Here is a 66722-nt window from a genome sequence, read left to right on the forward strand (position 1 = left end):
ATTGCTCCAATGTGTGGAGGATATGATGCGTTACACTAAAAGGTGGCACTCCTTTTGCAAGGGGACAATGGTCCTCAGTGGTGTCCAAACTGGCGTTCAATGACCTGTGATATACCTGGTGTTGGAGCATGCCGTAACATACTGAATATATTGGATAGCATCTGGAGAACACATGACGAGCAAATGAGCTATAATATATGATTGGCACTGACCATGTGAATGTACGTGTGTCTGGATGATCAAGGATTTTATAATGCCAAAGCATACGCAATTTTCTAGAAAGTGTACCCGTGAAGATCCGGGTTAGAATTGGTAACCCATGCTTGTCGGAAGAGACGACTAACGGGATCGGGTGGTCTGGCCCGCTGACTTGGTTGACATATGTCATCGTATCCCAATTGCGTAGATCGATAGCTGGAATTTGCTGGGTGCAGCGTTAAACAACAATCCAACAATCTTTTCTGGAAAGCGTTTTGTAAAAAAATGTAAAACGTTGAATATTTGGATTCAGTATGGTGGAGTGAAAGGTCTGATTTGAAGTGAGGTGAAATGGGTTTTAACGTCGTACTTGAGAACATTTCTCTAATATCACGACGTGGATGCGTGTGTATGGGTATGTGCGGCTGTTGTACTAGCCCAGACTTAAGCTGGTTTTATAGTGTTAGCTAACTGAGATACCATACTTAAGTACGATTACCCCACTCAGACTTATACTGACTCCGAGCCGACCAGTAGGCCAGTAGGTCGAATTAGGATTTAGTGGAGAATTACATAATGATTGAAGTAAAGAGTTTGTAAAAGCGTCACCTACCACAAGTATAGCCAGATGATGGGGAGGTATGATAGAGTATAATGGTAACTTTGTCTTTGCTCGAAGGGTGTTTGAATGAGGAAAGTGTAACGCTGAAATCAGCAATATTCCAGTTCCAGTAATCAAGTCACACCTCAACTATCAACACGTTGATACACAATCAGTAACTGAGCTCGATAACCAGAGCCCTACTCAAGTTTTCACAGCATATTCTGACAGTTTGTTGTTTGACGTTATATGTTGTTCCGCTACATCACTACGGTCTGTAAACAATCGAGTCAGCACCAGACAAGGCAGTAGTCAATGTCATGAACATCAATCAACGCAATTAGGATACGATGACACGCATCTGCCAAGTCAGTGAGATCCCGTTAGTTCCATCGGAGAGAGTATTAATCAAGCATACACATTTTAATCACAAATACACATCTTTGGAAGGTGCATTTACAAAAATGGTAGCACAAAATTCGGATAATAATTTGCGTTTGTTACCAAAGATTATTCAAGTAATAATCACTTTTTCAGTAGAAAACATTCCACAAACTGTTAATATAAGTTAATGAACTCATATGTCCCCTGATGCGTACAAAGTTGAAGACAACATACCTTCATTGTGTTTTTAACTCGCTATCCGAACAGGTTTCACTGGTTGCCAGCTCGGAACACAGTGCACTCAACCAGCCCAATGGGAAATGCTTTAACGCCGGCCACGGGAGAGCCGACAATTATTGTTTTGTTGGGTATGAAAACCTTGTCAATGGGAGGTAAACAATGTGTCACGAGTGTAGGGGTATGCCGTGACCTGGCTATACGATTGGTCGCTCGAGTAATGAAAAATGTTTCACTATACAGGCGTCATTGTCAAAAGCGTTTTGAATGTGAACATCCACGTCTAGATCTAGGCATTTTGTACAATGAATTTAATCGTCAACCGAATACATCTGATGTGTTCTGCCTAAGCAATTTGGGCCCAAGGACTTGAAGTAGTCTGTTTACAGCCCAAACAAATCTGAACCCATTTCCATAGTGTAAACGTGTTATGATAAAAATGAATGTTGTCGTATAAATGCTAAATTAATGTAAATATCATTTCCGCTGTTTTAATTATAGAGTTAGCAAGTGACTTGAATTTATCAAAACGTTTGTAAGTCATATACACAATATTTACAATGACAGCCGATTAAAATTATTGAAATTCTGATTATATCAGCGGCCTTATTAACAATTCTATACTATATAGACGTTCATAAGAATGTACACACCTGGTGTTTTGGGACTATTTCCATTAAAACCATAAATATTTCGCTAGCAATGCTGTAACTGGGTACAATATCTGGCGTTTTGGAAACACTTGCACAATGTTTGTGACAAGGCAGGTTCAAAACACTTTTTAAAATATCAATGCTGTTTTAAAGAATACATTTTACCAAAGAATCGGGTGACTGTGTACTTTCTTTTGAACGTCAGTTTAATTAGCAGCATGTGTGAAGTCTCACGAGTTAGCATCAATGTGGATTCCATGAATTCTTTTGCGCTGACGTTTAGCATTAGGAAGAAGGAATTCTGAGGATTCCATCCTCAGTGGTTAAAGATGGAGACGAAACCGTCACACCGGAAGTTCATTACTTACCTCCCCTTCCGGAAATGACACCAAAATTCCATTCAAATTGTATTTTTTCGTTTAAAAGGGCGGTCAGTTAGGAAGCTAAAACCGAAAGAGAACAGAACAACACATGAAGAGGAATATCTTGCTTTGTTAGGGTTAGCATGGGCGAACTGTTTCAGCACGGAAGTGAGTGAGTTTAGTTTTACGCCGCTTTTACCCCACCGCCCCTGAGCAAAGAAGTGTCAACTGAAGCTGCAGATATCAACTAGAACATGTAAATCAGGAACAAATGTCTAACAAACGTAACATGATAAATTACTTGATACATTTCATTGGTTTCTCGGTGTATTCATTTGTATATAGATTTGGTTGAAACATGTTTTTATTCAACTAAAATTGAATAGGGATCGGTGAACAAGCTATAAGCTTATAGGGACACCTCTCCCCTACAAGAACAAATAATAATTACCTAGTTTCGCTGTTCGTTACGTATAAGCTGTACATAGTTCATGGGAAATGAGGTATCTCGACATCACAAGATGAAAGTAAACAATCATTTATCCTGAGAAAAGGATTTATACTGTAAATAGATTTCTGGTTGATTTAATTTTTTTTCAATTTGGACATTGGACATCAACACGTAACGATAGAACGTACAAGTCTCATAGCATAGAGGGCACAGTTGCGGAACATATCATTCCTTGTACCTATGAACAAAATATATTAGCAAGAACATTGTAAATCAGGAACACAATGTCTTTCAAACGTAGATGCTGCCAAAACGGTAAATTACATAAGCATCACACGTGGCTTCGTCAAAATCCGGAAAATTGTTTCGATGCAATCATAACAGGTACCTTGTAAACAAAGCTAATTTCTTTCAACAATGCGCATATGTATGAACATGGATAGGAAATGTATCCAGGAAAAAATAACAATGAATATCTATGATTGCAACAGCGAATCGTAGTCTCAATCAAAACACATTTTGCGCGGATTAAAGTTGGTTGGTTGGTTTGTTGTTTAACGCGGCACTCTGCAATGTTTCATGGCGGCGGTCTTTAAATAATGGAGTCTGGACCAGACAATCCAGTGATCAATAGCATGAGTATCGATCTACGCAATTGAAATACGATGACATGTGTCAACCAAGTCAGCGAGCCTGACCACCCGATCCCGTTAGTTGCCACTTACGACAAGCATGGGTTGCTGAAGATCAATTCTAACCCGGATCTTCACGGGTCGTGGATCAAAGCAACTGGAGACAAGAATACAGATGCACGCCATTTCAAGACAATAGAAGCGACAAAACCATTTCCACATCTATAAGAAATCTCTGCTAAAAGCAGGGTCGATTGTACATGTTTGACTATATCATGTGTATAGCCTATATTTGTTTCAGCAGTATTAGAGCTGGGTGGTGTTTGTAAACAAATCGGGTCTGGACCTGACAATCCAGTGATTGTCAACATCCGATACGATGACAGATCATGTGTTTATGGATCACAATGAAATAGTGATGATACCAGGTGTTCACGAAAAGCTGCGCGTATCCTGCCCCACTGGTGGCACCTGTCATAAACATATGCTAAGTCTAGTCTGTTGTTTACCTGAAATAATTCGGGAAGGTATGATACAAGTCAAAATAGGCAATTGCATCGGACATCATTTTTGTCACTGATGCATCAAATTTCGAAATTTCCCCCACATGTCTACCATTAAACGTTTTGAAGGCTTTACTGAGGCCTTGAATGTTGTAACCTTGATCGAACAATTTCTGAGTAAGAGTGGTATAAGGCTCTATGAAATCTTGGTAAAAAGAGCGTGCTTGATTGGACCTCAAGACAAGAGAAAAGGATCCTGTTTTACCGCCCTAAGCTTATCACTTACAAAGGGTGTAATGATTAAATATGTTGTCTACATAATTGGTTAGATACTCCAGAGACGACTGCACGGGAAGCTATAACTTACGATGTCTTGTTTTCCCTTCTTCATTTTTCAGAGGTATTCTACATAAGGTACTGGGCATAATAAACCATGGATAACAATGGGATACAAATTCTTAGTTTAGACCTAAACTACCCTTATCTGTTACATACTTCAAAAACATAAACATGTTTAGACCTATATTCGTCAATATGATGGGCAATAAACGCTCAAGTCAAAAAGTAAAACCCTCAGAGGATTTAATTGAAATAAATGCATTTGATAACTAAACGCTCTTGCTTTTAGTCAGCGATCTGAGCTCGGTGTGATATAACTAGGACAGTGTTGCTGTGAGAATGAAAGTCGTTTCGCACTGGAGAACCTATTGATATAACAAAGAAATAGGAAAACTCGTGGCAAAAGCGACATAGCCATAAAATTCGCCTGTAGTTGTGATTTAATTATTTGAAGAAGTTCAGTTCAGTTCAGTTCAGTTTATTCAGTAATTCTGGCCTTAAGGCCTACATTACAATTATTGTTGTTCCAGAATATTTTGCAGGTCACGTGAACATATGGTTTCATACATGGTTACATTTATGGCTACGCACAGTAAAAACATGTTTGAGATACATTGCTACAGACTTAATGGTCATAATATTCTTAGAATTTAACAAATTTGACAGTGAATGTTTATCTATTACAGTGTGTGAAAGAAATGGCATATACTTTTTTCGCAAACTTAGATACTGGGTGCATACAAACATGACATGGAACTCATCCTCTATAGCGCCTGTATTACAATTAGAACAGATCAAATCACTTTTACATTCTGTAGAAATACCATGTTTACGTGCCCTATTTACACAGAAATCATGAAAACCAATTCTTAATTTACATAAGGCTCTTATCAAAGATTTATCATGAAAATTTAAAATATACAATTCTGGTTCTAGCAAAGACTTATGAGAGGCATAATATTCTAAATATCTAGAAGTACTAATGGACATAGACCACTCTTGAATGAAAATATCACATAGGCGCTGTTTTGAAAAGAGATATAAAACAGTCTTCATTGCCAACCCCTTGGGCAAGCCATACATAGGAAAATCCAGTAGAAAAGAGTAATAATCTAACGTTAGACACCCAATTAACTTTACCAATATCATCTTGTAATTTCAAAAAAAGATAACACTGTTTAGGATACCTTAAATAATGCATTTTACCAACTTTAACCAATATTTAACTGCTCTTATTCTGCTGAACACAAACATATTACATCTACCAGTTTCTCCATATATAGCCTTATTAGAAGCAAATTTACCTAGATTTAGAAATTGTTTTAAAATGTAGTTTGTACCTTTTCTATACAGTGAAAATACGCCATACCCCAAATTTCTGATCCATATAAAAGAATAGGCATTATTTTACAATCAAAGATGGTACAAGCATTTTGGAAAGAGATAAAAGAGTTAGTTTTGAATAAATCATAAACAGAGCAGGCTGCCTTAGATGCTTGTGTTGCCAAACTTTTACACGCTGTTGCCCAATTCAACCTTGAGGAAAATATCAGTCCAAGATATTTATAATATGAAACACAATTAAGTTTTACATTTCCATAGTACCATTTTTCTTCCTTTTTTAAAACACCGCCATTTCTAAAGATTTGAAGAAGGTATCGTACGGACATAGAAATATCTACATATACTTGAAATATAAAAGGATAGAAAGAGGAAAGACACATTAAATGGCTAATGCGCTTTATCAGACAAAAGAAGAATGCGGACAAAATATTCACGATTCAGAGTACATGTATTGTTGTATACGACAGTAAAGTCTTAATGTACAGTCTACCCTGATTATAACGCCAACATTTGTCCTCATAAATTTGGGGCATTCTGGTCAGTCATGTGCCAGGAACAGAAAGCAGGAAGAATTATCTTCTCAGTATGAGTCATTACAGTACTATAGTAGGTAGAAGCATCAATATACAGAGACCAGGGATTTGGTACATGTCTTAAGAAAAGGTTGGCGGTGGCGTTATAACCATTTTATCAAGTCATCGTAACCACGATTGACTGTGTTACCATCTGTACTCACAAGATATAGCCTTAAAAAGGTCAGCTTGTTTTGTTTTATATCAGTGTCATTTGTTGGTCAACTGTGTTGTAGTTGTATTAACATTCAGCTGAAGTTCTTTATTGTTTTAACAATAATTAGTTGTCAAGAATGTATAACCATCAAATTTAAGCAGTGTTGCGGAAGTTAAACTATGATAGTGCCTTTGCAAGTGTAATCTACAATCTTCTAGAACAGCATTTAGTTTTGGAACCTGTTGGAATTAAAATGACAATAGTGAACTGGTCAACAAATTCAAAGCAAATGCTCCAAAACTGAAAGCACAATTACTGATTGTGAGTTGAGCCATGTATGTATGCACTGCTGCAAAGTATAATGAAGTAGGGCAAAGCAACATTTAACCCAACTAGTTATTTGCTATCTGGCTGAAATAATTGCTGATATCAAATTATATGATTATGGACTTGTAGCAGATGTATTCTAATATCCAAACTCTAAATGATCTATATATAGCAAGTGTATACTCTAATAATAGCTGCATACCATAAAAATTGCAGTACTCAGGACAGGTTTCATTGGCAAAAATTCCCCTTAATTCAACAGTTCACAAATAATGGAGTGTGCATCTGTCTAAAAAGTTATTATATATAGTTTTTTATGGTTATATATGCATTTTATGGTAATGTATTAGCATACTGATCATAATGTGTATTTTTATATATTCAGTTTAATATATAGTTTTTTTATGGTTATATATGCATTTTATGGTAATGTATTAACATACTGATCATAATGTGTATTTTTATATATTCAGTTTAGTCAAATAATGTGTGAAATTCATTGTATCGGGCAGTGTATTTGTGTATATCTTTGCATACAGATAATTCCATTCACCATGATCATTACAATCATAAACATTTCTGAATAATATTGGTATTCTAGTTTGTTCATGTTGTTTTGCAAACCGATTCAGTCACTTAACGTGACAACATTCCGCGAAAAATAAGCATATACATGGATCTGTTTAAAAATATTTACAAATGATTTGTGCTAAAGTATCTAAAGACAATGAATATGTTTTTTCTCTACGCCCACATTTAAAACAACTTGATCAATTATGTCCTCATTAGAAAACCAACAGATAATAAATGGCTTTTCATATCAAGAACATCCAGAGGCTGAATATTAGACTGACAAATCCTGTCTTTAACATCATTCATATGGATCTAAGGCTTAGTTATTTCACAGGGCGAAAGAAAAATATATCCTCTAAGCCTACCATAAAATGGAAGACACATCAATATGGACGGACACAATCAGCTAGATAAATTTGCTAAAATAAATATGCTAGCTACATTTAATCAATATGGACGTTCAGATACATGTTTTATGTGCACGATTTCTTGACAATAGCGAGCTGACACGAAGTATCAACGCACATGTCGGTGTTGGAAATGGGGTGAGTGTCATTGTTTAAATTTCGCCCATGTAACGACCATGTGTCTCCAAACTGCTTAATTAACGTTTTCGTACACTAAAAGTAACGAAGGGTGTTGTTCTGGTGACGTATACTTTGCCATAGTATCGATGAAAATGCCATGACCACCCGTTCTCCGAATTTTCTATAGTAAATATATGATATATCGCCCAGTAGTGAAGGCCGCCATTGGCCGCCATTGGCCGCCATTCGGTAGTCATTGCCGGGGTCAATGTTTAAGCGTAGCGCAGCAGACCCCGGGAACCAGACTGTGTTCTGGGAACTCCAGGTTCATAAAATGTGTAAATAGCAATACCACCGTTAAGAACTATTTTAGCATTATCTCAAAATCAGGGTGGTCTAAGTTCGTGGTGGGGTTATAGTATCTTCGAATATAAATTACTCTTATTGTGCTACCTTTTCAAAGCGTGTTCATATCCGAGTTCCCTTTTTTTCCTGTTCCTTGATTGCTAACAGCTGAAGGGATTATGTAAATCCAGCTAGAGCCCTTGTAGGAAGCAAATGTATTGTAAGTCCCCATGGTCCCTAGTATGGTGATCTACCTTCAGTTGTTGCCAATTTTTATGTTGTATTGTCATGTATAGATAAAATGTTTTAGATTTAATTACTAATTTTAAATTGCTATCTGTGATAATCTAGTTGTTTTACTGTCCTTCGTTGACAGGTTTTTATAATTTACCTTAATTATTATTAATCTATTACTCGATTTAGTCACGAGGTCGCTGGACATTCAGGATTACTTACAGCACGCTTGCTAAGTATCTGAATTGTTAAAGACTATAACGTTGATACTAAATAAAAACCACTAGACGATCCACGAAGTTTTGACTTTGATTGTTCCTGCTTGTCGTCCACCTGCGAGAAGTTCCAAATTAAAAGAACCAGGTTACAACGTGTCTCAAAGTTCAAACTCTGGACCGTTCAACTGGTTTATGATATTTTAAAGGCGAGCAACTGGCCTTTTATTCAATTTATCTAAAAACACCCTCATACTGGTGCATGTCAATCAAGTACAATATTTGCTTGTTTGTTAGATGTTTAACGCTGCAAGCCAGCTATTCCAAATAATCGCGTCTGGACCAGACAATCCAGTGATAAACAGCATGAACATCGACCTACGCAGTTGGGATACGATGACATGTCTCAACCAAGTCAGCTAGCCTGATCACTCTGTTACGTAAGTCGCCTCTTATGACAAGCATGGGTTGCTGAGAACTCAAGTACAATAAGAATAAGTTAACGTCTCGACGCCAGTATATTCGACATATGTAACGACACCGCTGTACGAGAAAATAAGACCCCAAACTAAATGCAGCGTCTAGACGAAGCAGTAGGCACCAGACTGTGAAGCATAAACAACTCTTATCTCCACATACGGGTGTCAGTTTTATCGTCAACCTACAGAATGCATCAAATATGCGTTTGGGGGCAACATAATTACCTGTTGAAAACGTGTAACCTAACACATTCATGTTGGCATGAATATCCTTTCGACCGTATTATAACAAAAAACCTGAAATTCGTTTTATACGAGTGAGTTGAGTATTACGCCGATTTTAGCAATATTCCAGCAATATCACGGCGGGGGACACCAGAAATGGACTTTACAAGTTGTACCCATGTGGGGAATTGAACCCGTGTCTTCGGCGACGAAAGAACGCTTTAACCAGTAGGTTACCCAACCGCCCCAGGAAAAATGCGAGTTAAAGACACTAGGATGACATTAGTGAAAGCAACGCAAAAGAGGCCAAAGAGTAAAGCAACATATGCTTGACAGTGAACTTCCCAAAAGATACAATTACAGATGAAACATCATCGTTCAGTGAATATTCGGGTGTGAGCTATGGGTATTGTCAAAGTATAACGTGAACACTGGTTTACAATTGTTGGTTGGTTAACACCGCACTCTGCAACATTCCAGCTATATGGCAGCGGTCTGTAAATAATCCAGTCTGGACCAGATAATTCAGTGATCAACAGCATGAGTATCGATCTACGCAGTTGAGATACGATGACATGTGTCAACCAAGTCAGCGAACCTGACCACCCGATCCCGTCAGTCGCCTCTTACGACAAGCATGGGTTGCTGAAGACCAGTTCTAACCACAGGCCCTCGTGTCTTTGCGAGGATTAAAGATTTATAAAATATTGTTTTGAGATGACCCCCGACTCGAAATGCTTCACAGTACATATACACCATTACAAGGCCGGACACTTCGATGCACCCCACCCGACTGCTTTGCCAATGGCTACGCTACCATCGCCTGCAATCGATTAAAACTTAATGTAAACATAATCATGGATGATTGGCCTATCGAGAACCACTCATGACACCTATCAATTCTTTATTGATATTTCTGCAAGTCGATTGAAGCCCGATTTTGACTCTCAACTAAACGATCTTGACAAAATGGATGACGATATAACCGCACACAACGGGGGTGTGGTCGAAGCAAGCCCTTCGTTTGTTTTCTGCCTTAAATTAATCGTAATTATCCTTAGAAAGTATTACATTTGGCATCTTAGAAAAGAAATACAGTTTAAATATTATAACGTTAAAGCACTCGGACGCAAGCGGCCTCGTTCTTTAACTATAATAGTTCAGGGAGAAAGTGTGCTTTATTACACTATACATGGTGGTAGAGCGAACTGTATTTCTTAATTCTTGCCCATATCTTTACGGTTGCCTGTTGTGTATTATAATCACAGAATATAGAGAGAGGAGGTTGTCTCCAATTGGGATAGCATATAAAACTCATTGTTACCAGTAAGCATTACTAACCTTTACCTACCCGTGAAGGTCCGGGTTAGAATATTGCTTTTCGTAAGAGGCGACTAGCGGGATCGGGTGGTCAGGCTCGCTGACTTGGTTGACACATGTCATCGGTTCCCAATTGCGCAGATCGATGTTCATGCTGTTGATCACTGGATTGTCTGGTCCAGACTCGATTATTTACAGACCGCCGCAATATAGCGGGAATATTGCTGAGTGCGGCGTAAAATTAAACTCACTCACTCATTAACCTTTACCTACAGGTAAATATAATTTATGTCATTGGGTATCCCAATTGGGTTTTGTTAAGTCCGAAATCACAATGCTTGTTCAAGGGAACGTGAGCAAAACCACGTGCATGTGAGCCAGACATGACAGCCATGGGCTTTAAGATCTAAGTTTAGCCCGGAACCATCACATGACCGGGTGACCTGAAAACACCTAAAAGTACTGTCGGAAATACAAAAAAAAATTGTTTTTAGGCTCTTACTCTGTATCCCTAAAATTTACACAACTGCAAATAGCATATGTCGAAATAACCCACTTCGGCCTTACTTGGCATTCAGTGGGATGCGTAATAGGATATCCAGAAAAGCATGTTTACTCGTAAAATCGGGCAAAACTTAGAAAAAAATACGAATAGCTGCTGAAAACAATAGATCAGACTATAGATGGCAATTAGGTCGCTCAGCCAGGTATGACGACGGACCGTCGACTCACCTGGCATGAAATGCATGTGCTGCCTACAGGCGCCCAAGGGGTCATCTCAAAGATATTTTGTGCTTTTTCATGTGTGTTGACTATGCCTCATCTATTGATTAACAGCTTAAGTGTCTTTCTTTCATAAAGTTTATGTTGAGATATGTAAAAGAGTTTGATACCTGATAACCATAGAAACGCATCGTGTTAAATGTCTCAAAATATATAGGTGGTGTATGACCACCCGATCGCGAAGATCGACAGGACTGGATATTATTTGTAAATTGTTATGACATGCCGTGTACTTCCCCAGTATAATTGCCCTAAAGGATTATCGTATCTCAGCTGATATCTCTATCCCCAAGCCCGACCCCAACGATCGTCTGCGACACCCGTCCAGGTTTTGCTTTTGAGACGAACCCTCCTATCTGTTTCTTTTTATAGTGACAGTGAGACTCCATGGTAGCTACATCCTTAATAGTTTCAGCATGAAAGTTATTATTTTTTACGCCAGCTATCGTTTATAATGAAGCTACGTCTAATTTCAAATTGGTCACTTAAAAAGTGTCCTTTATAATACGATATCGTCGCACACTAATTTGCATACAGCCATGGTCTGTTCCAAATAATTCGTTTTGGACTTAGAAAAAAATCGCATTGCTCATTTCTGCACTAATCTCTCCTCAGTAAAGTCCTTTTTCTACGTTTCTTGTGTCCCTACCATTGAGACTGTAGTTAGGCCGAACTTAGTTTAAGAGATACTTCACACTTGCACATATCAACTACATAAATTGTAGAGATAAATGAGAAAATACAGTTTTTTTCTATTTCCGACAGTACTATAGTGCTTGATGCTGTTTCAAACTCATGGAGTTTCGAGTATGCATTAAGGGTATGATTCAGGCAAATGCATCCAGATGTGTTCAGGTGATTCCATGTCGATTGCTTGTGAGTCTGTAAACGTGGAAATTGGTTTAGAAGCGCAATGTTGGTGCCAGCACGATTCCCTTTCATTCACAAAATGCATGAAACTACCCTTGAAAGGAAGGCTTTGTAAAAGCTTAGGACGGATGATGTTTAAATTGTACAAAGATATGGCTAAACTGCATGTCAGTCATGGCGACTGTGGCACTTGTTCTTTCTGCAGAGATTTCATACAATGTTATTCAACTCAACGGGTTTGTTCCCGTATATTTCTCAGTTGAACAATTGATTAGCCTTTGCATGAGTTTGTGATGGGTTCTAGACGTAGGACAGGATACGCGCACCGTTTTTTCTGCAGTCGAGATTCATCTTAATGTGGAAGGGTTTTGTCGTATTTAACTATTATCATCATTTAAATTCAGACTTCCTCATCTTCGTCGTGCCGATTTTCTCTTGCACATAAGTAAATTCTTGAGGGACGTTTTTAGTACCACTGAATTGGATCCAAAACGAAGCTATTCAATACACACTGAATTAGATTTACCTTCAACCTGCAGAAGCAACTTATATGCTTTGTAATGATAACAAAAATACACTTTGAAAAAGTGTAATCTAAATCATTTATGTTAGCATTCGTCACAGGAATCAATTGTACTTTGTAGACACATCACAAAGTAATCGCCCTTGAGGCCAGTTGCAGGAAGAAGTTCCTGTGTTTCACGTTTTATCATTTTAAGATCCAAAGAAGTAGATACAGCAAGATCTATGCATTTCTGACAGAATTGTCTAGAATATCTGAATAAGTAATAAACCCTGTACTTCTCGATGTCTGCATAGATTTCCAATTAATATGTATATATCTTTGACACTTGTCAGATTAAAGCTCTCGGGGATAAACAACCATATCCAAAAGCATCATTTTATGAACATGACATTATTTATATCTGGCTGAACAAGCTTGGGCCACGCCATGGGGATTCCATGTCATGGTGCATCCCCAGTAAGCATTGCCATCTTGTCGTAAGGGGTGTTTCATGGATCAGGTATTCAAGATAGTTGATTTGGTGTCATCTCAGTGATGTATTGTACAGTCCCCACGATATCATTCAAATGTTTCCATTGCTGTTTGCAGGCAGCCTTGAAGTACATGTAATCGGACTACTGATGACTGGCATATGACATCCATTAAGCAAATGCAGTGGTAACCAAGGTGAACATTATGTGGCAGGACCGTGATCAGGCTGGTAAAACAACAAGACAAAATATGGATCATTCTTGTTGAAAAGTTCTCCTTCCTTCAACAATAGCGGTGGTTAAAGTGTTTGCTCGTCATGCTGAGGGCACAGTTCGATTACACACGGAGTGGAGCTCATTTCTGGTGTCCCCCGTCGTGATCCTGCTGGAATATTGCCGCTCACTCACTACTCCTTCTTCGATATGGAGTTCAAAGAGGTGAGCTACAAGCTGAATGAAACAGGTTCATCACTTCCGCCTAGAGAAATTTAAACTAGAAATGTCAAGACATTAGAAGACTTCATTCAATACGTCCGATCTGAAGCGGGGTTATGATGTTTTCTTACAGACAAATTAGGTTCAATTTTTTAAACATTATTTTGTGGCTGAATTGTCAAAGAGCGAGTGCAAACGCCGTCTCCAGGAGTACGAATCATGTCTACACAAGACGTCCATATGGTGTCGCCATGTGCCGTGCCTGGTGTGATAAAAGCGGTGGATGTGAAATGTTCTGGTTTTCCCCTGACTCACTGGGATGTTCCATCACTGAACCAGCCACCTGTTACTCAAGTTTCAAACAACCGTCTCACAAACAGGTAATTGCTAACAGCCTCTTCCTAATGTTTCTTCTGATTGGTTATATCTACCATGTCTTATGTCAATCAAACTTTTCAAATCACAATTACTTTGATGGAAACAGCCGATTTGACTACAGCATTGCTCATATTTCTGGGAAAGAATGTATTTTTTCAGTCATTGTCGTTAGTTCAAACAACTATCTCACAAACAGATAATAATTACCTGTAAACCAATGAGAAGAGCCATTAGGAACAAATTTTCTAATAATAATTATCAACAGACATTTGTTCGTAATGGTTCTTCTCATTGGTTTACTATGGCTTGGTTGACTTACTTGACACATGTCATCGTATCGAATTGTGTACATCGATGCTCATGCTGTTGATCACTGGATTGTCTGGTCCATACTGGATAATTTACAGACCGCCGCCATATAGCTGGAATATTGCTGAGTGCGGCGTAAAACTAAACTCACGCACTCATTGGATGACTAGAAAGGTTGTCAGTAAGGCCGCTAGGCAGTCGAGCACGTTCTTTCTACAAAGGCATCAATGAATAATGCTTAAACGTTGTTAATCATGGTTACTGCATTCGAGGCACAGTAGACATGTCAAGGACACTTCCAAACTAGACGCAGCTGTGACCAGTATTATGCCAGAAACAAAACCCATGTTCCCATTTGTTTTGTCATTGACGTGCCCTTGCGTGTATGCGTGACAGATACCATCACTAAGCTTTACCTTAAGACGAACATCATCACTAATTTGGGCGTGGTGGGCGAGCTGTCTAAGGCACCAGGCTAGTGATCCAGCGAGCTTGAGGTGTCGAGAATCGAGCCCACCTGTGACCGGGTGTAAAAACCCTGAAGTCAGCTTTGTGTGCAGACCCTTTCAGTGTTGTCACAACCCCTAGTGTACAGTGCACAACCTAGTTCACTTTAAAGCACCCACGAATCTGTTGGTAAAGGACCAGATGGTGGTCACGTGAATACGATGCAAACACCTTGTTGCGGGTACAGCAACGTGCAGTAAACAAAGTACTGTTACTATGTGTCCCAGTCCACCCAGCTGTGAATGGGTACCTCGTAAAGATGGGGAAGCCACATTAACCCGGTGCGCCTAGTGGCTGTAAGAGTTGTATCATCCCCAGGGAGTGGAGATTGATAATACAATGTGCCGTTTGAGACTGACATCCAATACTCGATAGAAAAATCAACTTGTGAAGCGCCTTAGAGTGATCTAGAAGTAGTTCAAATAGGGCGTTACAGAAATGTGGCATATTTAAAAAACGGAGGGCTTCTTTTTTGCTGCCCAGGACCAGTCACTCCCCACTCACAATCGCCAAAATGAGTAGTATAAACAATGGGGATACGGGACCAGCCTATATAAGGCAAGGAATCAATAAGTATCTATTCCTAACTCATATTAATTTATAAATCCATAACACAACTACTTTTCATCTCCCCTGTAAAAAGTAGCCACAGTCTTACTCGAAAGACTATGTGGTACGGGACCATAAACCCATAACACAACTACTTTTTATCTCCCCTGTAAAAAGTAACCATAGTCTTACTCTTTAGAGTAAGACTATGGTATATGGGGTCATCCTATATAAGGCAAGCAATCAATAAGTATCTATTCCATAACATAACTACTTTTCACCTCACCTGTAAAAAGTAGATATGTTCTTATTCAAAAGAGGAAGACTATGTGGTACGGGCATGGAATCAATAAGTATCATATTAATTTGTAAACATATAACTTTTTATCTCCCGAGGAAGACTGTGTTTACGTTTTTTCTCACATTTCATGAAGCGAAATGGTATCAAGTCCCTCAATGTATGAAAGGTGTATGTTACGGGTTAGATTACACAATCCTATATCTATTACATCATCTTATGTTTAACATGAAGGATGTTTATCTATTTAGAGAATTGTTTTCACATATAATATCAACACTGTGTTTGTAACTTTATGATATGTTTACAGTACATGAATTGAAAAAGCAAGCACGAGACCGAGACCGTGGACTTCAAGGTTATTCTCGTATGAGAAAAAATGATTTACTAGATTTATTAGGTTTTAAGTATCAAAAAACACCTACTGTGAAAGAACTAACAAAGCAAGCTCGTGAACGTGAAATGCGAGGTTATTCTCGTATGAGGAAATCTATGCTCACTGAATTACTGAAAGAACAAAAACCTATAGAATTACAATTCACACCTACTGAGCATGCTGTAGGTAAATATTTGAGAGGTTGGAAGATGGAAGTTCAAAGAAACAAAGACGTTGAAGATATAAAACCATTGGTATTTGACATAGTAAACGAAGAACTGAAAGATTTAAGAGGTATTAAATTTCAACTTACGTTAAACATGACACTAGAGAAACAACAGTCGAATGAAACAACTGAATACACCAATGTTTACTTCAGAGGTAATCAAGAAGTTACAACACAACCAGACACTATCAACTCTTCTATAGACAGATCATTAGAAAAAATGCGAGAAAGTTACACTAATATGGGTTCTGGTTGGGTTGTTGACAAGATTAGCATGGTCTACCTGGATATAGCAAACTATATACCGTTCAAAGGTGGATCGTACTTACCCATATCTGAGTATTTCAAGAAAAAAACAAGCTATGGTTAACTTTAAAAACCGAGACAATAATTGTATGAGGATAGCGATAAGATCCGCTAAATTTCCAGTTGAAAAACATTCCGATAGACTTTCCAGTTATCCAGAAGATGATGGGCTCAATTGGGAAGGTATAGACGAACCCACCCCCAACTCTCAGATCAAAAAAATAGAACAACAGAATCCAGACTTAGCCATAAACGTTTTCGGACACGAAGGTAAAAACGTAATAGTACACAGGATAAGTCCTTTATTGTATAAGGATTGTTGTAAAATGATCAATACATTTATGATCCAACAAGGTGAAAAATATCACTACACATGGATAAAGAATTTCAGCAGACTGTTGTACAATCAATCGAAACACAGGGAAAAGAAACACTGAAACACTGACGTCAGAGACTGGATAAAAAAACATCTGAAATCACTAGGGGAAGCCCTGGCTAAACTCGCCGGTAAAGCCGCCGAAGCCCTGCCAGGTATCCTGGGTAGCATCGTCTCGTGGTTGCTTAGCACTCTCTCGAAAACAGTCACGTGGCTCAGTCAAAACCTGTGGGCGTTTATCGTCGCCGTTGCCGGGTTGGTGTACGTGGCAGCTAAGGAATTTTTAACCAGATGAAACCCAAGCCAACCGCGATCCCAACAACCACCAGCGCTGTTTTACGGTCGATGTGCTGCTGATTAGACACCTGCACGTGTGGTGGTTGGGGTTGTGGTGGTGTGGACTGAACCCTAGACTCTGGGGGTGATGCCACTATACCCGTTTCACCAGTATGCGTGGGTGGTGGTACATCAGAGACGTTGACGTCGGCGTTAACACCCAATTTTTGGTCGGCTGTGGCGATGATTATTTCATTGTTATAGCCTGTTATTTTATTGATTCTCAGACGCATATCACTCGGAGCCATGTACAATCCAACACCGAACACGTAGTCGACTTTTGACCTGGCGTATTGCAACGTATCCTGATATCTTTTTATAGCACTAGGTAAATCTACTGGTGATGCGATAGCGTCCTCAATATTAGCCACGAACTGTTTTTGAGAATCGTAAGCCGTTCCCTTACCTATAATATTAGAACGCGTCTGTGATTGAGACCCTAGAATAGCCCACACGTACGTTCGAATCGAATCGTTCAATCTGATAACACCAGCACGAGTAAAACCCTTCGACGTGTCCAGCATAAATATTTTCCAGTCATCCGGACCCTGCTCGAACCTCCACACTCGGTAATCCTTGCTGTCGTCGAAAGACATGAGATCATCTCTCCACTCGTTTCTCGTGACGTAAGCATTCGCATATGTTTTACCACCCCATTCTTTTAGCTTTTTGCTGGCTTCCATGAGGGGCATGTTGTGAACGATAGGGATGCCCAACCCATGGTTTGGGCCCGTCAAACGCCAATCCGTCTTTTGGTCTAGTTCGAATTCATTACAAATACGTTCATACGCACGTCGATCGTACGGATTGTTTACTGCATCCCATGCCTTGTCCTGTGGGACTGGGGCGCTGATTTCTTTGAGGATACGCCTTACCTGGTAATACACGTGAAAAGTGAAAATGGATTTACTTAGCTCATTACGCCTAGTGTCTGTCAATGTCAAACCACATCCAGTTGTCGCACACCACACGGCAAAATTGAATTGATTCTGCCAGAACTGCATAGGGTTGTGAAACCAATCGTGAACCGTTTTAACATTAGTGACCAAAACCTATAATTTTAAACACGTCTATAAACTGGGTTTTGAAGTACGAACCAGCCATGTCAACCACTATTTTCATGTGTGTGAAGTCATAAGCCTTTATGTTGTCGTTTTTTGGGTAACTTACTTCGGGTTTATACATATTATTATATAATATATAAATATACATAAATATGTACATTACTCTTCTGGGTGTAACGAGCGGTGAAGCCGTTCAACTTATGCACGTTATTGATAACACGTCTGGTCAACTCGAAATAGCACTATGTGATATAACCTACTACCCGCGATGGACAAACATCAACAGCAATAATAATAATGTGTTCTTTGGTGGATTCCTACGTAAAATAACAGATGGATACTACAGCGTGTGTTCCCTCAATGATGAAGTTTTCAAACCCTTAGGATCTGAACTCAAAATAAATGACTCAAACGGAACAGTGGTGTTTATGAACAACAGTGCAAACAAATTGAGACTCGGTCGACTGTTGGCGAAGATACTAGGGCTGCCACCAGAAGAAATAAACCCTAAGATTACCGTTACTGGTACGAAGTTACCAGAGCTAGTTCCATACCGCGAGCTATGCGTTCATCTCGATCAGCTTAGCACAACAGATAATGTACAAAGTGAACGTCCTTCCACGTTGTTGAGGGCTGTCCCGGTTATAACAGAAAAATACAATGACGGACGCACCGAGTCGTTTTCATCGCGACAGTATAAAAAATTGATAAATGGTAATATTTCTGAATTAAAAATATCAATTTTAGATACAAAAAATATTAATATAAATATAGGATACCTCAGCGTAATACTACATATACAATAATGGCTAGCAATCAAGGCCCAGGAATGCGAGTAAAAAGATGCAGTAATGTAGGATTATCAGACCTAGGTGATACTAGGGGGTTTGATGACTCAGGAATAGATGGTAAAATTTACGCTTTAAAGCTTGTAAACAGCATTTACAAACGAGTTGAAGTTCCCGTCGTTGGTGGATCTGGTAGTACTTTTAACCTAGATACATCAAGATCTGTCAGCAACACTCGATACAATATAGTTCGCAACGACGAGGATGAATGGAGAATATACCCATCGTTCGGTGGTAAATTGTTCGATTTAGAAGACTTTGACAGAACGAACGTTGATCAAAACAAACCGTACTATCTAATGCTCACTAACGATAACAAGTGGATGATGTTACCATCTCGAATCAACTGGTTTCTCAACATCACACTAAGTTCCCCATACGTATTCACGGAAAACAAAGACCACTTACTAAACAAAGTCGTTAACAACGGAACCCTAATCGTGGCTTACGTCCCATCAGAGAGACGCAGTGTAATCATCAGCCCACTCTCGACTATGTCAGCCCACATGCTATCAGTTAAACCAGGGGAGAAAAACGCGGTATTGAAGTTGGTGTCTGAATTCGACGGCGTGCTCAACATCTTGCAAAATCTACCGGAGAATTCCACGCTGTTCATCCAAGTCTACCTAGGTCAACCAACTCAGAGTGAGATTGAGATCGTGAAGGGAATCAAACTCCAGTGGGCTAAAAAACACCAGTATCGCGTTTGCTCTATTTACCTGCGGGTGGGAGACGATTCACACACCAGTCTGCAGGGTGTCACCATTAACGTGGAAGACACTATATCTCTAGCAAGTATTTTTCTATCCGAGAACATACATTTTATGGAATTGAAGTTAACGCCTGAGAAATTATCAGAAAAACAATTGGAAACTATTTTATAACAGTTATATAAACAATGGTAAGTCATCACCCCAATGTAACACTCGGTGATCTAGGAGACACAAAGCGGTTCAATTTACCTGGTGAGGAAGACATCCCGTACCTACTATACTATAAAGAAGACGTATACGAACGAATGCCACTAGCAGATTTTTCAGAGCTTGAATGGTTAATTAAAATAACACTAACCTCACCTTACATCTTTTTTAATTAAAATGATTTCGTTTCCAAAATTACAAACAACGGGATTCTTCTCACGTCCTTTAATCCCTTCAAAGAAAATACTGTTCAAGTATTACGAATACCAAGGCACACTGGTAACATGTTAGCTCCAGTCGGCTTGAATGCCAATTTATTCATTCACAGCATTTTCGATTACCAACGTGATTTTTTTTCAGATTCAAATTATGGTATGAAATCACACACCACGCTAGTTATAGACGTATATCTCGCAGAGATGTCCAGTCCAAGAATACTTTTAGACGGCCTGAGAATAATTTGGTTTAAAAGACACGAGAATAAACGTTGCCGAATCATAATAAGACAAGGTTATAAACCATTAATAAACCTAGATGGGGTTCGTATTTTAGACGAAAAACATACCTATTAATGTCTCACCCATTTACCTGTACAATAATCTAAACCTTACAAGCCTCAAATATATTAATCAAAAATTAAATGACATATAATTAAAAAATAATTTATTAAATATATTATAAACACATAAAATGGGGCTATACCCAGTCTTTGATGATGAAGGAAATATAAAGGGAAGTGTAGAAGGGTTTCGACTTAAACAGATATGTGAAATAAAACGTCAGCTAGAACAAGACCGTGATATTTGGGCATCGCTACACAAAAATGCAATAGAGCTTTAAACTACATGGATGGGGCTGATACCACTCTTATGACAACTAGCATGGGATTAGGAGCAGTAGGAGTTGGATTGTTGACCACCATCGTATCCGCACCAGTGGTGTAAGGCCTTGAAATAACAGCTGTAGTGACCGGAATAGCTGGGTCAGTGTTTAAATTTGTATCTCGCAAATTGAATCGTAAAGCTAAGAAACACCATGAAATTAGAATTCTTGCTGAAGCAAAGTTAAACACGATAGAAGACCATATTTCCACCGCTCTCAATGATAATAAAATCTCAGATGAAGAGTTTCGTTTGATCCTATGTGAACTCGAAAAATATAAAAAAATGAAAGAAGACATTCGATTAAAGTTTCATCAAAAAAGTTCTGCTTTTGGCGAGAACGAGAAAAGAAATACATAAACACAAGGGATACAACAAGCCCAACAAGCATTTATTACGAAAACCAAGACATCATAGAAGATACACGTTAAATTGTTTTGCTGAAGTCAATATTTTAAATTGATGTGATCTTATGGGTTTACAAATTGAGGAATAGATACTTATTGATTGCTTGCCTTATATATGGTGACCCCATACACCATAGTCTTACTCTTTCAAGTAAGACTATGGTTACTTTTTATCTCCCTTAAAAGTAGCCATAGTCTTACTCTTTCGAGTAAGACTATGGATACTTTTTACAGGGGAGATAAAAAGTAGTTGTGTTATGGGTTTATGGTCCCGTACCACATAGTCTTACTAGAAAGACTGTGGCTACTGTTTTACAGGGGAGATGAAAAGTAGTTGTGTTATGGATTTATAAATTAATATGAGTTAGGAATAGATACTCATTGATTCCTTGCCTTATATAGGCTGGTCCCGTACCCCCATTGTTTATACTACTAAATGTGATTCTTAGAGAAAATATCAATATGAAATGTCGCCTTGCAATGAATTTACAGAGACTGTCCAACACCCTGTCGATGGATGCCCTTCCATGGCACAAACAGCATATCTTAATGGCATGCCTGTGGCTTTGACTCCGAGGTCCATCCATGGTACGACCCTGAACATGTCCAGGGCGTCATGACAAATGATGTTTTCAAACTTCTTTGGAATAGGCCCATACATAGGCTCAGAAGAATTCCAGCCAACTAACCTGATGTTGTCCTCTTTGATAAAGCCAATGGATTTATATCATTGAATTTTCTGTCCCTTTTGACAGCAATGTGTGTGATTGGCAAGATTCAGGAAAAGCATGTTAAATATGCGACCTCGCCTTTGAAATGTCTCGCTTGCATCCCAAGTACACTGTCGTCAGGCTCCCCATTGTTCACGGTGCCCTTGGTTTGGTACGTCCTGATCTCTTGGCGCAGATCAAGAGAGTGCCCGGGTTCTCCACCAGGAGCACACCCCTTCTGACACTCTGGGTAATGCAGAAGGCTGCAGTGTTGGAGAGCCTTCATATTCTCTGGAAAGTTCTTGGTGGGTTCGACTAGGCAGCGTTTCCTGGGAGAAGTCCCATTCACTGTCTGGGCTGCGTATAGAGGGGGCGAGGACCTTGAGCTGATGATGCGCCTCACCAGCCTGACTGTGCCAGGATCACCCGAACCCTCTCTGCTGCATTTCGTCTTAATCTGTAAAACATAATAATAACCACTACTTGATTCTACACATGCTAATAGTATAGTCGGAAATGTACAACGGATATTACGCACGTGTTTCTTATGAATGCGAAAATGATTTTGTCGCTCATATCAAGGAGAATGATAACAATTTTTATGGATACACAACTTATTTTATTATATGAAGGGCGACGTTTCGACATAGATTCTAATGTCGTTGTCAAGCAAGTGATGTCAATTAGAACGACATTAGAATCTATGTGGAAACGTCGCCCTTCACAGAATAAAAGAAGTTGTATATCCATAAATTTGTCATCATTCTTCATCAACCCAACTTCTAAAAATGCCCATCAAAGAAGTCATATTCAGAAACAATTATTTTTAAGGATCCAGCTGCCTGTGGAGGAGAAACCTGCCGCTACCTGGCTGGATGTATAACCTCCAGAGCTTCAGTATACAGATGTGTCAGACCCATAGGTAAATACATCGTGAAACTAAACAATGAATTTTAAGATATTATTTTCGTATTTAAAACTGAATACAAATTCAATCCAACGTATCTTGCAGTTGGCCAAACACCCTTGCACTACCATTTCTAAGTATTAATGGTTACCTACATATAGATGCATAGAGATATATACTAAGCAGCAAAAGAAACGTCACTTGGAATTTTCCTTCGCAGAAACGTATAACTGTGAACTCATTTAATGTTTTGATTGCATATTTTTGATAACATCTCCAACTTTACCTGAGCAAAGACATTCCTTCCCAAACTAGTACTGTTGTACTAATATCGAGATATACGTTTGATCTGTAAAACAGGAGTTGAAGGATGCTCTGTTCAGATAACAAATGATATGACTCTCTGAACAAAATAAACAAGCATTTTATGTGGCGCTTGCAACAATAATGTTGCGTGTGGATTTCCAAGTTGAGTGAGTGAGTGAGTATGGTTTTACGCCGCTTTTAGCAATAACCAGCATTATCACGGCGGGGGACACCAGAAATGGGCTTCACACTGTGTACCCATGTGGGGAATCGAACCCAGGTCTTCGGCGTGACAAGCAAACGCTTTAACCACTAGGCTACCCCACGTCCCCAGGTAGAGAGTGACATATAGATAGGGCTGCGCAATATAACCGGTTTACCGGTATTTACCGGTTCAGACATGAAAACGATACATATTGCGATACGCTGATCGAAAACCGGTATTTTGACATGCATTCGGAAAACTTAGTAAAACTCGGAAATCTTCGGATGTTTCCGTTTTTTTAAATCTTCCTTTCCTTTTTTATTTGTGGCAACTATTGTTTATATTTTTATTAAAGCTTAATCATTCATAGTCATTTTTGTGTTTTTGCTTATTAAATCAAGCATTAATTCGATTATAAGTAGTTTTTTTTGTTAAAAAAGAACTTCTTGCAATTTATTGCAATACATATCGCAATATATGCTTTCGCATCGCAATATATCGCAATATGAAAATTCTCTGCAATACCCACCCCTACATATAGATATAGATATATGTATATACTGCTTGACTCTGATATATCTCTGATTGTATCATGTATTTATTTCAGACATCAGAATCCCCACGATATATATTGTACAGTTAGCTAGATACAGTTTCAAACTGTTGAGATGTGGGCCGAATGCCGACTCAGAACCTGTGAAACAACAAACATTTCCGGGACTAATCAAGGAAATGATCAACTTCCCGCTGTTCAAGTGTCTGCTAGTACTGCTGTTCAGTAATGAGTTGAAATGTATCTCTTTGGAAACTCTGACGCTCAAGAACTTTTGTGGTGAAAAAAGTAAATATGTTGTTGTAGTTTTTAATATTTTGTGTAGCAATATTATTATAATTGGATCAAATATCCTATCATATGCAAATTTGATTGATTTCCACATCTATCGTAGTGAAATATAATTTTCCATCACTATGGCGCCATGCAATGAAAACATTGGTTTTAAATCACTTACAGGTTATATTGGTTCCAGAGTGTGTAAGGTGTGTAGTGTATGTCTTGGTACTATCACGAGGGTTGTAGTGTATGTCCTCAAGACTTTGCACTTTCACGAGGGTTGACTCATTAGTTCTGAACCTAACACAGAAAAAGACGGGAAATAAAGTTTGGATGCTGTTTAACGCCGGCGCTTAAGACCAATTCTAACACGGATCTTCAAGGTATCCAACATGGTTTGGGAAATGTGAATCAATGAAAGGAGACCACGTTGAAAATTATCTTCTTTATTTGGTTAAGTCCAGGTTTTCAGTCTATGGCTTAGAACATATTGCAATTCAGTTAAATAATATACTTACTGCATCAAACAGCACGCTAGCACAGGTCGCTGCTCAAGAATTGAGCAACATCTAATTGAAAATTTTGTTTCTCAAAAAGAAACTTGTTTCTGATAATTCTTATCAAGATAACAAATTACATTCTTAAAGTTTTGCTCATGTAGCCAGGCGGCTGTATTGTCCACATGGACTTTGATTGACATCAATACGTGGTATTACTTACTCAGGTTCGGAAACACATAAGGAGGTGACCTTATATCCATCGTCCCCAAAAATTGATAACCTTTTCAAACAGAATTGTCTGATCTGTGAATTTACCCCTCTTTTCGTAAACCGTGAGTCCATGTTGAATAAGGTTGTGTCAGCTTGCTATGCGATGACTAGGGCTGTGTATTGGCAAATATACTAGGGCCATAAAGAAACTGTGCATACAAAAATTTAAATCTAAATTTATCAAACCTGTGTAGACACACAAGGATGTAAACTCATGCATGCACGTGCCACGTTCCGTGACGTCAGTGGGTTCGTCCTTGAGACGTGTGCAGTACGTTGTTGCACGTGCATTCCGGGAAAGAGAAACAGAGCAAATGAATGCCACACAATACTGTCACTTTGGAAAGCTCAACCCCTGCCCTTGAGATCGTTCAAAAAATTAAACGGCTATTGAAATGCATAGCATGCCAAGGCTCACGTCTGCACAACGTCATGAGGCCATTGGGATGGTCCGTGGGGGAATGTCTCAACGACAAGTGGCTGCACATTTCCACTGCCACCGGAACACCATTTCGGCACTGGTGAGACGCTACCAGAACACAAATGATGTCATCGATCGGCCACGTTCTGGACGTCCACGTGTAACAAAGCCAAGACCGGACATATGGATAAGGGTGACCCATCATCGCCACAGGTTTCAGACTGCAGTGATGACTGCCCGAACCATCCCAGGACTTCGCCGTATCCACCCCAACACAGTTCGACAACGTTTACGTCATCACGGGATCAGACCACGACGTCCCGCCACACGGCCTATCCTGACACATCGACAAGCTCGCCGAATGTGGTGCCGAAATCATGTCCGCAGACCCTTGTTTTGGTGGAGAAATGTTGTTTAACATTTCCCATAGTGATGGGCGTCAACGTTCCTATAGACGCGTGGGAGAACGTTATGCACAGGCCTGTGTCTTGGAGAGGTATCGCTTTGGTGGTGGTTCCGTGATGATTTGGGGTGGAATTACAGCACGCCAAAGAACTCCTTTGGTGATTTTTCAGGGCAACTTAACTGGTGTGGGCTACAGGGATCAGATTCTTCGACCTGTGGCAATTCCTTTTCTGCAACGTCATGGCCCTGGGTTAACATTCCAACAGGACAATGCCCGCCCTCATACGGCAAAGGTTGCTATGGTTTTCTTGCAACACCACAACGTTGACTTACTGCCTTGGCCTGCAAATTCACCGGATCTCTCCCCGATAGAGCATGTTTTGGACGAGATGGATCGACGTCTACGCCGTCTTCTTCATCTGCCAGATAACGTCCTTGACCTTGCAACAGAGCTTGAGAGAATCTGGCGTGACATCCCACAAGCCTTCCTTGCACGTTTGATAGGCTCTATGCGTCGTCGATGCACTGCTGTTCTCACTGCCGATGGTGGACATACCCGTTATTGAGCTTGTGACATGGTCGTTTGACCCCTGTCCCGCTTGTGGACTCGTGACGTCATTGTGATTGACTTTTCAATTGAAATTCTCCCGACTTGTTATGGTCTCATGATCTCTCCATGAATGTTTATATGTACCTTTGACATTGTTATCGTCCTTATCAACTGGGATAATATTTTGACAATGCACAGTTTCTTTATGTGGCTAGTATAGATTGTATTGCGATATATAGCGATTCTGGTACCCGTATTTCGATACGTATTGCGATATAATGGGATCTTCAGTGTTTGACAGTGAGTGACAGTGATTGTACATGCAGAGCCTATTTCCCTAAAACTAGTTGTTATGGTTGTGAAGACAGAAACCTCGAATTTATATTTGATTTTGGGGGATTGTATTTTCTTTTGATTGTATGTAAAAGTATACTGTTTTTGTAAATTAATTACAATGGAAAACTTCAACCATAGATATAATCACAATACTTCATGTATTTTTATTACCCAATATATCGTTTTTGAGAAAACAAAATTGCTATGCGTATCGTTTGAAAGCTGTATTGCGCTATACCGCTATACCGGTATACCAGTAACGCAGTCCTAGTGATGACAGCCCAAGATTTAGCGGTCCCTAACCCGTGGAGGGAGGTAAATCAGGAAATACTCCAGCGCGAGTATGAGGTAAACGACCCAAGATGGTCGAATACGGGATTCGAATCTGATTTAGCGGTTCCTAACGGGTCGAAGGGACGCAAATCGGCACCACTGATCGGGTGCCATTGGCCTCTGGTCATTCGTGTTCTCTCCCAACTGAAACTCGTAACAGTATCCATGTAATTGAATCCCGCTATTGACTGACTGACTGACTGAGTTAGGTTTTACGACGCTTTTAGCAACATTCCAGCAATATCACGGCGGGGGACACCAGAAATAGGCTTCACATATTGTATCCATGTGGGGATTCGAACCCGGGTCTTCGGCGTGACGAGCCAACGCTTTAACCACTAGGCTACCCCACCGCCCTCGAATCCCACTATTGAAGCACGCGGGACTCTGGGTTATAATAGACCCCCCCAAGCAACAGGTGCTTGTCGTACACTTCGACTTGAAGGAGCGGTTTGGCATGCTCGGTGACATGACTGTCGCGGAACGATGCTCGTACTATCAATCACTGGATTGTCTATTATTTAAGGAACTCATGGCACATGCAGCTTTTATATCACCTGTCTGCGCAGAATGTAGGAGCCGCATCTGCCAGAGCCCAGGATGTACCTGCTGGCAGCCAGCTCATCAGTATGGCAAGCTGTTAGGGACAAAATTGCTTTGTGGTATGTGCCAGGGGCGCTGTGCTACATGTACAAATCAACCTGTGACAGTTTGAGTATTCTTCTTTATGATTTTATTATTTTTTAAAAACATTTTGCAGACTTTTAAAAAAATCAACAAAGGACATTCAGGTTACAAACGTACAAACATAATTTACAAATTATATAAACAATTCTTGAGTTCGATGTTGAATAACAACAAGTACTCGTGTATTTTATATGTTACTTGCCTGCTAATACTATAAGTGTTTGGAGTATAAATAAAAGTCACGTGCACAAATTTAACTGTACCAATGGTTGAGGTGAGTCCACGTTAAACCTGATGTGAACTTAGATGTGATGATTTGTGGGTAAATGTCCTGAGTCATGAAAAATATTCACGTGGCATGTCATTTCTTTTAGCTGCACAACAAACAGACGTGAAATGGATTTCGATAGCAGTCTCTGATTCTTTTGTATTCATCCTAAACAACTTTCATTCTGGCGATGTACGTCAATCTCAAGTTAAAGTAATTGAAATCAGGTTTGGAAGGTGTGAGGAAAAGAATCCTCCTTTCAAGACGAACACTGCCATCTTCGATCTCAAGGACACCATAACTGAAGACCCAATCAGCAAGTAAGTACATAGGCAACAACCATCATTACTTTTCCTGTCAACACCGGGAGACAAGGCCTGGCTGCTAAGCTGTAAAGGGTTGAGTTAAAGCAGAAAACGTAATTGCTCGTCAAGTAAATAAACAAATTTAAACACTGTCCATTGTATACAAACAATGTATTGCTGTATTTTTCTGTGTGTATTATTTATTTACTTTATTTATATAGATGTGCATTATTCACGTGCGGTAGATAAGCGATATCAGGTCCCTAGAATTGTCTTTACGCATTGTATCCATATTGTTAATCTAACCCGGGCCCTCGGCGTGATGAGCAAATGTTTTAATTACAATGCTACACAAACATTCCGGTTGCATTTCATAAGCATAGTTTCTTTTTTATCAGAAAGGCTTTTATCTGCAGTAGTAGTTTTAGTTACTTGTTGAATGTTCTATCCCTTGAAATCACTAAGAGTAAATAATGTCTTGGGCTCAAAAACATAAGGAAGAGTACATGACGTTTCGAGCTCGAAAACGTGGAAGAGTAAATGATGCATCGAGCTCAAATATATGTTGAAGAGTAAATGATGTTTCGAGCTCAAATATAATAGGAAGAGTACATGACGTTTCGAGCTCAAAAACGTGGAAGAGTAAATGATGTTTCGAGCTCAAATATATGTGGAAGAGTACATGACGTTTCGAGCTCGAAAACGTAGAAGAGTAAATGATGTTTGGAGCTCAAATACATATGTGGAAGAGTAAATGATGTTTCGAGCTCAAATGCACGCGGAAGAGGAAATGATGTTTTGGACTCAAATACATGTGGAAGAGAAAATGATGTTTCGAGCTCAAATACATGTAGAAGAGTAAATGATGTTTCGAGCTCAATTATATGCTGAAGAGTAAATGATGTTTCGAGCTCAAATATATGTGGAAGAGTAAATGATGTTTCGAGCTCAAATATATGTAGAAGAGTAAATGATGTTATGTGCTCAAATGCATGCGGAAGAGTAAATGATGTTTCGAGCTCAAATACATGTGGAAGAGTAAATGGTGTTTCGAGCTCAAATACATGTAGGAGAGTAAATGATGTTTCGAGCTCAAATACATGTGAAAGGGTAAATGATTTTTCAGACCGAAAAACCATATGGAAGAGTAAATTATGTTTCGAGCTCAAATACATATGGAAGAGTAAATAATTTTTCGAGCTCAAATACATGTGGAAGAGTAAATGATGTTTCGAGCTCAAATACATATGGAAGAGTAAATGATGTTTCGAGCTCAAATACATGTGGAAGAGTAAATGATGTTTTCAGACCCGAAAGAGTAAATGATGTTTCGAGCTCAAATACATGGAAGATGATATGGAAGAGTAAATGATGTTTCGAGCTCAAATACATATGGAAAGAGTAAATGATGTTGATGTTTCGAGCTCAAATACATGTGGAAGAGTAAATGATGTTTCGAGCTCAAATACATATGGAAGAGTAAATGATGTTTCGAGCTCATGTGGAAGAGTAAATGATACATGATGTTTCGAGCTCAAATACATGGAAGAGTAAATGATGTTTCGAGCTCAAATACAAATGGAAGAGTAAATGATGTTTCGAGCTCAAATACATGTAGAAGAGTAAATGATGTTTCGAGCTCAAATACACATGGAAGAGTAAATGATGTTTCGAGCTCAAATACAAATGGAAGAGTAAATGATGTTTCGAGCTCAAATACATGTGGAAGAGTAAATGATGTTTCGAGCTCAAATACATATGGAAGAGTAAATGATGTTTCGAGCTCAAATACATGTAGAAGAGTAAATCATGTTTCGAGCTCAAAAACATATGGAAGAGTAAATGATGTTTCGAACTCAAATACATGTGGAAGAGGAAATGATGTTTCGAGCTCAAATACATGTAGAAGAGTAAATCATGTTTCGAGCTCAAAAACATATGGAAGAGTAAATGATGTTTCGAACTCAAATACATGTGGAAGAGGAAATGATGTTTCGAGCTCAAAAACATATGGAAGCGTAAATGATGTTCGGACCGAAAACCATATGGAAGAGGAAATGATGTTTTGAGCTCAAATATATGTGGAAGAGTAAATAATGCTTCGGGCTCAAATACATGTAGAAGAGTAAATCATGTTTCGAGCTCAAAAACATATGGAAGAGTAAATGATGTTTCGAACTCAAATACATGTGGAAGAGGAAATGATGTTTCGAGCTCAAATACATGTAGAAGAGTAAATGATGTTTCGAGCTCAAATACAGGTGGAAGAGTAAATGATGTTTCGAGCTCAAATACATATGGAAGAGTAAATGATGTTTCGGGTCCAAAAACATGTAGAAGAGTAAATGATGTTTCGGACCGAAAACCATATGGAAAAGTAAACGATGTTTTGAGCTCAAATATATGTGGAAGAGTAAATAATGCTTCGGGCTCAAATACATATGGAAGAGTAAATGATGTTTCGAGCTCAAATATACGTGGAAGAGTAAATGATGTTTCGAGCTCAAATACATATGGAAGAGTAAATGATTTTCCGGCCTCGAAAACGTAGGAGAGTGAAGGATATTTCTGGCTAAAAATAGGAGAAGAGTAATTTATGCTTCGGGTTCAAAAGCATGTGGAAGAGTAAATGATTTTTGAAACCCAAAACCGACCACTTAATCCAGGACAAACAAACTCACGAACTGAAAGACACACAGACAGACACACAAACAAACACACAAAGAGACAGGCAGACTGGCACGAACTAATGAGCATCCAAGACAAGTACAAGCATTTTCCCTAGCATAATCGATACCTATACATTATGCTATAAGCATTATTAAGTCTTAACCTTCAATAGCATTAACTATAAAAACTAATCTTATAGTATTTTGTTAACATGTTGTTGTTTTTCCTTTTCCAGCTTTTTGTATTTCAGTGGTACATGTAAGGAGGGTCGGGGAAAACGCTGCATTTACAAGTCAAGCAAACTTATTCCTTGGTCACAGTCATTTGTTGTTACGTTTCACGTAGGAAGACTTGTGTTTGACAAAATTGGTAACTATGACATTATATATATTCATATCAGATTGTGAATTACACTTTTTTCATATTTCAAATTCTCAACCAACATCTGCAGCATTGTTAATGGTCCTTTCGTCTGGGGAATCTTAGACATGTTTCACTTTACCATCAGTTTGTTTGTTATTTAATGTTCACTCAGCAATATTCCAGCTATATATAGCGGCGGTCTGTAAATAATCGAGTCGGAACCAAACAATCAACAGCAATAGCATCGATCTACACAATTGGGATACGATGACATGTGTCGACCAGGTCAGTGCGTTTGACCACCCAATCCCGTTAATATCGGCTGAAAACCAATTCTAACCCGGATCTTCACGGGGGGGGGGGGGGGGTTTCACATTAAGCTAACACACTGTTTTACACCAACAACACTGTTTTCAACGCCGTTTCACCAACCATACTAACTGTAAATCGCAGTGCCATAAATGTTTACTGTGATATCAGGTTGTATACATATAAGTCATGAAGATTCATGGGTGATTAAACCATTGACTACACCTTCATGAACCTCAGTAAAAGAAATACTGAAGCTGCCATGCCTACGGTCTCATATACACGTATATGTCTATTATGGGAGCAGGACAATTGCCACCTCGGACAATTGCCACCCTGTAAATTTTGCTACAATAGTAAGGACAATTGTTACCAAATGTTTACGTAATTTTATTTCAGTACATGAATGCAGGTTGGCAATAAACACAACTTTAGATGATGAAAAGTCAATGTTTTCTTAGTATATTCATATTCTGACTTTGATCAACTTTTAACCTTGAAGTAATTTTGACTTTGATGAAATTTTGACTTTGATGAAAACTTGTTAACTTAAGACATATTTACTACTAAACTGAGAGAATGTATTGAAAGCACTGAAGAAAACTTAACGTCTTACCTACATATAAACATGTGTTAGATTCAGATATAAAACTAGACATTAAATGCGTAATTCCCATATTATGTTGTATTTGTTTACTGAAGACAATACACTGAGGTTCGTGTCCGGCAAGAAAGTTGGACTTTTCCTGCCCAATGGTACCTCGGTCATCAACAGAGAGCTACCTGGTGTATTGAAAGGCATGCTGCGCACAAGGGAACATTGGATACTGATGGACCACAATGGGTGAGTTCCATCTCATGGCATTTCAGTGTACACGTTTCTGCATATTAGCTGTTTTGTTGCATGAGATAGTATTGGACACAGTGTGAAAATTATAAGAATGATACTAAGGTAAATACAGATTTCCTAAATTTCTAGATATGCGTGGACGTGTCTGAAGCGTTCTAACGAACGTCATGAGATTCTTCAACGTTATGCAAAATGACGTATTGGGGTCTAGGGGTGTATTGATATGGGACGGAATCAGTATTACTGCAAGAACGCCACTGTATAATGTCCAGGCAAGAGTCGTTTGACCGAAGTCCCGAGACAATATAATGGCGTTAATACTTGTGTATTATGTGCACAAGACGCTCGTGTTAACCGTGCACGAAGCGTTACTGACAACCTCGCGCAGCAAAGCATTGCTTGGGCGCAGATCCTGAGCTTTCTTCCTCAGTGAACGTCAGTGACATGATCAAAATACTTGTATGCCGACGGCAAAGGGTATCCACTACGTTCGCCATGATCAAAATACTTGTATGCCGACGGCAAAGGGTATCCTCTACGTTCACCATGATCAAAATACTTGTATGCCGACGGCAAAGGGTATCCACTACGTTCGCCATGATCAAAATACTTGTATGCCGACGGCAAAGGGTATCCACTACGTTCGCCAAGGCCAGGCTCTGAAAGATGACGGGTAGAGACTCCCTCAACTTTTCATTGGGGAAGAGGAACACTTTTTATGTATAGACAGCTTCTTTATTGCAATGGATGCAACGTTTCGGTGTAGATCCCAACACCGTTATAATCTACACCTTCATAAACAATTCCTCTTCATCATACCAGCTTCTGAAATGCCACTTAAAGAAGGATGTCATTGAGGGACTGATTCGGATGATGCCACGCCATAAGAACGAATATCCGACAAATCGTTGTCTCAACGTTCTTGTTTGGACGATACTCCACTGACGTCATTTCCGGTCGTTAGCACCGATACGACACACAGTGAACAGTTTCTGTTGATTGTCATCGCCAATGAATTGTTTTTGTCTTATCTATGATTGGAGACTGCTTCCACCTAAACTATCATTTTAAAAATCATACGATAGTCATTTTCAGACTGACTGACTGAGTTTACTTTTACGCCGCTTTTAGCAATATTCCAGCAATATCAGGGCGGGGGACACTAGAAATGGGCTTCATGCATTGTGCCCATGTGGGGAATCGAACCCGGGTCTTCGGCGTGACGAGCGAAAGCTTTAACCACCAGGCAACCCCACCGTCCCAGTCATTTTCAGAACTTCAACCATGTAATGCGTATGTGTTTATGAATGTGTTTATCAATCACTCTCAACTAGTGATGATACAAGGTATTCGCACCCGTGACGATCCCGGTTAGAATTGGTTTTCAGCAACATATGGATGTCGTAAGAGGCGACTAACGGGATCGGGTGCTAAGGCTCGCTGACTTGGTTGATACATGTCATCGTATCCCAAATTGCGTAGATCCATGCTCACTGGATCGTGTGGTCCGGACAGACCGCTGCCATATAGCTGTAATATTGTTGGGTGCGGTGTTAACCAATAAACCAACAAGCCAAATACAATGTAACTTTGGTCTGTTCTACATTCAAAGCGTTGTATCTGGTTATAAAACACCGACTTCAACCCTTGCATTTCAATTTGGAAAGAAGCCGTTAAACAATGAACTACTAGAATAAATACTTTTGTCTATTTCAGAATGGTGGTGCTAAACAAAGATTATTCAACCATCGCTCGCTATAGTGACACCAGGTTCCATACCATGGCCATTGCAGTCCAGGATTAACATAGTACCGATGTACGAATTTATTACATACCCATTTAATCTTATGAAACGGACGTGGAATACGGACGTGAACTCCGCACGGATGCCGGATCTACTTTTTCGAATGTTCAGCAGTACTCGGATCTTTACGTAAACATCTAAATTTAGACATTATTTAGGGCATTTTGTTATCGTGGTCAGAACCTGGAGCTCGATTGATGAGGCGGAGACAAAGGAATGTGATTCACATTTACCTATGTAATACATCCCTTGGATGTCTAATGAGTAATGCCCAGGTCACGATAACCTCAGATTTCAACAGTGACGTTTAGAGACCCGTGAAGATCCGGGTTAGAATGAACCTTCAGTAACCCATGCTTGTCGTAAGAGGTGACTAACGGGATCGGGTGGTCAGGCTCGCTGACTTGGTTGACACATGTCATCGGTTCCCAATTGCGCAGATCGATGCTAATTGTGTTGATCACTAGATTGTCTGGACCAGACTCGATTATTTTCAGACCGCCGCCATATAGCTGGAATATTGCTGAGTGCGGCGTAAAACTAAACCTACTCACTCACTCACGTTTAGAGTTACATGAAAACAGAGTGTCATGAAAAGGGTATGTAATAAATACAGAACGTCATACCACTATGACGTATATGTATATATGTATTGTAGAACACCTTCAGTATTCCCACTGTCACTCGTATGTCGCTCAAACGTAAAAATGTAAAACAAATTGTTATATTTCGGATTTCACTCACTCTTGTTTGTCCAAGCCAGGGTAGCAGAGTAGCATTGTGTTACCGGATCATCAAACCAGTCAAGTTACGGTCTAGTTTCCCTTTTTCATCACCGTTCGTCAAAGTCCGGCGTCGTCATCTTCCAGTGTTCAGCATTTACTCGTAAATTTTATTCTCCAGCTGAATAATCGCCTTCTGTTTTCATGTTTGGATTTTTATATATGTTTATCTCATATATGAGTGCGACCTTATTCATGCACTGAAAATGTTCGTGTAACTTTGATTTTCACGCTTCAGCGGGATTATCTAGTATAGTTGTAGATATTTCTCATTTATTTATGGCCTCTTCAATAATTGTGCAGATGTGAATGTGAATATTTGGTGGTACCTATCCGCGTTCACACCATCCGCTTTGGTTTAGAAGTTATTTTGCTGATCGGGTCTTCCGTTTGTTCAGAGATACACTTTGGTTGCTTTCGTATCACCCAGCTGTACTTGTCCAGAAGATGATGCTCTCTCCGACGTCCGTGCGTACGCCCGCTAAATATTTGTTTACAGGGACACAAGAAGGAACATGCTTCCTGGCTTTGGCTTGAGCCGCCGCTTGACATATTTCTGATTGTAAGTGTATTTGTTCAAAGAACAAGAGGTTTGGACTCATCTTATTCTTCATCAGCAATATGATCTAAGTCCCGTGCACGTTGACATGTTGAGGAACAGCCTCGTGTATCTATCGTTGGTCTAGAAATGTCATAGATACATCGATGATCAATTTCTACAATATTTATATTTTATCCCCCATCAGTTGACGTATCTCTCATTTGTTTGTAGAGGATATACGTCTTGAGAATAGTCCTCGTCCTATCTGGGGAACTGGATCAGGAGATATATGCAGTGTTTTATTCTTATTGAAACAAATAAAAAAAATTGAAAAGAATAATACTGATGATTTTCGTTTTGTCGAAGGATGAATTCAAATTCTTTAAAACGTATTTACATTAATAATCACAACAACCTTAAAATGTGTAATAGTTTGTTCATACATCAGAAGGGCCTCAAGCCTATTGTACTAACAATGACATACACACAGTGTTTGCCCTTAACCCTGAAAAGCTGCAGGCCCTAAGGACCAGAACTATAAAAAGTCATGGGTCCTGATCAGAATGTGTGGGCCCTATATTATAGCTACAATATAAGTAATTCCCAGCAAACAAAAAATGTGACATTTGCTCCATTGCTTCCTCGAAAATGATAGTCGTTTCACTTACACACAACAGCTGCTGATCGAGATAAAAACTAGAAATAACTGATTGATATTTTCTGAAAAATAATACTCTTATAGTTATTGGGGATGAAAAAGCCGTGGGTCATAACGTGTGATTTTCAGTCGGCTTCGGGCCAAAGGACCGACGTTTATTTCGAACGCTGGTGGAGGCCTCGGTGGCTAATTTTCAATTCTAGACCTATTCTATAAGTGTTTCCTTTGTCCTTGAACTTCAAGTGCAGTGTATGTGTTGACTCACCTGCTTCAACCAGCCCTTACTGTGAAGCAAAATCTCTAAATGAAGCAAGCCCAGATTTCCTCAGGTTCAGATCTGAATCTCACATCACATAAGGGCTCTTATTCAATTTAGATGGAGTTGGGTATTTGTTAACATAAACTACAGGCCAAAAAAAAAGTCATCACTTTTAAAGTAATGGTATAAAAAACACGCTGGTACAGGTTTGAAACCAAGCAGAAAGCATTCGCCAAAACGCAACATGGTCCCGATAGCACAGCAGGTGTTCGACATTCGTGCTTTTTTCAAAACGTGAAAAACGTAATTGTGGGGCATTGTGGAATAGATACCGATGTTGAACATAGCAAGCATGCATTAACCAAACGCTCAACGAGACAGGGCGATTGGTATGGCCAAAATGGAAGCTTCACAACGTCATCTGGCAAGAACCTTCAACTGCATCCACGACACCATTAGCAAATTGATAAACAGCTACCAACAAACAGGCCAGACCCAAGACCGCCCAAGATCCTGAAGACCAAGAGTCATGACACCGGCCGAAGACCGCTACATCCGGCAGATCCACCACCGGAACAGATTCGTGACGGCGACGTCAACGACAGCGACAGCACTAGGACACGCCATCAGCAGACGAAGTCCTTCGACGACTTGGTATGGCGGATATAGGGGCCTATCGCCCCTTCCGTGGAATGGCCTTGACCTGTCTACACTGTCAACGCAGACTGCAATGGGCACGAACTCTACGTCGGTGGCAGCCAAGTGACTGGGAGAGAGTGCTCTTTACAGATGAAAGTCGGTTCAGAACGATGGCTGAGTTCGAAGTTTTCGACGTAGAGGAGAGCGACTTGCGCCTAACTGCATTCAAGAAGTTCATCCGTTGGATGGAGAAGACGTCATGGTATAGGGGGGCATTTGTGGTCAGAGAGCAACAATGACCAGCGATACAGGGATGAAGTGTTGAGACCTTTTGTGCTGCGCTTTAGTAGACAAACAAGATGAGTCATTTTGGCCCCATGAACCCCATTGAACATCTCTGGGAACATCTTCCTCGTCAACTGAGACAGCGTGTACCACCTCCAGCGAGGTGAAGAACTTGAACAGACTCTCTTGGACTTATGGAACAGGATTCCTGCTGACGTCATCCGCCGACTCACGACGTCAATATGGAGACGTGTGTTGGCGTGTATGGATGCCCAGAGATGTCACACTCGCTATTTTGAAGTCAAATTATTGGAAAATGATTTCTGTTTTTAAAATAATTAACATAAATATCACTGGCGTCTTTGTTTCTATTAATGTTAAGTCGGTGCCCTGTAGCTTATGCCACTGTGTTTATGTGGTCAGAGCATCTTTTATCATAAGAAGACAACTTTTACATGTTTGACATATGTGGGGTTGTGTTGGATTGTGTTGGATTGTTTTACGAGCTGAAACCTCCGCTTAACTTGTCATTGTTCTGTTTTCCTTCACCTTGCCTATGTATATATAAAGACACTGTCGTCGGTGGTGGAGCCGCATCACAAACGTAAAGAAAAGATAATGCCAATGCTGAAATAGTTTCCCCATTTTAGGATACGTTCTCAAAGACAATTAACAATTCTACTACCTGTTTATCTAAATGTGTAGACTCGTCAAAAATGAACCAGATTCAAAATGCTTGCAAAATCATGAAAGGACTGTGTAAGATGTGAAGAATCATCACATGGCGGCTTCCTGCAGCAGAGGTACTGTGAGAGTTGTAATGACAGGGAGCATTACGGGATATCTAACACTCTCTATCCGATCTCCCATGAGGGAAAGAAAGAATATTAAACAACAACGAACAAAGAATCCAATGAGTTGTCTATCTGTCTCTTGAAGTGAATGAGTGAGTTATTGGGTTAGTTATTCAAACCCACAGTCAGCAATAATGGCTAACACTATCATCAACCTTCTTCGCCGTCGGAATACATTAGCATAGGCCCAACATAAGCTCAACACTTAAATCATCCGATCCTCAATTCCGGTTTCTACGACAAGCAAGTTCCTAAATAATACACTGTATCTGGAATACAAGTTTGGATTCATTCGCTACCATATTGATATGTTTGTCACCATCTCTGCCTCCTTTATGAGTAATAATTTCCATGACTGTACATGATGTTGGATGTCCAAAAGTCAGCATTCGAAGCTCTATGAAAGGGTTTTCATCACAACACATCAAAGGTATCAGTTTACCTTTTATGAACACATCAAAGATATCGTTTCAACTTTTATTCAACACATATAATATAGCGTTTTACCTTTTATTCAACACATATAATATAGCGTTTTACCTTTTATTCAACACATATAATATAGCGTTTTACCTTTCATTCAACACATCAAATATACCGTTTTACCTTTTATTCAACACATATAATATAGCGTTTTAACTTTTATTCAACACATATAATATAGCGTTTTACCTTTTATTCAACACATATAATATAGCGTTTTACCTTTTATTCAACACATATAATATAGCGTTTTACCGTTTATTCAACACATCAAATTTTCCTTTTTACCTTTTATTCAACACATTTAATATAGCGTTTTACCTTTTATTCAACACATCACATGTACCGTTTTACCGTTTATTCAACACATCAAATATACCGTTTTACCTTTTATTCAACACATATAGTATAGCGTTTACCTTTTATTCAACACATCACATGTACCGTTTTACCTTTAATTCAAAACATGAACTGTAATATTCTACCCTTTATTCTACATATAAATTATACAGCTTTCATTCAGCATTACAGTTATACAGCTGTACCTTTCATTCAACAAATAGAGTATACAGTCCTGACCTTCATTCAACACTTCAGTCGTACAGCTCTGTCCATCATTCAGCATTACAGGGGCGGTGGGGTAGCCCAGTGGTTAAAGCGTTGGCTCGTCACGCCGAAGACCCGGGTTCGAATCCCCACATGGGTACAATTTGTGAAGCCCATTTCTGGTGTCCCCCGCTGTGATGTTGCTGGAATATTGCTAAAAGCGGCGTAAAACCAAAATTCAGTCAGTCAGTTGAACATTACAGTGATACAGCTCTACCTTTCCTTCCACAAATAGATTATACAGTCCTAGCCTTCATTCAACACTTCAGTTGTACAGCTCTGTCCATCATTGAACATCACAGTGATACAGTTCTACCTTTCATTCCACAAATCTCAACCGTGAAGGTCCGGTTTAGAATGAACCTTCAGTAACCCATGCTGTCGTAAGAGGTGACTAACGGGGTCGGGTGGTCAGGCTCGCTGGGTTGGTTGACACATGTCACCGGTTCCAATTTGCGCAGATCATGGACGCTTTAACCATTAGGCTAAACACACACACACACACACACACACACACACACACACACACACACCCCTTCAATCAAAGCATCAGCTTACTGTTCTACATAAGTTTTTCAGCACACCAATTATTCAACTCGTATTAACCGAACATTATTTGCGAGTGAAATACCCAAGGTTCCATGAAAATACGCTGATGTGAACTCAAAATGTCAATAATCAATATCTCAATATATCGATCTGCTACATAATGGATAGTGTAGATTGCCGTCGATGGCTGAAAGGTTGATCAGTGGAGTTATTCATACCTTCTTATCCACGGGTGGGAAGGGCGGTGGTATAGCATAGTGGGTAAAGCATTCGCTCGTCACGCCGAAGATCCGAGTTCGATTCCCCACATGGGTACAATGCGTGAAGCCCGTTGCTAGTGTCCCCCGCCGTGATATAGCATCCGATCACGTTAGTCGCCTCTTACGACATCCATATGTTGCTAAAGACCAATTCTAACCGGGATCGTCACGGGTGCGAATACTAGTTGAGAGTGATTGATAAACACATTCATAAACACATACGCATTACATGGTTGAACTTCTGAAAATGACTGGGACGGTGGGGTAGCCTAGTGGTTAAAGCGTTGGCTCGTCACGCCGAAGACCCGGGTTCGATTCCCCACATGGATGCAATGCGTGAAGCCCGTTGCTAGTGTCCCCCGCCGTGATATTGCTAGAATATTGCTAAAAGCGGCGTAAAACTAAATTCAGTTACTCACATGTGGGCATACATTTGTCCAAGGGGGTTCATTTCGCCGCCATCGGAAGGTAGTTCAGGATGGTGGACAACGGATGGAAGATGAAAGTCGGTTTAGGAAGACAGATGCCATGTTTATTGTTTCATAGTTTGGGGAATAATAGTTGAAATGATACAAGTTGGTGGTAAACACGTGACAGAACACACACCGGGCCGTGGATGGCTAGTGTTCTGGGTGCGGAGACCCGCTGCGTCACTTACAGACATGCAGAAGTCGAGCGGGAGATTCCTCATCGCCGACGCGGTCGTTGGTGAGGTGACGGCCTTGGCCAAAACCACGACTAGCTGCACAATCCGTAATCTTATAGATAGTGATATTACAAGGTCACTGACCTGTCACTGACCTGTGTACATGTACATACGTAAGATCCGCCGGCGTAAGGAGGCGTTAATGTACTAGTATGTAGATAGCGTTGAGAATTTAGGGTCCTGCGCGGAGGGGGGTTTAAGATACGAGGGGATATGTTTGCTGACATTAAACAGACAAATTTGATACAATTTCAGTGCACATTAGACGTATACTGAAACAATTATGTCTTTTGAATAAATGAAGTTTTATAGAAACTTATTGAAATGGTTTGCACTAAAACAGCATTTAAAAACATTCGGCGTGTAGGACGACTCGCCAGTAATCTACTGGATTCATGGTACACGCAGGTCCACTTGGCAGCAACCTACTAGATTCATGGAACAGGCAGGTCCACTTAGCAGCAACCTACTAGATTCATGGAACACGCAGGGTCACTTAACAGCAATCTACTAGATTCATGGAACACGCAGGTCCACTTGGCAGCAAGCTACTGGATTCATGGAACAAGCCGGTCCACTTGGCAGCAATCTGCTGGATTCATGGAACACGCCGGTTCATTTAGCAGCAATCGACTGGATTCATGGTACATGCCGATCCACTTTGTGAGCGAGTATGAGTGAGTGAGTTTAGTTTTACGCCGCACTCAGCACTATTCCAGCTATATTGCGGCGCTCTGTAAATAATCGAGTCTGGGCCAGACAATCCAGTGATCAACAGCAAGAGCATCGATCTACGCAACTGGGATACGATGACATGTGTCAACCAAGTCAACGAGCTTGACCACCCGATCCCGTTAGTCGGCTTTTACGACAAGCATGGGTTACCGAAGATCAATTCTAACCCTGATCTTCACGGGTCAGTCCACTTTGTAGTAATCTGCTGCATTCGTCATCGTCTCACACAAATGCACAAAAATCGACGACTGTAAACTCAGGTTGATACAATGTATATATCAACAGATAAAATGTTATTACAACAGTTTTTCCGGACACAAGAGAATTGCAATTAGAGGTGTTCTTACGATTACAGTAATACAATATGACTATTGCTCGTTATCTCTAACATGACATTGTAATATTATATTCGAACTGTTCACTGTTATCAACCCATCTTATCGAAATCTTGTTATTACAAGTACTGTCCGTCGGCTCAATCCATTGTCATCACCGCATCACCATAGGCGGGTTGTTTTTTTGTTGATGAGGGCGTTATTGTAAATATGTTTTATACCTATCCTATATTTATATGTATTAGGTTGTTGAATATTTTTGGTTTGTACCTCTGACGACGCTGCCGAAAACGGCCTGAATGTAAATAAAATTTCAGTGCAATACCTAGCCTTGCTCCAAGGCTGTACTGAATGCTAATCCCATGGATGTATTGAAATTCTCTCCTTTAAAGAGGCAAGTCTAGACAGGACGCCAGTCTGTTATTTATGTATTAGAAATTATCATTTAAATTATTAATTATTACCTTGGAGACTATTGCAAGTCTAGGAAATACCCTGCATGTATGTAGTTAAATGTTTATTTGCATAGTACTACAAATTAATAAATGTTTATCTTTGAGCTTATGATCACACTAATACAATGTCATCATTAAGTGTCCCATTCAGTTCTAGCATTGAAATCCGCATGTCAGTCTATTTCGTGTTACCGGTCCCAAAGTGTCACGTTCAGAGTATGCAAAAAAAAACACACTATTCCCTCCTGTACTTAATTTTAAAGAAACCGTCTACAGTAAGTCTCGAACTTGGACGAAGGCGTCAAGGCCACTGCCATTACTGGATTCGTTCGGGCTACAAAACACGAGTTACTTCCCTTGACATGTCCATTTCTCGCAAGGGATGACTTTATTACTGACAAGGGAAAGAAGCAGTCTACAAGAAATGGAAGTACATCTAATTTTATCACCTAGTTTCGTTTGTCAGATGCAGTCATTTACAGCATACATGAATGCAACACCCCTATAATCAGGCGAGTTCATCGTTGTTTATAAAGTCACATGACTGAACAAAATGGCGGACTCACGCGAGCTGTGAACTTGAGCAGAAGACAGTTTCCAAACTCTGTAATATAAGCTGTCAGCGCTCATATTGTTTTGAAAGGTTTGGCATCATTCTAGCGTTAAATATGTTTAGTTTGGAGTATAATTGGTTTATGTCTAAGGCTGTTTCAGACGATCTGAAGGAAAAGTTTAAGAAGTAGGGCTTCCAGTCTCAGTAGCACTTCCTCCTTGTCATCGGCTTGAGAAAGGGTTCCGCAGTCGTCAGCTGAGGGAAATTATAAACGTCCATTTTCGTTATCCTATTTCATATGGTTTGCTGTGTTTTTCGCAGTATTGACTGTTTTTTATTCTTACTGCCCACGACTGGAATATCGCGAGATGCATGTGACATAAGAAGATACTGTCTTAGATTGGGGCAAGATAAGTAGAAAAGTCGTTGGTGACCAAAACAATTTTCTGACCCGAGAGTGTATGATGCTTACACATGATTCATACAGTTGTCAGGTAATTTTAGGTGGTGATCACAATATTTATAAAACGTTGAAGCTAGTTAACGCTAGTTACGTAATATTTAGATTAGGTAACGTAGGTAAGTTGTTAGAATACCAAAATATTTTTTTTTATGAATAACATAGATCTCCATCAATGAAATATTATGATGATATGAAATCCTGTAAAACAGAAAATGAGAAAACAAATATTTGTATATCCTGCCACATAACTTGAAAAGGATATTCCTCCCAGAAAATCTATGTATTTATTCCACTTTACTCTTCAACATGTGAAAATCTGATGAACATTGAGTAATTTATTTATAAAATGTCAAAGACACAACAGATGCTTGATTTCAAACCACATCTTGTTTCAGGTTGCCATGATCACTGATTAGTGGACTATGTACTACTGTGGTGTTTATCTAAAGGATACAACCGTGGGATGATATAACCAGCCAGCCAGCTTTCATCCTTGGCACACATCTTTGAAAAAGACATGGATCCTTTGGGTGCGAGAGATGATGTTGTAAATATTGAAGAACTGACACGCTGGAATCTGACTCAGCTGCCTGAATATGGTGAAAGAAATAACAGTGAAGATGAACGATGTTCTCCATTCCCGTGGCGAAATGACTTGAATGCAAAAATTATTCTGTGGTGAGATGACACATGTGACTGCATCAGTTTGTGGCTCTGTGTTCTGATTGAACATTTTCCACTATGTTCTGATTGTATGACTAGACCTGGAGATGAATAACCACCCATGAATAGTTAAATAACTCCCTGTTATAACCCTCAGATTTTACCTCCTTGTTCCCTGGGTGAGGTGGATAATATCATTAACACTTTTCTTGCTTGCAATTAGGCATATGTCATCAGGGCTCCAGATAATTTTTCATGATCAGGAGTACGTACTCCTTATTTATTCAGTATAGGAGTACTGGAAAACCTTAAGAGTACATTTAGAGTACTGAATTGAAATTAATGGCATATCAGTAATCTTGTGTTTCGCTTCATATATGCACCACAACATTGCTACTCTTGTGTAAACAGGTCAATAAACAATAAAACAATACTTTTTCAGATAAATACGTCTGTAAATGATTCTAAGACCGTACATCATTGCTGTGGTGCGTATCTGCTACGCTTTCTAAATTATTTCCTACCGTATCTTACATATTTGTTATCCATACATATGCCGATACGACCCTTATCTGGAGCCCTGTGTCATATTACTTGAATTATTGTCTCGCTTTGTTGTTTAACGCCATGCTCATCAAAATTCTAACGACATGATAGCAGCCTGTAAATAACTAAATCTGATCCCGATAATCCAGTGATTGATATTATGATCAACAATCCTAATCATCTAGACAAAAACACAGAGACAACAAACTCAATGAGTCTTACTATTTGATGCCCTAGTCTCCTCTTGCAACCTACCAAGGTCGTTGGTGACCTGTTCCAAAACAGATTCCTTTCAGGTCTTATAGATGAGACAATGTGGGAAATATTGGATGGATGTGTAGCATGTATTGTTCGAATATATACAACTGTACGTACAACCCTGTTGTCACTGAATAATACTCATCACTCTGTGAGCCGTTGAACATAGTGCTTTCCCAGGGCTCCAGATAAGGGCCGTATCGGCGTATGTACGGATATAAAACGTGCATGATACGGCAGGAAATAATTTAGAAAACGTAGCAGATACACACGACAGCAATGGTGTACGGTCTTAGAATCATTTACAGACATATTTATCTGAAAAGGTATTGTTTTATTGTTTATGGACCTGTTTACACAAGAGTAGCAATGTTGTTGTGCATATATGAAACGAAACACAAGATTACTGATACTCCATTAAATTCCATTAAGCACTCTAGATGTACTCTTAAGGCTTTCCAGTACTCCTGCATTGAAAAAGTAAGGAGTACGTACTTTTGATGTTGAAAATTTATCTGGAGCCCTGCTTTCCTCTTAAACCCGTGAAGATGTCGGTTAGAATCGGTCTTCATTAACCCATGCTTGTTGTAAGAGGCGACTAACGGGACCAGGTGGTAAGGCTCACTGACTTGGTTGACACATGTCATCGGTTCCCAATTGTGTAGATTGATGCTGATGGTGTCGATCACTGGACTGTCTGGTCCAGACTCAATTATTTACAGAACGCCGGCATATAGCTGGAATATTGCTGAGTGTGGCAAAAAAACTAAACTCACTTACTCACTTTCCTCTCACCTACATATGCTATCCTTCTGAGAATTTCTAGGACTCTTAGGCCCCACAACAAAGCACCCATGTGGTCAAGTGAGTTTGTTAAAAAAATGCCTCTAGCCACCCAGAAGAAAATGGGTACCAAGTGGTATAAGCCATTTGACTGTAAACCTTCCAGCACCTCACAGGCAACTTGGGTTATCCAGGGTAATAATGTCCACTGTTCTGTTCTTGTCCCTGCGGCGTGGAGTTCAGCGCTATATAAGTGGCCAATTATTATTTTCATAAGTCTATATTCACTCACTTACAGCCAGTGGGTGAGCCTAATGGTAAAAGCATACCCTCATCACTAAAAAGGCCCAGGTTCAATTCCTTAGATGGGTATACTGTTGGTAAAGCTCATTTCTGATGTCCCCACGGTGATATTGCCAGAATAATGCAAGAAAGCCATACTCATTCATTCACTCCTTCCTACACACACACCTTTCCACCAGTATCCATTCAGGGTATATTACCTCACCTTTTGAATTGGAATTTTTCAGGAATGGAGATTTGACGAGACTGAATGTTCATGCTATTGTCAACACAACAAATGAACACCTCAACGATAGAAATAATGAAAGTGATGGAATATTTAAGAAGGCCGGGCCTGAACTGTATAAAGAAATATCCAATAATATAAGAGGTAAGTCAGTATGTTTACAATTATATAAGTGGTAAGTCAGTTTGTTTACAGGAATTCGGTGGTCAGGCTCTTTGACTTGGTGACACATGTCATGATATCCCAATTGTGTAGATAGATGCTCATGCTGTTGATCACTGGATTGTCTGGTCCAGACACAATTATTTACAGACGCCACCATATAGCTGGAATATTGCTGGGTGTGGCGTAGTCTGTTATACAGACCCTGAAACAAACACATCCAGGAAAGCCCATGCAAGTCTAGATAATGTGGCAAGTCTAGATTTCCCCAGTTTCAGGGTCTGTACCAATATGCTGAATTCACAAGCGAGCACAGCGCTTGTAATTATCAGTTGATCTCTAGCTGTCAATGGTGTTTAATATGAACCTGTGGCAGAACCTGTGAGCCTCCTCCACCACACCCCAAAACCCCACACTGAGCCAAGGCCTCCTGCTTCTTCCCTGTCCTTCCACTCCAGCCAAACAACATGTGTGATTACCCTACAGATTTGATGACTCATAAAATCTGTATGTTTTCATTGTCATAAGGAGAGGGGATGATTACAAAAGGTTTTCCATCTCATGGTAACATTTAATTGGAATGTTGATGAGGTAATTGCTTCACCACCAGTGAAAGCAAATTCACAGAACATTTGTCCCAATCAATGGCAGTCCTTTCAAATGATTTCACAAGCATTGACCACTCGAGTTACCTGACCTAAACATTACACTGTATGTGTAAATCATTCACTGTGAACTAAACATTTCAATCAGATGACATGACTCTGTCTTAGTACCTACCATATAAAAGTTTCTAATGTGTGATGGGACATCAAACTGCCACATATAGTGCAGATAGAACCTTTGGATTTTTAAGAAATGTTAGTAACTTTGGTGACCAAAATGGAGTTATTGAGAGATCCAATTTTCTATGAATAGGAATCTCAGAAGATGCTACCCTAAGCTGGTATCCCTATGCTTGCTCTCAAAATCTGGAGACACTTTATACGTACAGCTGCCTGAACTGCCCACACCTCCGACAGTGGGAAGGCTAAGCAATAAATATTCCTGTCAAACACACATTCCAATAAATATCTCTCTGCAGATTTGTTTAGTCTCTGAAAATGTAGTCTACCATTATGATAGAAGACTTTTGTTTCATGAAAATAAAAAAAAATGAAAAATAAAAATAGTCCCTGAAAATGAAGAAAGTCTCAGGGCTCCTTTTCATTGTATTTCATTTTTTTATTATAAACTATTTTTTCTGTAAAATATGTTCATTTCAGAGACTAGTTGTTAGTCTAGGTGTGCCATTAAACAACAAACAAACAAAAACAATCATTTGTTTACAGCTATTTCCAGGTCTACAGGTATTCTTGTATCTTCAACTATCACATCTCAGCCAAATAGTATCACATGGTAGCATTTGTTGTTATCTTTGTCTACATTGTTTCTGTTGGTCTCTGTTTTTGGAAAATAGAAACAGTTAAGGGCTTGTCCTTCTTTAGCTGGAGGGCATTTGACCCATATTCGGTTCCCCTTTCTGTTCTGGATGTTGTAATGATGGAATAATATCACTGTCATATTGGATGACACAATTTTGCGGTAAAGACTGACTGACTGACTGAGTTTGATTTTACGCCACTTTTAGCAATATTCCAGCAACATCACGGCGGGGGACACCAGAAATGGGCTTCACACAATGTACCCATGTGGGGATTCGAACCAGGGTCTTCGGCGTGACGAGCCAACGCTTTAACCACTAGGCTACCCCATCGCCCCTGCGGTAAAGAAGTGCCATTTGAATGAAGTGTAGAAGTAAAGTAAAATTCATACTGAGAACATGTTTTTAGTAAACATAGAATATGGTTTAAGAGATGGCAGGTCATTCTTATTGTATACTTCAAACTGTATGGCTATATTATTAGTGGTGTTCCGATTAATTTAAATAATCGAAGATTGTTCGCAGTGACCAAACGACCAAGCAATCGATCACATTTTCTCATAATCGAACATAAACGATTTTGGATCTACTGTTTTAGTCTTTGAAATACTTGACAAAATGGAACATATCGTTGAAGTTGTCGGGGCCTGAAAACGTGTTTAATTCTTAGAAAACTCACTTCGCTAACTGAAGCGCCATGACTGAATATTTCTTGAAGACTCCGGGAAGTTTATGTTCATGATATATTAGTCATCACTTTAAAGTAGCAAGTTGCATCATGTTATACATATCTGCAATAACAACCTGGATAGGAAAATCTGAAAAATGACGCTAACCAATTTTTGTCGATGATTGTTCGTTGGTAATGAAGCAATCATCAATTGTGAGATTTCAACCAATTCCCAACACTATATCTTATACATATGGCTGTCACAAAGTTGTCTTTCCGTATCCTGACTGAAAAACTACGTTAAATGTACACTTATAGATCAGTTAAAGCATTCATGGATTGCTGCCCTTCAAAATTCATCTAAAAGTAAATACTTCCCGTTATGTAACCATACTGCCAACTTAGAACCTTATTTGATCAGCCTTCCACTGAAACAACGTATTTGGTTGATAAACTGCGAACATGCAATCGTAGATTACCGGTTGAAACCAGCAAATGGTCTAATATAGACATAGAAAATAGAATATGTACAATTTGTAACCACCATGTTTATGTGACATATTTCATATTATATCTGTATCTTATGTACAGTTCTTATGATGTAAGAAAGAGTACAATCCCTAGTTATTTTTGTAATAACCATCATATTGATAAGTTCATTTCCTCATGAAATCCAACAACCCCTCCTTTAGTACAGAAACTGCCCAGTTCAACAAAAACTCTATTGTCCCTGTTTCAATTATACATTTCTAATACATGTAGATGTATATAAGCCATAATGGCACATTGTATGCATGTTCTCTATATCATTTTGTATGATTTTTCATAATAAAATCCTGCTCTGTTCTGTTCACTCCTGATGAAAGCAGGGTTTTACACAGACTTTGAAAAAAGAGAGTCATGGTGACCCACAGTATTCATTTTTGGTAGTCATTTTCAATATTTGGGAGTCATTAAATGTTAGCATAATATTTATGTGTGTATATCAAAAGGGAAAGGTTTTATTGTTTATGTGTTGTATTCTCATTCATATGTTAGTTAATAAACACTATATTTTTCACAGTTCAGTTCAGTCATAACAAACTTGAGTATACTGAACAAATAATCCGGCTTGTGATTTATTCACTGTAACATACAGTTATTAACATGAATTGAAAGAAAAATCTAAATTAATGAAGACCTCACGAAAACTATCATTGTTTGCTTATCAGATCGATTTTATTGACTCTGAACTGAATTGTGAAGGTAACTCATAAAACTTGCGTCAAGCTTGACTCGTATGATAATATTTTGAGAGTCTTTTACAAAATTGTTGCGTCAAATACACAGGAATCATGTGTCATGTAAAACCCTGTGAAAGGGCATACAATTGTGCTCAATCGTAAAGCGCAAGCCCACTCCCATCCTGATGTGGGTATACAACTTTGTGTCAGTAATGCTATTTCGGAAATATGAGCAGGCCAGAAACGCATCACATAGGCTGTAGAGGACAAATGCAAATTAGATCTTGTACCTTTTGTATATGTTAATATCTTCTACCATTGGTTATGAACAAGGGCCTAGATTTTCGAAGCTCTCTTAGCGCTAAGATAGTCGTAAGTTAATGTTAATGTATGGCACTTACGACTATCTTAGCGCTAAGAGAGCTTCGATAATCTGGGCCCAGGGTGATAGGGTAACCAAGTTATTAAAGTCTTTCTGGTCATGGATACAAGATGTTACACATGTTGCTGGCAATTCCGGGCACAATGCTGCTAAAAGAGGTTTTAAAACCATGCTTATCACTTCCTCATTCAGTTGTGTCATAATGTTTCTTTTCTCTCCTTGCACAATATTGCTAAAAGAAGCCTTTAAAGCATGCAACCCCCATCCGTGGTGTAGTGGTTAGAGCGTCCGCCCGGAGAGCGGAAGGTCGCGTGTTCGATCCCCGGACGCGTCATACCAAAAGACGTTAAAATATGGTACTTGTTGGTCCCTGCCTGGCGCTCGCCATTAATGGGTACAACAAGGACTGGTCGGCTCGGAGTCAGTATAATGTGTCTGAGTTGGGTCATGCTTCACTGCGGCATGGTATCTCAGTGGGCTAGCACTATAAAACAAGCTTAAGTCTGGGTTAGTACAAGCAGCCGCACATTCACATACACACGCATGCATGTCGTCATATGAGTGAAATATTCTCAAGCACGACGTTAAACCCAATTTCACCTCACCTCACCTTTAAAGCATGCTCACTCACTCACTCCCTCACTCACTCTTTTCTGTTCAGTTTGCAAGACAGGCGAGGCAAAGATTACAAAAGGCCACAACCTTCCTGCACGTCATATCATCCATACAGTCGGCCCCCGGTTTAACATCAAGTATGTGATGGCGGCCGAGAGCGCCCTCTACAATAGCTACAGGAACACATTACAATTGTGCAGGTAATATATTACATAAAACACTTTCTGTATTTACTTTGGGAATACAACATTCATTACCTCGGCCTTTCTTATATGTGTTTGTCAAAATGTTCCTTGTTTATCTTCAAAATACAACATTCTTGGCCTGTGTTTAATTTGCTTATCGCTTCATTCTGCATTGAACAACATCAACATTCATACCCTAGGTTTTGCTGGTTTATCAACATGTTCTGTGTTTATCTACGTCTCTGTTGTGTTTGTTTATCCAGACTTTCTGTGTTTATCCAGGGAATACAACATACACTCCATGGGTCTCTGTTGTGTTTGTTTATCCAGATTCTCTGTGTTTATCTAGGGAATACAACATAGACTCCATGGGTCTCTGTTGTGTTTGTTTATCCAGAATTTCTGTGTATATCTAGGGAATACAACATACACTCTATAGGTCTCTGTCGTGTTTGTTTATCCAAACTTTCTGTGTTTATCTAGGAAATACAACATACACTCCATAGGTCTCTGTCGTGACTTTCTGTGCTTATCTAGGGAATACAACATAGGCTCCATGGGTCTTTGTTGTTTGTTTTTCCAGACTTTCTGTGTTTATCTAGGAAATACAACATACACTCCATAGGTCGCTGTCGTGTTTGTTTTATCCAGACTTTCTGTGTTTATCTAGGGAATACAACATACACTCCATGGGTATCTGTTGTGTTTGTATATCCAGACTTTCTTTGTTTTTCTAGGGAATACAACGTACACTCCATAGGTCTCTGTTGTATTCACACAAGCAGGAGGGGTTACCCATCTGAGAGTGGTGCACACATTGGAATCAGTAAGCTTAATTTTTTGTTTCCCAAGAGTCTGTAAATCAAGAAATAAGAGTCACTGACCTTTGTTTATTACCTAGGTCATAAACAAAACATATACAGAGAGAAATAGAAAATCAGAATGAAAGTCAGCTTAATGATACATCAATTCAAAATATCAAATCTGCAATTATGTCAATCAAATATGAGCATTTCATGCTGTCTTCTTTCTCCGTTTTTTGGTGGTATTCATTTTCATCAGAGCTATGATCCATTCCTATACTATTATAACCACAGCCTATGAAATTAGACCTAGTCTGCGACTCTAAGACTACTAGGACAGTCTAAGACAAGTAACACTCCAGTGATGGTAGTCTTTCAGTGTTTGAGGGCTTCAGCACTTGTTCATCCTGAACTATTTCTCATTGCTTCAGTTTACTACAAATTACAATTAATTCTTCCACAGGGACGACCAGACGCTTCCTGGAGAAGTATGGTGACGATCTAGACACAGTTGTGTTTGTGTGTTCAGAGGAGAATGTGGTGAGTTACAGCATTGCAAAAATCATTGAAAATGATCACATAACTACAAAGGTAGATCCTAGTGTATGGGGACAACCTGCAAATAGACAGTTGCTGTATAGTGGCTCACATAAGTGAAGGGAGTGGGTGCATTCTGGTGTTAAATGTACATTTACTATGCTACTATGCAGACATTTCGCGACCTGTTAGTTCAAAGGGTTGCAAGGCTTTGTGATTATATACCAGTAATACCATTCATCTGTTCTTCTCATTGTCAATGTGTGAAGCTCATTTCTGGTGTCCCCGGCTGTGATGTTGCTGGAATATTGCTAAAAGCGGCGTAAAACCAAACTCAGTCAGTCAGTCAGTCTTCTCATTGTATGATAAGAACAGATGACTGGTATATAAGTAATTATTGCTTGAAATACACGTATGTCTTCATCTTGATGGAAATGTGAAATATTCCAGGCGATTATTGCCTTTACTGTCAGTGGGGTAGCCTAGTGGTTAAAGCGTTCACTCGTCACACCAAAGTCCCTGGTTTTCAATTCCCCTCATGTTTGAAGCCCATTTCTTGTGTCCCTCGCTGGAATGTTGCTAAAAGCGGCATAAAACTTAACTCACTCAATCATTGCCCTTAGTTTTCTCTGGCAGTATCAGTGGAGAGAACAATGTGTTTGCTCATTGTTTTGTTACAGGATGTGTACAAGGGATTATTGCCCTTGTATTTCCCTCGCAATATCCGAGAAGAGAAGTACGCTGAAGAACTGCTGCCTCGGGACATAGGGAATGAGAATGGTGAACCTGTTATCAAAGACAGACAGATTCGCATTTTGGACAAACCTGCATTTGCAGCTCTCAGTGAGTAGAAATATATTACATTACATATTATATAAGTGGTATAACAGTACAAGTGTTAAGGAAATATTAAACCTGCAATGTAGGGCTGGATAAAAAGATTGATACAAATGTTTGCTTTAAAATCAACGACAGCAATTTTTATCTTGTGATATTGTGGTGTGCTTACAGAGGCAGAAGGAAGAGAAGACTTTGAAGAGACCATTGACCTAAATCGGGCATTTGAGCAATCAACAGCACTCGATGTGGGTCATCATCCCTTTTCTCAAATGGAGGAAAACCCTGATAAAGTGAAGAAAACAAGTCTCTATGGGAAGAGTAGTGACGAACAGAGGAAAATAGAGATGAAAAGGAGGTACGATTATGCATTTGGAATTTACAGAATATTGAGACGGATGATGTGACAGGATTGTTTGTTGTTAAACGCTGCACTCAGCAATATTCCAGCTATATGGCAGTAGTCTGTAAATAATCAAATCTGGGCCAGACAATCCAGTGTTCAACATCAAGAGCATCTACCTAAGCAGATGGGATACGATGACAAGTGTCAGCCAAGTTAGCAAGTCTGGCCCCTACTTCCATTAGTTGTCTCTTACGACAAGCATGGGTTGCTGAAGATCAGTTCTAACCTGGATGTTGATGGGTGTGACCTGATAGACATTGACTGGGTGCTGGTTAGAGAATGTCATTGTTTCGCTGGAGATAGGGAGGGCTTTTGTACTTCAGTTGTTTACACATTTACTAATCACCCCTAAAGCCAGTGTTTCATTACCCACTTAGAGAACAATTCGTTAAATGAACAACACACTGTCTCTCTCTTATTGCAATTAATTTATTCTTTTCTTCTAAGATATGACAGGTTCTTGAAGCGCTCCAAGACCGACGATCTAACCGACATAGCAGCCCTGAGATGTTTGTATCGGTCAGGAGTGGACCGTGTTGGCCGACCCGTGGTTGTGTTTGTTGGCAAGAACTTCCCTGCCAACAATGTGGATCCAGAGAGGGTGAGCCATTCATGGAAGTCTACATTAGGATTGTCTCATAAAATAACATAAGGCTTTCATTGTCTTTGACTCTGAGAATTTTCTGGAGACTGGATGCATTTTACTATCAGCCTAAATATATATATATGCTCTACATGTGTGTTTCAGACCCTGCTCCACATGTGTGTTCAGACCCCGTTCTACATGTGTGTTCAGACCCTGTTCTACATGTGTGATTCAGACGCTTTTATACATGTGTGTTTCAGACCCTGCTCTACATGTGTGTTTCAGACGCTTTTATACATGTGTGTTTCAGGCCCTGCTCTATATGTGTTTTTCGGTCGCTTCTCTACATGTGTGATTCAGACGCTTCCCTTCATGTGTGTTTCAGACGCTTTTATACATGTGTGTTTCAGACCCAGTTCTACATGTGTGTTTCAGAGCCTGCTCTACATGTGTGAATCAGATGCTTCCCTTCATGTGTGTTTCAGGCCCTCCACTATATGTGTTTCAGGCGATTCTCTACATGTGTGTTTCAGGCCCTGCTCTACATGTGTGTTTCAGGCCCTCCACTATATGTGTTTCAGGCGCTTCTCTACATGTGTGTTTCAGGCCCTGCTCTACATGTGTGTTTCAGGCCCTGCTCTACATGTGTGTTTCAAGCCTTTCTCTACATGTGTTTCAGGCCCTCCACTATATGTGTGTTTCAGGTGCTTCTCTACATGTGTGTTTCAGGCCCTGCTCTACATGTGTGTTTCAGGCCTTTCTCTACATGTGTGTTTCAGGCCCTGCTCTGCATGTGTGTTTCAGGCCCTGCTCTACATGGTGCGAGTGATGGACCCTGTAGTGGAGAAGGACTACGTGGTGGTGTACTTCCACACGCAGACAGACAGCAGCAACCACCCAGCTATGAACTACCTCAAGTTTGCTTATAGTTTATTAGATCGCAGGTTAGTATCTTAAACAGGATGGTTCCTGGTATCTCCATGTTGCCATTTGGATATGATAGTGAGGGAGATACAGAATTGGTATCTGTTGATACCTGGGTTGGGTGGACATGGTATTGGTACCTTGATGAGGTGGTCATGGTATTGGTGCCTGGATGAGGTCGTCATGGTATTGGTACCTGGATGAGGTCGTCATGGTATTGGTACCTGGATGAGGTGGTCATGGTATTGGTACCTGGATGAGGTGGTCATGGTATTGGTGCCTGGATGAGGTGGTCATGGTATTGGTGCCTGGATGAGGTGTCATGGTATTGGTACCTGGATGAGGTGGTCATGGTATTGGTGCCTGGGTTAGGTGGTCATGGTATTGGTGCCTGGGTTAGGTGGTCATGGTATTGGTACCTGGGATTAGGTGGTCATGGTATTGGTGCCTGGGTGAGTGGTCATGGTATTGGTGCCTGGGTGAGGGTGGTCATGGTATTGGTACCTGGATGAGGTGATCATGGAATTGGTGCTTGGATGAGGTGGTCATGGTATTGGTGCCTGGATGAGGTGATCATGGTATTGGTACCTGGTTGAAAGTGGTCATGGTATTGGTACCTGGGTTAGGTGATCATGGAATTGGTGCCTGGATGAGGTGGTCATGGTATTGGTGCCTGGATGAGGGGGTCATGGTATTGGTACCTGGATGAGGTGGTCATGGTATTGGTGGTACCTGGGTTAGAGTGGTCATGGTATTAGTGCCTGGGTTAGGTGGTCATGGTATTGGTGCTTGGATGGGGTGGTCTACGTGGTATTGGTGCCTGGATGAGGTGATCATGGTGTTGAGGTACCTTGGTTAGAGTGGTCATGGTATTGGTACCTGGATGAGGTGGTCATGGTATTTGTGCCTTGGTTAGGTGGTCATGGTATTGTACCTGGGTTAGGTGGTCATGGTATTGGTGCCCTGGGTGAGGTGGTCATGGTATTAGTGCCTGGGTTAGGTGGTCATGGTATTAGTGCCAGGATGAGGTGGTCATGGAATTGGTGCCTGGATGAGGGGGGTCATGGTGTTGGTGCCTGGGTGAGGTGATCATGGTGTTGGTACCTGGGTTAGGTGGTCATGGTATTGGTACCTGGATGAGGGGGTCATGGTATTGGTGCCTGGATGAGGTGGTCATGGTATTGGTACCTGGATGAGGTGATCATGGAATTGGTGCTTGGATGAGGTGGTCATGGTATTGGTGCCTGGATGAGGTGATCATGGTATTGGTACCTTGGTTAGGTGGTCATAGTATTGGTACCTGGGTTAGGTGATCATGGAATTGGTGCCTGGATGAGGTGGTCATGGTATTGGTGCTTGGATGAGGGGGGTCATGGTATTGGTACCTGGATGAGGTGGTCATGGCATTGGTACCTGGGTTAGGTGGTCATGGTATTAGTGCCCTGGGTTAGAGTGGTCATGGTATTGGTGCTTGGATGAGGTGGTCATGGTATTGGTGCCTGGATGAGGTGATCATGGTATTGGTACCTTGGTTAGGTGGTCATGGTATTGGTACCTGGATGAGGTGATCATGGAATTGGTGCTTGGATGAGGTGGTCATGGTATTGGTGCCTGGATGAGGGGGGTCATTGTATTGGTACCTGGATGAGGTGGTCATGGTATTGGTACCTTGGTTAGGTGGTCATGGTATTGGTACCTGGATGAGGGTGATCATGGAATTGGTGCTTGGATGAGGTGGTCATGGTATTGGTACCTGGATGAGGTGGTCATGGTATTGGTACCTGGATGAGGGGTGGTCATGGAATTGGTGCCTGGATGAGGGTGGTGGTCATGGTATTGGTGCCCTAGGTTAGAGTGGTCATGGTATTGGTACCTGGATGAGGGGTCATGGTATTGCTGCCTGGATGAGGTCATGGTATGAGGTACCTGGATGAGGGGGTCATGGTATTAGTGCCCGGATGAGGTGGTCATGGAATTGGTGCCTGGATGAGGGTGGTCATGGTATTGGTGCCCTGGAGGTTAGGTGGTCATGGTATTGGTACCTGGATGAGGGTCATGGTATTGCTGCCTGGGATGAGGGGGTCATGGTATTGGTACCTGGATGAGGGGGTCATGGAATTGGTGCTTGGATGAGGTGGTCATGGTATTGGTACCTGGATGAGGTGGTCATGGTATTGGTACCTGGATGAGGTGGTCATGGTATTGGTACCTGGATTAGGTGGTCATGGTATTGGTACCTGGGTTAGGTGGTCATGGTATTGGTACCTGGATGAGGTGGTCATGGTATTGGTGCCTGGATGAGGTGGTCATGGTATTGGTACCTGGATGAGGTGGTCATGGTATTGGTGCCTGGATGAGGTGGTCATGGAATTGGATGGATGGGGTGGTCATGGTATTGGTGCCTGGATGAGGGGTCATTGTATTGGGTCACCTGGATGAGAGGTGGTCATGGTATTGGTACCTGGATGGTGGTCAGTATAGGTGGTCATGGTATTGGTACCTGGATGAGGTGATCATGGAATTGGTGCCTGGAGGAGGTGGTCATGGTATTGGTGCCTGGATGAGGTGGTCATGGCATTGGTCATGGTATCACTTTTGTCTAGTGATGTTTAATTGCCAATTTACTGTCTTTACTTGTCTTCTCTTGTTCATTCCCTTAAAGCAATATGTAATGTTGTTTTCTTACCCCAAGAAAGTGTAAAAGAAAAGCTGACCCCCCTAATTGGTGTCAGGTCCCCCTCTTTTGTAACAGTTAAGGGGGATGTCCCCCTTAATCCCAATTCCTGGATGCAACACTACTGAATGAGGTGGTCATAGGTTACTGAAGACCGATTCTAACCTGGATCTTCATGAGTGACCATGACAAATGTTTTACTTTGTGTTACAGATATAAGAAGAACCTAAAAGCCTTCTATGTGATACACCCCACCTGGTGGTCTAAGGTGAGCATTAGTGAACTAGTGATTTAGGCCTGATTTAGTTCACATGAAGGGTTAACTTTCCATAGTAACAACTGGCAGCAGCTGTTAAGGTCCATTACGTGTTACAATACACAGGGCAAATGTTAAGGCTCAATTCATGCACTGGTACAACCAGTGTTTCCGCTGGCATTTTGTATAGCTGGACATTGTGACCGGTAGGGTAGGGTATTGCAGAGAATTTTCATATTGCGATATATTGCGATGCTAAAGCATATATTGTGATATGTATCACAATATATTGCAAAAGTATTTTTAAACAAAAAACTACTTATAACGAGTTAATGCTTTAAAAAGCATGAACACAACAAAATCACTATGCTGGATTAGGCTTTGATCACAACTTTTAATCATGACAAAATAAACATGTAAATAATATTTGGCACAAATGAAACAAGGAAATATCCGAAAATTCCCGACTGTAACGAAGTTTTCGGAATGAAAGTCAAAATACCGGTTTTCAGTCAGCGTATCGCAATACGTATCGTTTTCATGTCTGAATTGGTAAATACCGGTAAACCGGTTATATTGTGCAGCCCTAGTGAGTCGTGACCAGCTAGCATTTCAAATACCAGTTCTTTGTAAAATTTACCCGTCAAGTGATCATGCTTTTCATTGTGTACGAGACCTTGCACCCGAACAACCAGTCAGAAATGTTGAGGGTATCGCAATGCATCAGTGCCGCTCTTTTTAGCCTGGGGTTTTCCAAAACTGCTATTTTCTACTTGACAACACCTCGATGTCATTGTGAAAACGTAATCTTTATCGAAGAGAAATAAAATTGATAGAGGTAATTAGAAAATTGATTTTAGAATTTGCTGGACACGATGACCGACAGCCTTTGAAATTACCGGACATTCTCACTTTGTACCGGTCAAAGTCTGGTATATACCGATCAAAGTCTGGTATATACCAGATAACAGAAACACTGACAACTGGTGTAGTCCGGTGTCATGTACTTGACCTTGACATTGCTGCAAATGTTGTGAAACCTTACACAAGAAAAATGTCTGATTTTCTTGCCACTCACAAAATTGGTAATATAGTGACAAACTATCCCAAATTTCCTCTTGAGAAGTGATAACATAAATTTCTGAATAGACAAAGACATTTACCATGTGTATGATGTTTTTTCTCGAGTCATCACAGTTTGGATGTAGCTCCATCAGTAAATACAGTTACTCAGTCATTGACATCCACTGATGCCTGTGTGGAAAAGTGTTTTCATTTGAGAATTTAATAACTTTACATGTGCTTTACATGTGCTTTTCAGCTCGCAACATGGTTTTTCACCACTTTTACGGCATCAGACATCAAGCCAAAGGTGCATAACCTGCGTGGTGTCCAGTATCTGTACACCAAGATGAACCCTGACCAACTGGATGTACCACCGTTTGTCATGGACTATGATATTCAGGTGCAGTAGTAGTGGTCACATCATAGTCAACAATAAATCTTCATCTTAAACTGTAGTCACAGGATTTCCATCAATATTGCAAGACTACAATATATTCAGGATAGAGATTAGTGGAAAGTAATCCATCCATCCATAAACATGATTGTTTGTATTGACAGCAGCATTCCTGTGCTCGTAGCTTTCAATAAATTGGTACATGTCTGAGGCCTGCATCACTTTAGGTCTTGGGGTGGTAGGGTAGCCTAATAGTTAAAGTGTCTGCTCGTCACACTGAAGACCCAGGTTCAATTCCCCACATGGTTACAATGTGAGAAGCACATTTCTGGTGTCCTTCACCGTGATATTGCTGGAATATTGCTATAGCAGGTAAAATGCTGACACAACATGAGATAACTGGAGCGTGGTATTCTGTTCAAAGCAAACCGCCTCCGTGGTGTTATAGCATCGGAAGGTCGCGGAGATCCCCGACCATGTCATACCAAAAGACGTAAAATATGATACTTGTTGGACCTCGCCTGTCATACAGCATTAATGTGTACAACAAGGACTGGTCGAAACTCGAGTCAGTATAATGTGTCTGAGTGGGGTATTCATGCTTCACTCGCGCATGGTATCTCAGTGGGCTAGCACTATAAAACCAGCTTAAGTCTGGGCTAGTACAAGCAGCCGCGACATACACATACACACGCATGCATGTCGTCATATTAGCGAAATATTCTCAAGCACGACGCTTAAACCCAACCTCACCTCACCTGTTCAAAGCAGCATTAATCCCCACACTCACACTCACTCTTTAATAATGGAAGACGTTTTGAGACAAGCAATAACTGTGTGCTTTTAGTAATATGTAATGTGTTCTTTCAGATTAACGGTGTTCGCTACAGTGTTCCACCCGAGGACAGTCCAGAAGGACTTTGATGAGAACATGTCCATAGAGTCCCAACATCTCAAACTTTCTTCCAGTAAATTGTCCATACATGGATGCAGATGAAACTGAGATTACTCACACACCATCTTTTTAACTTCCACTTCAGTTTGACAATACTGACTTTTGTTTCCGATAGATGAGAGTATGGTAATATTTATTTGTGTGATATTTTTGTAATCAGTCCATGATATATTTGATTTGCAAGCAGTGAATGTTGGGCAAGTTTGATCAACCCACTTCCAATCAATGAGAACAGTGATCTCTGATAATGGAAACACTTATCTCTGTCAATGAGAACAGTGATCTCTGGAAACACTTATCTCTGTCAATGAGAACAGTGATCTCTTCTAATGCAAACAATGAGAACAGTGATCTCTTCCAATACAAACACTTATCTCTGTCAAGGAGAACACTGATCTGTCAATACTTTGTTTAATGATGTTTCTTAATTAGAAAAATATGATAAAATGAAATGTGAAAGTCAATGTGATAGTTTCATGCCACATTTTGGAGGTATCACCACTTTTTAGACAGTTTCCCAATGTGTGGTATAACTGGTACGTTCTAGTATCACAATATCGTCATTCCTCCAGCACTTCAAGAAACCCAAGGATCAAGCCCTTGATTTCAGCTTTTGTTAATTTGGGTTTGGATCACAGGCAATAGCTTTAAGGTTTTGTTAGGTTTGTTAAGATATCTTACATTTAATTTGAAAAGTACGATAAAATGAAATATGTATGTCACTGTGATAGTTTCATGCCACATTTTGTAGGTATCACAGCCACTTTGTGGACAGATTTCTGGTAAATTCCAATACAGGGTACAACTGTGAAGGTGTAATATCACAATATCATTGTTCCTTCAGAAATTCAAGAAAACTTGGGATCAAGCAGTTGAATTGGATCACAGGCAATATCTTTATAGTTCACTGTTGAAAGGTGTTCTCTTTGTGTGTCTCAATTCATTGCTAGTCATAAGTCAAAAGCAGTGTTTTTGCTGAGATATTTTATTCACAGATCAATTAATGAGAACCAAGCTTCATTTGTATTATAACAAATACATTGAACACTGTATTGCTACCCATGATGCTCAGCTCTCGAATGGAATGTAGCAACCTCATCAGATTAAATCAATACTTGCAAATGGTTTTTTTGACATTATGATCTCAACAGTGTGGAAGGGACTGGATATTTGATTTTGGGAGGGGTGGTTCGGTGAGATTATTAGGCCAGTGGGGTGTTTTGATTAAGTGACAGCGAAAGACAGCAAAATCTGATAGTGTCCTGAGACAAGTCCCACAATGCCCTCAACCACCCACCCCACATTCCCCATGTTATAAATGTTTAGTCCTTACAACCATATTCTTCCGTGACCGTGAGTTAATAGTATTTAGGATTCACATTTTGTTTAACAAAATGTACCAACTTACTGATACAGTATTCTTAAAAAAGGGTAACAGTGGTCGTAATAGAAGCCCAAAAAATTGTTTGTTTTCCCAAACAAGACCCAGTCCACATAATTCTGTCCATATGACTGAATGATTTCATGTCATACATCATTTTGGGGGAAGAGAACTTGTCCTTATCAAATTTGCACTGGTATTTTGATTATGAGGATCATCCATGTAATGTTTCATTGTTACTTGGGTAGGCCTGTTCACCAGTATACATCAGGAGATGACTGAGTGAGTTTGGCTTAACGCCGCTTTTAGCAATATTCCAGAAACATCACTGCGGGGGGACACCAGACATGGGCTTCACACATTGTACCCATGTGGGGAATCGAACCCGGGTCTTCGGAGTGACAAGCCAACACTTTAACCACTAAGCTACCCCACCGCCCTCTGGAGATGACTCCATGCATGGTTGTAGGTTTGATGTGTGTTATGTCATCCTATGCTATAATAAGCTTATTTCAGGTTTGTCACTCATTTCATGATGTTGTATGTCACAGTGCTGTTGTTGTAAGTATGGGTAGTAATTAATCATGAACAGTTTATTTTTAGTTTATTTGTAAACTTTAACTCAAATATGGAACATGTGCTTTCAGCTATGACAGATCAAGTTTAAAATATGTGAAATGTAATAATTTGTAGTGTGTATTTGGAATGTCAGAACTTTTATGTATATTAAACAACTCATCATGATGATGATGATAATGATAGGTATTTTTAGATCCACACCAGTGGTCATCTTAAGCTCATATATGGCATGTATATTTCTTGTATATTTGCTTGTAAGCTCATTTTGATAGAATATATCTTGTTATGCCTTGGTCCATTGTAAGGTTTTGTACATGTGAGAAAGAGAGACACTGAAAGCCGTTAATCTAAGCCAGTAAGAAATAAACAGATTATTTCAGTATGAGTAACTTTTGAACCTTTATCTAATTTGGGAACTGATTGACAGGTAAAGATCACTCCAGTATGAGTGACAAAGTTCAGATTATGATGCGATTATGATGCGAATGGATGGTATTTTTGTGTTTTAGAGTTTGGAATAATGAGATCAATTCCACAGTTCATCTGCAAGGTGATTGACTGAGGAATGGCTAATTTGAAAAATTACTCAAGAAGCAGGTTTTGTAGGTCCGAGAGAAATATGTCGTCTGTAGGGAGGGGTCCTGAAAAGGTTTAAGGTCAAGGTCAAGGTCATTAGCAAGGTATTTTGAAGGTAAAGGTCACTGGAATGGTCATATCTGTGGGACTGAGAGTTAGCAGAGACCATGGTCTCTGGAGTTAATATCCCTGTTTCCAGCTGCAAATAATCTAGCATATGATCAAATGTTATTTAGCCAGACATTCTGTATCTGACGCATTTATTCTGAAGACATGTAAGTTAGGTCATGAAAGCACAAGTGCATGCAACTTTTTTAGTAAGTTTGTGAGTGGCATATCATTTTCTGTTTTAAGTTGTCTTGCAACAAACAAGTTTCCCAAACCAAAAGTATATATATGCTTTCCTGAATAGGAAATGTGGCATGTGTTGTCACCAACCCAAACTGATATCATTCGACAAACAGTGGTATGACTTACTGTTTAATGTTCTGAAGAAAAAGGACTTTCTGGTTCAAATTGTTCTCATTGGGATGGGTTTCCCTAAAAATAAATGATGACTAAAGACTCGAACTGATTTGGCTGGAATCTAGTTCCTCATGAGGTTGTACTCAGAAGCTTGTTGAATGGCTTAAGATTTCTGGGCCTTTCAGAAAAGGTGGTGAGAGGTTGCTTCTGTTTTTGCAAGTCCTTGCAAACACTCTTCTAGTTAGCTGTGATATAGCTGGAATATTGCTGCTTGCTGTGTAGACGGTATTTGTCTACTTGTACATATAGTGTGATCATTGGTCCTGTCTATAATCAAGATGGTAGCATGGAGACAAATGAGTGCCCACTGTATATGACATTTACATATCCTGTTATCTGTTATATGCTTTTGTTTTAGTATGTCACTGGCAGGACACAAGTAAGAGATGTTTTTATTCATTCTGTGCATTTTACCCATAAAACATGCAGTTTACATAGGTACTCAGTTTGTCACAAATAAACAAAATAAGTAAACTGCTATTACATTGATTTGCTCAGTTGAGATTGGAAACATGAGATTTACTGTGACAGCATGAAAGATGGTTACTCTCGGTCCACGAGAGCGAGATTAACGACCCGTTTGTCAGTGTGATGGATGTACAGATGACATAATTGAAAACGTATTTAGAATGCAAGGATCAGATTTTCAAAATGAGAATTTTGTACATTGTGCACACACAAAAATCAAATTGTATGCAGTGACAGGGCTCCAGATAATTTTTCAACATCAGGAGTATGTACTCCTTATTTTTTCAATATAAGAGTACTGGAAAACTTTAAGAGTACATTTAGAGTACTGAAGTTTCTTTTCATGTATGCACCACAACATTGCCAATCTTGTGTAAACAGGTCAATGAAAATAAAACAATACTTTTTTCGGATAAATACGACTGTAAATGATTCTAAGACCGTACACCATTGCAGTGGTGCGTATCTGCTACTTTTTCCAAAACATGTCCTTCCGTACATACGCCGATACGACCCTTATCTGGAGCCCTGGGTGACATGTTTGCTGATGACAGTTAACTGGCCAGGTATTAGTTAGGGACCTTCAGCTATGTTTGGTTACATGGATCTGTATTGTGAAGATACCACCGGTTACTATATGTGATTAATTAATATGTGATACAAAGTGGCCAGACAAATGGCCACTGTGATGAAGGTTGTTTTGGATATTTAGATGTGTTCTTGAATTATCTGAATCATTTTGAAGAAAAATGGCTATACTGTTCATGTTCGTTTAAATACCTAGAATGTGCAATGAGCCTGAAGCTATCGTTTGTCTAAATTATTTGCAAGAGCCAATTTCTTGCTGTTGTTGAGACAATATGTTTTATTCTCTTTTTCAAACAGAAATATATGTGTGAATAGCAAAGGGATTGGCTTGCTCAATGTTCAGTGTATTTAGGCCTCTAACCTTGAAGGTGCATAACCTTGAATTCAACAACCAAAGAAACTTGGGAAAAGGAGTTTAAATAATTACGACTTCATACAAGCCAACCCTTGATGCAGTAATTGTTTCGGAAGACTTATTGACGAATATTATGATATCGAAGTGCTCATGCAGTCAGTTATTCCCAGTTGATCTGAGGACAATACGAGTAGTATTACCACTTGTTTAAAAAATGAAGAAAATGGTTATTCGATTGGATCGGTTTTATTGTCCGAACTCAAAACAGCCCTGGAGACAAAAGAGTGGATTGATTTTACTGTTCCCAATAAAATGGAGGCATGATAAACAGGAAAATCAAGGAGGCATTGATGCCTGGAAAGATTCTGCCTGACAATCTTTGAAACAGTCTCTTGTTTTAAGTGTGAATCCATGTGCAATACAGGTTACAAAGATCCAGTCCAGTTTATTGTCTTTTATACCAGCCCCTGAGACTTAAATGAGCACATTTGGATTAACGATATGCCACTGTGACCTTCTCATCTTGTATGAATATTTATTTCATTTTTTTATTTTTGTGTGGAAATACCTGAATAAACAATGCAGTGTGACTAATAATTTTGATCTAATGTAAAAAAATTAGTGAAAATATGATTTTGTATAGATTGTGTAATAAATTGTACATAATATTTTCTGTTTTTTTCTGTTGTGTGTATTTTCCTAGTTCAGTCTATGAAGGAGTGATTAAAACAAGTACTTCAACTTACCTGGATGCAGTTAGTCCTCTTAGAGGCACCTTGGGGTAGTTTAGTTGTCGAAGCATGTCACACTTAAGACATGGGTTTGATTCCCCACTTGGGTACAATGTGTGAAGCCCATTTCTGATGAAAATTGCTAACAGCAGTGTAAAACTAAACTCACTCATTTCTGATGTCCCGGCTGTAATATTGCTTTTTGCTATAAAAGCAATGTGAAACCAAAACTAACTCACTCACTCACTTGTCCGTGCGATTTATCCACCTCTTTTTTGATTGAGCGAATTCAATGTGGGCCTCCTGGTGTACATGTGATGGTTCTTACTGTGTGCAGGGGCGTTGGTGTAGCCTAGAGGTTAAAGCATTCGCTTGTCACCTTGAAGACCGGTTCGATTCCACACATGGGTACAATGCGTGAAGCCCATTTCTGGTGTCCCCCCGCCATGATATTGCTAGAATATTGTTAAAAGGGGCGTAAACCTAAAGGCTCACTCGCTCACTGTTGTATCTGCTCCTACAGCCATGCAGTATGTGACATGGAATAAGTTTTAAAACGTAAGTTCCAATTATACACTTTCTCCTATCTCTGGTTTAGTCAGTTCAGAGCTCAAAAAGAATGACTGGCGTAGGCGGATGCAGGGGTGCGCACCCCCCTTTTGTCCTGAAAGTTTATTAAATGACCCATGAAAACGGGTGAAAATGAAGTGTGCACCCCCTTTCTCATAAAGCTGTATCCGCCCCTGGCTGGAATTTGGTAGGCATAGAGTTGGCTCGTCACGCTGAAGACCCGGAATCCCCACATGGGTTCAATGTGTGAAGCCCATTTCTGGTGTCCCCCGCCGTGATGTTGCTGGAATATTGCTAAAAGGGCGTAAAACCAACTCAGTCAGTCAGTCAGTCAGT

The 66722-nt window shown here is 39.9% G+C and overlaps 1 protein-coding gene and 1 long non-coding RNA gene across 2 annotated transcripts; one reads left to right on the plus strand and one right to left on the minus strand.

Moving 5' to 3' along the window:
* Window positions 1-21506: 21506 nt before the first annotated feature.
* Window positions 21507-21954, minus strand: LOC124270989. Its single transcript, XR_006896919.1, has 2 exons — window positions 21776-21954; window positions 21507-21717 (listed from the first exon to the last, which is right to left on the minus strand). It is a non-coding gene; the product is annotated as an uncharacterized LOC124270989 (long non-coding RNA).
* Window positions 21955-43124: 21170 nt separating this feature from the next.
* Window positions 43125-60639, plus strand: LOC124270991 (protein GDAP2 homolog). Its single transcript, XM_046706057.1, has 13 exons — window positions 43125-43364; window positions 44133-44415; window positions 46518-46660; window positions 51038-51191; window positions 51914-52002; window positions 52443-52519; window positions 53197-53359; window positions 53528-53711; window positions 54207-54360; window positions 55150-55289; window positions 58157-58211; window positions 59521-59664; window positions 60529-60639. Exons 2-13 carry the CDS (start codon window positions 44255-44257, stop codon window positions 60580-60582), a joined length of 1518 nt encoding a protein of 505 aa, XP_046562013.1. The 5' UTR covers window positions 43125-43364; window positions 44133-44254; the 3' UTR covers window positions 60583-60639.
* Window positions 60640-66722: the final 6083 nt, after the last annotated feature.

Source organism: Haliotis rubra, unplaced genomic scaffold (assembly GCF_003918875.1).
Source record: "Haliotis rubra isolate DU_JTF1 unplaced genomic scaffold, ASM391887v1 Scf1564, whole genome shotgun sequence".
Taxonomy (NCBI): Eukaryota; Metazoa; Mollusca; class Gastropoda; order Lepetellida; family Haliotidae; genus Haliotis; species Haliotis rubra.

Coding starts and splice junctions, on each gene's coding strand:
- LOC124270991 (XM_046706057.1), top strand. CDS start 44,255: ATGGATCCTTTGGGTGCGAGAGATGATGTTGTAAATATTGAAGAACTG. Junction 53,360..53,527: donor ACCTGCATTTGCAGCTCTCA/GTGAGTAGAAAT, acceptor GTGTGCTTACAG/AGGCAGAAGGAAGAGAAGAC. Junction 55,290..58,156: donor TATAGTTTATTAGATCGCAG/GTTAGTATCTTA, acceptor TTTGTGTTACAG/ATATAAGAAGAACCTAAAAG.